The sequence below is a fragment of the Rissa tridactyla genome, chromosome 7 (assembly GCF_028500815.1).
Source record: "Rissa tridactyla isolate bRisTri1 chromosome 7, bRisTri1.patW.cur.20221130, whole genome shotgun sequence".
NCBI lineage: Eukaryota > Metazoa > Chordata > Aves > Charadriiformes > Laridae > Rissa > Rissa tridactyla.
This window is the reverse complement of record NC_071472.1, coordinates 27,057,641-27,129,729: the sequence shown is the minus strand read 5'-3', so window position 1 is coordinate 27,129,729 and position 72,089 is coordinate 27,057,641. Positions and strand designations below refer to the sequence as shown.

The following is a 72,089-nucleotide window of genomic DNA, read 5'->3' as shown; positions in this document are numbered from 1 at the left end:
GAAAGACCCTCCAGGTAATATACATGAGAGAGAAGGGATTAAAAAACAAAAAGGACATCCCAGGTGCATTTGGATGTAGCGTGCAGTGCCTGTCATTCAACTAATCTTATCTGCGTTGTCCCCCTTTTGTGGGGAAGTGCTGAGGATTTGCAATTCATTCTTGTTGCAATTCATTCCTGTTGCAATTCGTACCGCTCAAAGCTCATACAATCATTCTGTTTTCCAGGTGGCTGTCAGCACCTGCGATGTTGCTGAAATGTCCCCAAAGGAAACTGCCTTTGCCCAAGACAATAAGAATCTGCAGGTTTTTGGTGACAAGCTTGCATTGATTTTGTGTGTGCCGCTTCTCTGTTTCCTGAATGAGAAACCAGTGTGTAGTACCAGGCACAACGATCAAATACCTAGCACCAAGCAGACCTTCCTTAGGGTAGGCTTTCCAATTCTTAATTATTTAAATATGATAGATGAACATGTGTGTTCTTAAGCAGTTTTCAAAATACATACATATATATTTAACTTATATTAATATTTTATCTTAAAGGACAACCTCTTCAAAGCACAAGTCATTCTGATCTGCAGGAAGTCTGACCTCATAAGATGACTGCCCATGTGAACATGGGGAGACTAGTGGATATTGTTTACCTGGACTTAAGTAAGGCTTGTATCAAAGTCAACCGTAGTATCCTTGTAGGTAACGTGGTAGATTTGCCCTGAGTATGTGAATGTTAAGGCAAGAGGAAAATTGGCTGGTCTGCCAGGCTCAAAGGGTTGTGTTCACAGGTGCAAAATCCAACTAGCAGCTGATTCCTGGTGGCATCCCTCGGAGACTGACACTGGGGCCAGAACATTCAACATCTTTATTGACAGCCCAGACCGTGGGACAGAGGGCATGACCTACAGGTTTGTGCACAACACTAAGTTGTGGGGAGCAGTCAATACGCTGGAGGGCAGGGATGATATTCTGAGGGACCTTGACAGGCTGAAGCAATGGGCTGACAGGGGTGTCGTGGGTTTCAGTGAAGGCAAGTGCGGCGTCTTGCAACTGGGACAGAATAATCCTATGCAACCGCACAGACTGGACAATGGAACTGGACAGTGTTGCCCAAAAAGACCTGAAGGTCTCAGTAGACAAGAAGCTGAAAAGGAGACAGCGGTGTGGTTTTGTGACAGATAAGGCCAACAGCATACTGTACCATAATAGCAAGATTGTAGCCATATGGACAAGGGCAGCGATTATTCCCACCGCATCTGGGCTATTGTCTCTGGTTTGTGGCTTTCTGGCACAAAAGGGGTGTTGACGTACTGGAACGAGTCCAGCAGAGGCCACCAAGATGGCTTCTAGAGCACCTGCCATACGAGCAGAGGCTGAGGGAAGTGGGCTTATTCAGCCTTAAGAAAAGGAGGTGGAGAGGGGATCTTATTGCTGTCTGCAATGATCAGAGGCTGTAGAGAAGACAAACTCTTCTCGGAGGCACACAGTGATATGACAAGAGGCAACAAATGCAAGTTGTGACACGGGAAATTTTTATTAGATGTAAGAAAAAAGAATTCACCGAGAGGGTGGTTAAACACTGGAGCAGGGGCCCAGAGCGGTAAAGTCTCCCTCCTCCATCAAAACTTGACTGGACAAGGCCCTGCGCAGCCCCATCTAGTTGGACTTGTTTTGAGCAGGAGGCTGGATCAGATGACATCCCAGAGGTCCCCTCCAACCTAAACTGTTCTATGATTCTGTGATATTGCAACAAATTCCTTACTATGTATTGACAGAATCAGTCAATATTACTCTGTTAGAGCCATTTACAAGGTGTTTTGTCAAAGATCTGTCTGTCTCCATGCTACAGATTAATGATGTTTTCATTATCAGGCTATGTCTTGTAGAGGAAGTAGCTATCTGTAAAATACAGTGTATTTTTTAAAATGAGGATGGAAAAAAATATAGGCCAAGGACAGGCTCTAGCTGTTATGTTAATTTTGCTAGAGACAGGGAGGATGAATTGGGCCTAAAATGTTTTTCTGGTCAAAGCAGAACAGGACTTCACAGTGAGAGCAATCCCATCGACATTGCAAACATAATCAGAATTCAAGACTTCATCTTAAAACATCTATTTGATAAAGTCTGGGTATTGTAGGTTGACATGGTATTTTATATGAGCTTTAAATTGTGTCAGAGATCTTGTCATGCATTTGTACCGTATCCCTGTAGAGACATTACAGTGTTGATACATCACGACACTTGCACATTTGCATGTTGCAAAAGATGCTGTTTAATAGTGGCTACGTATTTCCAATTAGTGCCGTGCTGCATTTTTGTCTGCAGAAGGTGACTGACTTCCCCAGGACTGTAGGTTTTAACCAGGAAAGAGGAAGAAAACTATTACAAATATAAGTTAGTGGTTAGGTCCCCTTTACCTCTTGGGGTAACAACAGGCTGCTTTTGGGGCAAAGCAGGCAAACGGTTTCACCGCGATGATACCATATGTGTCAGACTGCTGAGTAGGAATTTCTCCCTTGTATTTATTATGTCCCAATAGCGGGACATAATAGGATTCGATAAACAGAAAAGCCTGTGGCAGAAAATACATTGATAGTTTCAGACTCCCCTGTATGCTCAAAGAAAGTTGTTTTTTTCCCTCTTAACATTAATGTAAACTTCATAATCTACATAGGCGATATAATCAAAGACCACTTGGATGCAAGAATAAATGTAACATTTTTGTAATATGGCTGTATCAAGATAACTGTCCTTAAACATTACTGGATTTTCTGTTAAAAATAGTCATTGTTTTTTTACAAAGGGAAAGTTTAGACCCTCTCATGTCATCTAGACTTTTATACTGTGTTAGAAACAGCCGTTCAGAGCATAGTATTTCTGCAAGTTTTCCCATGAAATTAAGGCTTTTTTTTCCCTCATCCAAACATAGGAATGTCATACAAGAGACCTTAGCTAGGAAAAGAAACCTGCTAATACTGACAGTAGCTAGAATGAAGTGAATGCAACACCTGTGTCAAGTCCCCCTGGTTGTCACAGCCTTTCCAGGTAGGAGAGACCATTTCCTATTTAGAAATGCATGGAAATATCTAAAGGCATCTATAGTTTTTCTGTTCCGTACTGGTCTAGAAGCACCATAACAGGTAGCCTTGCTCATCCCAGGGTTAGTTCTGAAGGATTACTCACGTAAAATAGGACTGATCTTGGCCATAATGGTTGTGTGCTGGTCTCCAGAAAGCCTGGCCAAGCAACCTTGAAGCTTAAAACTGGTTTAAGAGGAGTTTAGTTATTTGCTGGGATTGGCCTATGTGAATAATCAAGTCTGATATTTTTACTGGTTGGATTCCCTGCAGACTACGTGAGGACAGAGAATTCCACAGATAATAATATGTAAACAGAATAATATATATATCGTAACTCACTGAATGCAAATTTTCCCGGCACCTCCTATTCAGAATTATCATAGAGTATACTCTCTGACTCCTGCCACAGCAAGAGCTACAGATTAATTTGGTGTTGGCCAGAAGGCATTTCCCCTCCTCTTTATTCAGGCTGCCATGTTTCCGTTTTGCGTACATCTAGGGGAATGAAGATATAAATGAACGCATTTGGTTACCACCTCCAACTCATTTTCATTTTCTGGATCTTTTTCCTGATGTGTCTTTGCTATAGTGGCCCAGTAGACAGGTTACTTGAATGGAGTGATGGGAAGACTGTGTGTGATTGTGAATGACAGCTCAGCACCATACCGAATGGAGTTGAAACAACGTAGAAGTTGGGTGTAGGTGAGTCAGTGTAGAAACTGACAACAGACTGTGGGATGTATGGGGGGTATGGCCTTTGATATGGTAAGCTACAGTATAGCGTTTCCATAGCAGTGAAATATCCAGTCGGTATTCCCCACAGTGGAATACAAGACATTCATTCTCAGGAATGTGTATTTTTCTGCTGCATACCAAGGCTATTCAGCATAATGTGATCTCTTTACAAAAGGAAGGGGAAGTATCAGAAATACACCCATTGCAGCGATCCCCAGGGACAGAGCGAACAGACCTTACTAGAAGAGGCCCAGAACACAGGAGGGTAACAGGGAACGCCGTTGTCACAACTCATGGGAAATTAAAAGCACTTATTTCTTTGTTTTCTTTGGATTATTGGGTCGGTAGTGTAAAGGTCATGACGAACTTCTAGTAAGTAGTTGCCCACAGGAAAGTCATGGCTTTTTTAATGGTTTCTCTGGTGCCAAATGCTAATTACAAGACTGTAGATTGTAATTACAAGACTCTACGTCGTTCCTTTCATCTTCAGGATATCCCCACATTTGCAAAGTAGCAGGTTAGATACTGTGTTCATGGACAAAGGGATCAACCGCTGCGCTCCCCAGACCTGGAAGCGGTTTATGTTTTGTGGAGCTGAAATGTCAGTCATGCCTCAAAATAGCCCCACATTTCAGTTTCTTCCAGAAGCCCTCTCTAGGGAAAATCCTGAAGTCGTTCCCTGCTCTCAACAAGAATTCACGGAGACTCGCCTGCGCAGCCTTCGCAGGCATGTCGGCATTTCAGCCCCACGCATCCCCTCGCAGCACTCACTGCCTTTTGCTCGCAGCCTCTGCATGGGGGAGACGCAGCATGGTGATCCACGGATGGAGCCGCGCGTCTCCCTTCATGTCAGAGCCACCTTTCCCCTCGCTGCGCATCCTCGCTCCGCCGTACTCCTTGCTGTGCTCTTTGTGCTGCCTCCCGGCTCCCTCCCCTTCGGCAGACGCGTCCCACCTCTCCCCTGCCTCTGCTAGCAGCACCGCAAAATTGATCTGGCTCCAGAGCTCTGAAATACCAGCAAGGGACGGGGACGCTCGTCAGTTTGATTTCTGCTGCTGGGCTGATGGGGAAACAAAATGGAGGGGTGTGATGGGAGAGAGGAGAGCACAGAAGGTGTAGGAGGAAGGCTAACGTCAAGAGTGAGGGGATGGAGAAAAAGCAGACAGCAGAAGAAAGGGAAGGAGCTGTGAGAGGTGGGGAGAAATCAGAGCATGAATAGAAATTCCTTCACTAATTGCACAGGAGGTGGAGGGTGAAATCCAACAGGAAATGGTACAAGTGGCTTTGTGGCAAGAGTAAGGGGAATAATTAATGGAGATTTCTTGTGAAATAGGAAGAGGAAAACTGACCTGCTCGAAACAAAGCAGGCAAAATTGGGAGGTACCGCAATTTCACAGAGTTCAAGTTTTCCTTATAGATCTGTCAGCAAGGACTGTTTCATACTTGGCAACATCAGTAGTATCAAACCTGAGAGTTCAAAAATCACAACTCTAGCCCTCCCCAGACAATGAAATTTTCTTTAAAGTAATAGATTTTGGGTTCTCTTTATATGTTTTTGATGTCTTATATACTTGAACCCTGTTTTCGTGGGACTAAAAAATAGTGTAAAATACTATCTGTGTTCTTCAAGAAATCACTGGAGTTTGAGAACTGAAGCTTTATAAATTCACCACAACTGGTAACGAAATCGTAGGAGTTGGTATTTCACTAGGCTGTGACTAACACTGACGGTATTAGATTAGGTGAGAACTCCTGTGGTCCAGGCACATTTTATTATCTACATATTTGATGGCATGCTGAAGTGGGTCTGTTTCCTGTTTAATCTGATGCTGTGCCTTGCTACAAGGGTAACTGATGGTGCCAGAGGACTTAGCAGCTCCTCTCCCTGAGGAGGAATGTCAGTGAACCAGTGCTGAGGAGTGCCACAGAAGTAAGACCGTGAGTGAGGTGAAGGGATAGAATCACAGGATAATCATGTCCTGGATGGATAGTAATACTGCTTTCCTAATCCATCTTTGAAGCGTGGTAAGGTAGTGGTACCTATACAGTGTTTTGACGTTAACATGGTAATACTGCCAAGACATTAATCTGCAGTTATATTTTGATTTCATGGCATCTCTTAATACCAGAGTGACTGTCCGGCTCTCCAAGGTTAATTATCCTCGCACAAGAATACTTCATTAGCATCAGTATTAGGTTCCCCTTATCCCGGAGGTGTTCCTAAAATATCAAGCTGAACAAGCAAAACAACAAGTAAACCATAAATTCAATGATGGTCTTTAATAGCAATCATCAGCTTTTACTCGCTGGTGAAACTTCAACTGAATGCCTTTTTATTGGTAGCTATATACGTAAGGAGTAATGGTTCTAGCTACTAGTGTTACTGCATACTTGGGAGACCATACAAAAAATTCCTTAGTTTAGAAAGTTCTTTCTACTATAGATGCAAAGGGCTTCGTCAGTATAAAATGCTCTAATAAAGAGTCCCTTTTTTTAACACTTGGACTAGGTTATTCGCTATGATAAATCTAATTTCTGGACAAGATAGAGACTGATTGGAGCCACAAGCATAAATAATGGCAGGAGTGAAAGACCTTTAGAAACTTTTCTGCAGCCTCTTCTCCATGTGAGGGGAGAATTTTTCTGAGATAGACGCCTATCAGCATGGACATTTAAAAATAAAACACAGTGGAAACCCCACCCAAGCCATATGCTCCCCTACATACACACTTCCTCAAGAGAGGAGAATGAAGCAAAGATGATGGATGTTAGTCTTGTCAGTTAATGTGCTACTCAATGGAGTTTAGATGCTATGGGGATGAAGGCAGTTTAAGAGCTTCTATAGACTATGAAAGAATAATTCTATCACTGCCAAAGCATGTAACACCTGCTCACTCAGGGGTTCTGACATCAGAAAGAAATTTTCGGCAAGGTCATACAACAGCTTCACATTAGGGGAGCTCAGATATGATAATTAAAAAATCATGATAAAAGCACATTAAAGAGAAAATCACAATAAAAATTGACTATCATGATGAAAGTTAGGTAGAAAATAGGACCATTAATCTTCCTCAAATGAAGAAAGAAGCAACCTAGCTGACATCAAACACCTTATTAGAATAAGCCATCTTTAATTAGTTAATGCAAGCCAACTTACAATGTGTTTGTTGGTCCATCCCTTATTTACTAATATTTATGGACTTGAGCCCGTGAGCTGATTTTTTTATGAGATAGTGATGCCTGGTGCCAGTACATACAGAGGGAAAAAAAGACCAACCATTCCCATTCGCTGTACTAGCTAGTGAGGATCCTCAGAACGGTTAGGAAGATGTCCTTCTCTGATGCTGCTTGGAGAGACTCTGCTGGAAATGGCGCAGATAGATTTTGAATCAGTCAGATGAGGAAGGGGAAGAGGGAACTGAATCTAAACTTTCCACATGCCAGAAAAATCTTCTGACCTGTGAACTGTGATATATATGGGGAGTGTTAAAAACAAAAGGACACACAAAATGGAAACACCTATGAATTTTTTTAAAAAGACCACATAAGCCTGCTCTCCTCAGTGTTTCCAAGTGATTGGAGGTAGGTGGCCCCTGCTCAGCACGCTGATGCTGGAGATCCCATCTGGAGGTGGCTGATTCTCATTTGTTCTTCCAGTCATCAAAGTCCTGCATATGGGTTCAAGGTACCAGGTCAGAGTCCGTGGAAGCCCCCGACTCCTCAGTGTCATATCTTCTTTTGGTTCTAGCCCTAGTCCTCTGTAAGTTCAAACATCCTCATTGTCAGTGCAAAACTCTTAAATCCGTTTCAAATTACACAGGAAGATGACCAGTTCATTAAATGCTTCAGCGAGATTTATAGAGAGACCTAAATGCACTTTGTGACTGATCCAGGACGCTAATTTCTCTAGGTTTTGTTTTTAGAAAAGCTTACACTGTTATTACTTCTCTGGTCAAAGGTTACGCTTCCTGCTCTCCATCTATGCAACCGGCGTGTAAGTGTTTTCAGATATTAGTCAGATCACCTTTTTGCAAGAACCACGCTAGTGAGAAACTGCCTGTAACAGTGAGCAAAGTTACGGCTGTATCAAGAAGATGTGTCCCAGTCTTCCTAACAGTTGGGACTGACGATATCCTTTCATAGTTTGAGAAATTGTGGGAGTCTTTTTAATGTACCTCTGTCTACTCATACAATTATCATCATTAACCATCATACAGGTAGCCCATATCACAAATTTTAAAAAATCGTGTAGCTATAACCACCACTAATAAAACCTACAAAATAAGGAAAAATACATGTTTGTCCCAGGAGAGTTTGTACGGTGTGGCACTGAATCCCTTCTGCTAAGGGGATAAGACCGTAAGTCTGCAGGAGCACGCGAGCTCCAGCATAAGAGTTAACACTCCATATTTAACAAGAAATTTTTTTTAAGTAGCTGCACGATCATTTGTCTTTTCTACTTGTTCTAGTTCTTTTCTTATTAGATGATCAACTCTGAGCGTTCATTGTGACAGAAACCCGGTGTGTTTGAAATACCAGAGGGAAGATGCTCTGGAGCTGAGCTACAGTTCTTGGGCATCCACATCATCTCAGTTCATGTGTCTGGGGTGGTTTGGAATAATTTCCGCTCTGAACAGTGCTTGTGTTAGCTGAGTAATGCTCTTACTCTACTTCATCTCGAAAAAAACAGCGTCTCTCTGTGCTGCCCTTTCTTTGGTTCCCTGTCCAAGCTGGTGCAGCGTACTTTGTGCTGGGTTGTGTAGAATATTTCCTTCTCCTCTCTACAAACATTCTTACTGAGGTAAATAAGTCCCTTAAAGTAAATAATAAGGCATGACAAAATCTGCCTTTACGTGTAGGTGGCGGTAGTTCCCTCCTTCAATTAACTTTTTTTAAGGTAACTAAACAAACCTTTCCAGGCCCATCCACTCCGCTAGCCACCTCACATTCTTCATCCCAGTTTTCATCTTTGTTTCTTCAGACAAACCCTCCAATCTTACATCATTCCCCTGGGGCAAACTTTGAAGGTCAACTAATTTAGCAGAGTGAAGTTTAATTTGCTGAAGGAGGGGATTATTAATTTGTTCTGGTTCCTTTTGTTGATTTTCCTGGTTTACTATAGACAAGTCACAGACGCATATGCAAAGGGCCAGGGAAAATTAGTTTCAAATATCTGAAATGTATATGTTGAAATGTAACACTCATTTTGTCATTGGGGATTTTTCGCTTTTTGAAATTCTTCGTGTTTCTGCTGGTGTCCGTTTGCTGATCCCAGAAACCATTGCTTGCACAAGCACATCACGATCATCAGCTCTGAGGTTCATTCCTGATAAATCAGACAGCAGCTAAAAAAAAAGGAGTAATTTATACAAAATTAACTCCAAAAAGCATTATATTTTATGGAAAATATTTTTGGTGATTTAGCATGGCAAACTTAAGTGCTCTTAGGACTTCCGCTGAGAAACAGCCAGTAAAGACCTCCGGTACTTTATGAAGTTGTATCTGATCTAATTGTTATACTTCCAAATCTGTAATAGCTATCAAAGCTATAGACAAAAGAGGATCCCAAAAAGCAACCCCAGCTTTGCCTTGCGTATGCCTCCGGGCTCATTGCGGCAGGGCTCATTGCTAGAACGGGGCCTTTGGTGGGTTACAATGAGTTTGGGTTAGAAAGCAAAGCTGAAGCGTGGAGCTAAATCGCAGCCCAGTGTGTTCTGTAAGTTTTGTGTTTTGCTCAATCTCCAGCAAGACCCTTTTTCCCCAGACTGTTAGCTCTTCAAAGCAGGGACGCTGTCTTTGCAGGTGCTCACGTGGGGCCTTATAGGGCATGGCCCTTGTGCTGCTGGTCTTTATTTCAAAACAGGCAGTATGTGACGCATTAGCTGCTTGGTTATCCTTTACTTCATCCCCATAGGAAGCAGTGTGGATCTCTGTGCAGGGCGACAGCACAGGCTGTGACCTGAGCCCTGTGTGCTTTTAAGAGCAGCAGCAAAAAGTCACCGTTCAGCGCACAGCTGCTTCAGGTTCCTACTGAAGTTTTCCTAGGAGTGACGCTGGCAGTTTAACGCAGCTATTGATGCCTACCCAGTAGCATATACCTCCTCTGAACACAAGCTGGGCATCTCATGTACACCACTCAAATAATTTTTTTACCTGGTTTCCAGTTTATGTTCTTATACCAGCTTTTCCTGGCCTAGAGGCAGCCAGCACAGTCCTTGATCTCAGGGTAGCAGTGACAGAAAACAGACTGAAGATTTGTCCTTCAGCCACTGCCACTGCTTTTATTAGGATAATCCCCAAGAATCCTGGGATATTTAACCACAGGAGAGCTGGAGATAGAGTATCACTGATGCTTTCTCTGCCATGGCTGTAGAATTTGGCCAGTACCTATGGAAAAATATATTATGTTGACGATGCCAACTTCTAAAAACATAGTGACAGTCTTAAAAGTTCAGTGTTAATGATCTATAAGCACACCTTACAGAAAAATAGGAATTTAAGAAAAAAATCTCATTACAAATGCTTTTGTGACTGAAATTAATGAAAGTACTGTATTAGTTGAAGGGAAAATATGACAAGATTGTTTTGTTTCATCAACATGAGCATGGGTGAGAAACCTGCAAATAATAACAGCTGAAAGAAAAGCCAACGAGTGTTTTCAGGGAGAGGTAGGACTTCCAAACATTCAAGTTCAGATGTGAACTTCTGTGCATCCGATGCTGAAGAATTCAAAAAAGAAAACCTTGTGTAAGGGAAGAAATAGAATACGATATAGCCGATTCCAGCTCAGAAATTCCATAGGAAGAAGACAACAAATGTTCTGCTGCAGGAGGAATATTTGGGGCTTACCACAAATAACAAATGACATCAGTGTTTTCAGTGCTGTGTTGACAGAAGTGCCAGTTGCTCTGAGCTGTGTTTGCACGCCTCGTGCTCATCGTGGTATATCACTACACGGATGTTTTGCACCCAAAAACATGGAATTTGTTTCAAGTCATCTTTTTGAACTATGTTTTCAGCATCACAGGCTTGCAATAAAATGGGAATGGTTGTGAAGTGAAAAGCAAGTATGGCTAAGAATGTCTCCACTCAACAGTCTGCCTGACTGTTTGAGCCGTATTTAATTCTGCCTTAATTTTGACACAGCACAAGAGGTCAAGAAATTTTCTGAGCTGAGTTTTACAGTTTGTAATTTTAGAAGCAGCACTGAAACACAGCTAACTGTAGCAAGTTATTCACTATTTTAAAGGCCCTTTTCTGCCAAGCATGTTTCCGGAGGAATAGCTTGAGATCCGCATACTTTATGATGATTTAGGTGACTTTAATCTCTGATGGTTTCATAAAGTTGCCCACACCAACTTGTAAGCAAACATTAAGATGGAGTTCATTTGTTTGTTGGCATTTTTTTCGCTGATTTCTCCACTAGTCCATATAAACTCTTGTACTGTCCTTACCACACTATCTGAGAACCACCCAAAAGTGCGTCAAACAACATGACTAACATTTCACATGTGGTTTGTTCTTTCTTCAGTCCTCTCCTTGGGGAGAAAATTGCATGCATAATGGAACATTTTGCTTTGGCAGAGTTTTATTGTTTAATTGTTGCTTTTTTTTAAAGTCTATGGCATGTGTTTATTTGAAAAATTAAGAATTATGTCTTGTTCTTAGAGCAGAAGTTGGTGGTATTTGTGCTGATGTTTGCTACTACAAAAGCTTGTTCTTGGCTGACTCTTGAAGTTTTGGGTTGTTCAAAACCAAACATCGTCCACTTAAAACACGGCCTAGTGTCTGAAACTTCACTAGCTATCCTCTAGGAATCAGGATAGGCAACAGAGGATTGGTTTGATGTGCTTATAATAGCACAACCTTGGGTTATGGCCAATCTTTCTGGTAAATATGAAAGTATTGTGGGATCTTCCTTCGGTTCTTAACGTGGTGTCTGCTTGGTACATCAGGCTTCTGTTCCATATTCTGCAACCACATTGTGAGCTTCTTTTGAAGCAATGTATTGATTTTAAAATTGCTCTCTTGACTTCTTCATCATTGTCCATTTTTATTTAATTGATTTTCTTTCTATATAAGGTTCTGGAGGCTCTGTGAAGTAAAAGGGGGAAAAAAAGGCAAACAACAACCAACAGCTGGTTTCTTACTTCTGGTTAAAGATCCCATGGCTTTTCTCAAGTATAAGCTGATAGTGCTAATTTTCTAATAAAATTCTGTTTGGTTAATAATGTTTTTATACCCTGTCTCTAAACTACGACTGGATCTGTGGCATCCGTATTCGCTTCTCTTGTGCCTTTGTGGTGTATTGCATGGTGCTGCTATGTGTTGTTAAGACATTTTATTGCTGTCCTCTTAGGGATTGTTTATGCCAGGCAGAGCGGCTGACACGCACATGTTTGTGTATACAGCACCCACACACATTCTCACTCATACATAGTCAGTAGTCAGTAATAAAAGCACTTTGCTGCTAAATAAATTGAAAATAGTATTAATGCAATAAATGTCCAAGCAGGATTGATTCTGTGTATTTTATAGCATCTGCTATTGCTCTCTGTTTTGAAGCTACTAATATGTTCAAGTCTGCATAATGTTGTTATTTCCAGATGCAATACTGGAGCTTGTCTGAGAGTGCCAATATTGGCTTGTTTTATTTAGTATTACGTTTAGGCAGAGATTAACCACTCAGTGTATGAACAATGTCTTGCAGTCTACATTTCTAATGTATACGTTAGTTATTTTCAGTCACTTGTGTCCATTTTCTATCGACTGCAGAAAAGGTCTGTCTTCCATTCCTTGAATTTAGCAAAAACTACTGAAACTCAACATCAAAGCTCATATGTAGGTGTTATGAGCACAGTGATGAATTTAAAATTATGAAAACCTACTAAACTAACTCTGTAGTAGGAGAAACACCTTCTTGTCCCCCTCTTTGATTTCTGTTACATTACAGGAGCGTAACATGACATTATTCTGTATTTACTCTTTCTATCTATTTCATTTACAAACATAAGGCACAAGAAAGCAGTGATTAGCGTACATAGGTATGGAAAGACATGTTACTGGTTAATGTAATGAAGCAGCATAATTCATTCTTTGCTGTCTACATTATGTAGAGGGAAGCAAATGTGCATTAATCATGCAGAAAGCAGGAAATTGAGATGTATGGAAGGGAAGAGTGATATGATACAGGAACCCATCCCCCAGCCTCACAGAGCTGGCAACAGGTCCATTTTTGAATAATACATATTTTGACAGACAAGTCACTTGACAGGCAGGGCTGACCAGAAGGGATGTAAGGAAGCAGCTACTTATTAACAAGAAAAAGGAGGGAACAAAGCGTTATTACATCTAACGCAAAGTAATACTGACCCGGTTAGCATCTGCTAATGCAGAGGTGCTGACAAACTGGCAGGTTTTCAGAGAGCAGCCATCCACGGGGAGTTTCTGGTGGGTGGAACGTCCCGCAGGCGTTGCTCCCAAGGCTAACGCTGCTCAGCGTGGTTGGGTCCCAGCTCCCTGACAGCCCTGCTCCGCACGATTCCTGCATGGAGAGATGCGGACGGGGAAAGGTGAAGGGGATCACCTGTCCCTTGAGAGAAGTGCACGTCCCGGGCTTGCAGCCTGCTTGCCGTCTCAGGAGAAGCTGTCTGCAGTTTGTCCTGGGGCAGGAGCAAAGTTCAGCCTGCAAGATGCTACCTGTGCGAAGAGCGAGGGTGCGGGCTCCACAGCCTGCTGGGGCAGGAGCAGCCAAAGGGCAGAACTCGTGCTGAGACTAGAGAAGCGCAGAGAACTCTGGGCTCCCCCACTCGCCGTGCGGGATGTGCACCCACGCTGCGCGTATCCACATGGCTCACAGAGGGAGTACAGACTCATTCGATATCTGCTGTGCCAAGCAGAGCGGCACTTGCGCGTTTCTCCCTGAAACTCTGGCTCCTGGGGTGCAGGACCAGCTTGGCGCTCGCTGTGTCAAGGCAAGCAAGACAAAATCCTGGAGTCTGCTCAGCTGGTCCCTGTCAGAGCCGTATCTTGGCATCCTTCTTCTGTCACCTGTTCCCCAAGGCACAGCATCACAGCAAGGCCAGAGAGGCGGTATCTGGGGCACCCCCTTCCCTGCTGGACTCCGGGCTCCTCCAAGAAGGGGGTTGCACATCCCAGAGAGCATCAGTGCTGTTTTGACAGGCCTGAACTCTCAGTTCCTGAGAGCTTTCACAGGGCTGCTCTCACTTCATCACGTGGTGCTTTGCTTAGGAAAAACGGGAGCTGAGTGGGAGCTGGTCCCCACCCTGGTATAGCTCCATTTTAACCCCTCTTCTGTTGCCAGTGGTGCCAGTTGGTGGAGGTGGGACATGGGAGTGAAAATCACGACCTTTGCAATCACAGCACTGATTCATGGGCTCTGTTATTCCGCACTGGCCAAGGCAGATGTGGCTGAAGGGGCCCACCATATGCTTCTGCCTGATTAAATTCCAATTCACAAAAATGTGGCATATGACATTTATATATACTTTTATATACATTTATACATACTTTGAATTGAATAAGGTCATAAAAATGATGAAGATTAAACATAAAAGGAAGATCACAGAAAAGGCAACTCCAGCTAATGTTCACCAGCCTAGCATGCTCAGTGTTACTTTTTTAGCTGCTTCCTATTTTTCCACTAGTTGTCACTTAAGGAAAGTTAAAATAATTTTTCTTTATTATGAGTCTCATAAAAAATGATCACTGTTTATTCCGTTGCTGGTTTATTTCCTTCTCTGCTCTCAGCTCCGTTTTTTTATACCTGTCTTGATTTTAGATTTAGTTTGTGGGAATTTATTTTGCTTTTCTATTTCCCCAAATTCCAAGGTGCTTTATACTTAGAAGAAATCAGGTAGATCCTTCCAAGGTAAAAGATATTTATCTTGCCTAGGTAGTCTCATACTCAGGCAAATAACAGGTAATAAAAATAAATCCATATGGAGAAAAATGATGCTTATGAAATCGTAGGCATAAGCATTGGGTAACTCTAAGCCCTTGTGCTGGCTCTAGGTAACAGATTTTTACATTTACTTTGTTATTAATTATTTTGGGGCTGTTAACTGAGAGCTGTGGTTCAGTTTAGTGACTCACAGGACTAGGCTCTGTTACCTTCCTTGATTTTGGTGGCTGTGCTCTCCTTTCTCTTTTCCCATTCTCCCCATAGGTTCCTTCACACCAGGACAAAATCTGCAGGTCTGTAGTGTTTTGCTATGGAAAAAATATTCCCCATGAGTCCCTGGATGATATTTCCAGTCACATTTTTTGCCACGTCATTTTGTCTCCAGCTGCCAGAAGAAATTTAAAATGCATCATAGTCACTACTCAAACTGATAACATGTGAGAGGTCCAGCAGAAATTGTTTATAAAATTTCTGACACAGTATGTCTTGTAATGCTGCTCTGTGTCATGTTCCATAGTTTTATGTCCTAATCTGACATTATGAGATTACATAATGCATTCGATCTTTAAACAAGTATTCCTTTGAAATGTTTGACAGAGTTATGGCACTTCAGGTATTATTTCTTATTATGGACAGATAGGTCAAATCTGCAAACAATTTAATGGCCATACATCGCTACCCTTGTCAAATCAATCCTCCTAGCAAATGTGCTATCGGTGGTAGGAACATTTAGAAGCCTAATCCTTCAAGGTGCTAAACATACTGGTCCTCTTAACTCCGAGTGGAGCTGAGGGCTCTCAGCACCTCGCTGGAGAAGGGCTCCAATTAGCCTGCTTCTATAGTAATCCTGAGTGCATGCACTTCCTGCACGTATATTAGGATTCAGACTGCCCTTCAGATTTACTTCATTGAAACCTGAGAAGCTGTGCAACCCCGGACTAAAATGGCTCCATATGCTTCTTGGCTCCAGTATGTGCTGAGGATTTCTTTTTTTTTTCTTCCTCTCAGCTGAGAATGCTGCCCTCGGTTCTGCTGAGCTTCAGCGAAATGTGGTGTTCTCATTAACACTTTAACCCTGATCCCAAATAAATTACCTCACGCCACCATTTAGCTTAGCAGCAGCAGGCAAATTGAAAGGATTTGAGATGTCAAAAGGCGACCAAATTTGACCCCTGAATCCTAGGAATGAAGTGTTTCCTTGTTTAAAGAGTTGGAGGAAAGAACAGTGCCTGAAGTACGCACAACCTTGTGGAGCAAACATTGATAGGATTAATTCCTCAAACAGGTTGTCCGAAGATGGCTTGGCAGATCCGCTAGCTTCCCTTGCTGGAGCACTGACCTCGTGCGTGTGGACATCAGCTGAAGTGCTGTCCGTACGGGGAGACCGTCGGCCTCTCGTCTTATCTGGCTTGCTGCGTAACTCAAGGGGACTTCCTCGCTGGCTCGTCCCAACGGACAGAAGTCCTAGGGAAGGGAAGAAAGATTGCACTAAGAGCCAGATGCTGGACCTGTAAGATTTCCAGGGCACCACTTCTACTTTTTTTTCAAGGTATCACGAAAAGAGCAGCTTTCATTTCAGAGAACCGTAACAACTGCCGTATTCCTGCTTCTCCCCCAAGCTGTCGTACCTCCTCCCTGAAGATGTATCACAATGTCCTAAGGCACTTTTACTCCCTCTCTGCACAGTGGCCAGGCCAAGAAAGGCCACCAAGGGGGACAGCCAGCACAAATGGCAGCCAGTTTCCCCAAACCCAGCACGCGTGTCCTGGCTCCGTCTCCTGGCTGCTTAACCAACACCCTTCGGACGTGTTTCTCTGCGAAACATCTCAGATATGCAATGCTGGGCTGAGGGAGAAGGAGACGGGGTCGTGACCAAGAAGTCTGGGAGGGAATGCGTGCGCCTGGGAGGCATTGGGCGGCGCAATATGTTCCCTCAAGCCTCACGCAGGTGCACTGAATAAATCAGCCCCAGATTGCTTTAAAGTATGCACGAAATTTTTTGTAGCTAGGGGAGCATGTAGTAAGGGTGTCTGGGAATGGAAGGAGGGTCAAGCACCAGCTCTGTATTGTTAAGAAAAATTAACATTTTGTCTAAATCAGGGAGTATATGGTGATTGTAGGGAGTCTCAGATGGTCTTGGAGCACCAGCTGAAAGTGGAAGATGATCAAAATGCAGCTCTGGAATTGGACCTTGTTCTTCAACCAGAGTTAATAGGAATAATACGCAGGCTGCAAATGATGATTTGTTTCTGACTCTGCAGAGCCCCGCTGTGAAGAGCCCTGGAGCCATGACATATAAAAAAGGGGAAAAAAGACATTTAAATTGGCACAGAGAAAATAAATTCCATGTCCTAATGCTGACAGTTTAAATATGTAATTTTTTTTCCAGAAGCCACTAAAATAAATGCTGTAAATAAATAGTTTTAAATACTTCTTTGCTGTAACATGGTGTCCCCATTTGCTAGGAAGGCATTTGTGTTCATGGAGGAGCCAAATCAATATGCACTTATTCCAATGTAAATATTCAAATATTCCAATATAAAAGTTAATTTTATAGTAACAGATCAGTGGTGAAGTATTATTTAACTCTAATACCGCGCTGGTGTTGAGTAGTAATGTCAAAGCTGATTTTACCATTTAATGAGAATGAATCAGCACTAAGTGAATAACGAGAAAATACCTTTTGTAGTGCGTTACATTTATGTAGTTCTTCCCTGTTTACCTCTTTCTTCTGAAGTGTTGTTCACTGTGTTTCCTTCTTGCTATTCCAGTTTATTACAGCAGTATGAACTCCTCCTGTATTGACTGAGTCTGTGTACAAACACACATGTACACACATACTGTCTTGAAGCTGATTTGAATAATTTTGGCTCATGAACAAGTATCTCAGGAGTGCACGGTAAGTCTCAGTAAAGGCACACTATGAAAACAGAGGAAGTTTCTTATTAAATATTTCCTAATTTGTTAAATAATTCGGGATTCTTTTAGGAAGTTTGTAAGAAGGGACATTTCAGAAATAAATGGAGTGAAATTAGAGCATTTTGCTACTGTTTCTAATACGCAGGAAGATATATCATCTTATTTCTGCTTTTCTCAGATAGGTGTTGGTTAGATAGGCATGGTTAAAATTACCTCACATTTGTAATTATGAGACCGTGGGTTGAATTGTTTATTGTTCTCTAAAATCTTAATCAGAACAGCTGAGATGTGCTGTGGCTTAAAATTCTTTTCTTAATCAAATAAAAATGTTTAACCATTTCTGATAACAAGCTGAGAGCAAAATAGGTTGGTTTGTTCCTGTTAAAAAAAAAAAAAAAATTAAACAGACGTTGAAAAACTTTTCCATGCGCTGTCACAGGAAAGTTGTCAGGGTACTTGTTCTGCTGTTCTGCTACTCTGTTTGTTCCTACTCTTGCGAAAAAATCTACCGCACTCAGCAAAGCCTCCAACAAAAGAAGGGTAAAAAAACAAAAACCTCTGCAGTAAACTAGTAAAGAAATTTAGTTTTTATGAGCTTAGAGATTCAGTAGTGTTTAGTAATGCGGTCTCTGCAGATACCATGGCACTCGTCACTTATGGTGCCTGTGCCTCGGTGAAAGCATCATCTCCAGGATGCAGGTGAGGGTCTCCTGCAGAGCGGCCACGGGGCCAAGACCCTGTGGTGCAGCTGCATTTTATACGAGTTACAAATGATTTAGAAAATTATATCTTCTAATAAAGAAATTTATTTGTTACAATAATTTGGCGATTTTTCATTTTTATTATCAAAACTGAGGAACACGATATCATACTGTTTATGGTTTAATCCTGTATAAATAGTACTCAGAATTGTGTATATGTATCATCTTCAACTGGCAGAGCGCTATGGTGTGTGCTTAATTTTAGGTGTGTGGGTAACTTCCATGGAAGTTAAAGGGAATTTTAAAAAGTGTGCTTTGAATGTTTTGCCAAGTATGAATAGATACCCAAGGAGTACCTCAGTCAAGTTTACTTGCATTCCCTTAAATATAAACAAAGGTATTACTTTAAAGTTTTAGACACAGGTACCATTTCTGCAATTGCAATGATCCATAACAGCAAAACGTATCCTATGGGCTTGAGAAAGCGTTTGGCAGTTGAGATTGTCTGCATGTTACACAGTCGGACAGATTATCTAATGGTTTTGGCCATACAAATCACTGAGTCCTAAACCTATGATAACTATAAGTAAGAAACAATTTGGTAAGTAAATGCTTTTCTACTCACAAATAACCAGAAATACCACTTCACAGTCATACTCAGTAGAACTCAGCCATGTTATTAAATTTTATCTTTCCTTTTTCTTTGTATGATCTACTGATTTAAATATTTAAATGACTGCTAACAGTTTAATATAGGTTATCTTGATCACACAGAAATACGATATGATTAAGTTCCTCGGTGTACTTGGCTGTATCAGCTCTCGTATATGCACTTACAAGGCTATTGTCTGAACTCCTGAAAACAAGAGCTCAATGAGGGGTTTCTTTTGTTGGCCAAATAGCCGTGTTTCTTCCCCGGGGAGATGTGGAAGTGCAGGTATACCCTAGGGAGAATTTCTTTAGAGATGCATGACCAAGAAGTTTGCCTTCTAAAGTTTCAGATAGCTGAAGCAAAGAAGGACCAACAGAGAGTCACAGCCTCAGAGCTGCTGGCAGGAGGTGACCACTGGCGTCTCCAGTCCAGCTCCTGCTCAGATCAGGACTATTGCCATCTCCAGATCAGGCCAGCCGTGGCTTTGTAGAGTCAAGTCTCAAGACCTCCGAGAATGAAGATTTGACAGCGTCACTGGATGACCTGTTCTGGTGCCGCACCACCTCCAGGGGCAACGTAACAGTGCTGGTATTCAGCAATGTGATCAGCTAGAGCCAAAGGCCCAAGGAGGTCACTGCCAGGTGGTTTAATGAAGGTTTGTAATTTACTTCTATTCAAATTATCTACTGGCTCCCAAAGAGAAGGAGCAAATCAGAAACCAGGCCCCAGGCTGGCTTGTCATTTTTGTAGCCTTAGTTTTGTCTTTTCTGAGACTTTCACTTACTAGTGGAAGTCTCCCAACCGCAGAAGAGTTTGCCACAGAAGCAAACCTGGACACTGCACTTGGAGTGGGGTGAGACTGACGAGGGTCTCGTGCATTAGAGGGTCACACTGAAGTACCTCTATGGCTTGATCCAGCATCACCTGGCGAGAGATGATGTGAGCCACATAGAGCAGATTCTAGTCTGGAGTTAATTCCATTTAGCTTGAAGTCTGTTGTGATCCTGAAGAGCTTAGAAATGTAAGCATTACATTCAAATATGATGTTGGAAGCAGGTTGTTGCTTGCAAGTTTGTTCCAGCCTGCAGGCCTGCTACGGCTTGTAAATTTAATTTTAGCTCTGGAACTTGCTCCAGCTTTGTAAGGTTAGTGAAACCCTGAAATAAGCCGGATTTCTTACATGCACCATGAATAGCACGACAGTGTTTTCTTAAGAATTAAGCCTCCCCCAAAAAAGTGCCCCCCAACACCAAGGGCTTGAACCAGGTTTTCCCACCTGTCAAACACGTGCAGGGCCGTTGCTATTTGATAGCAATTAACTCCCCACCCCTCTCCTCCCAGCAGCTCCAGCTTAGCTACAAGGATTTAATTAGTGAGTCTTTCCTAGCCTCAGAAAGCAGGAGACAGGAAGAAGACCAGGAGCCAAAGTTGCTCGGTGCCGTGGTTTATGTCGTGCCTTGCTTTGCTTTGTCTCTGCTGCCCACGTTGTCAATAAACCAAAAAAAAAAACCAAAAAACCCAAAAAAACCCCTGTTTTAACAGAGCAGCATTGGTTTGACTAACAGCCTGCTCCTTGCAAAGTATTTATATCTGAGCTTATTGAACATTCATTATGTATCAGACTCTCAGCCTTGTAGAATTGATCCAGCAGAGGCTCGCCGCACCAGCCGGGCTCCTGCCGTGCTAGTTGAGGAGCGCGTTGCTTTTTGCTTCCACGCTCAAGCCAGGAGCGCAGCAAAAGCTCTCTGAGGCAGCCTACCAGCGAGGGCACAATAATAGCTCTTTTCCTGACCATTAATTCAGACATCATGCAATCAGTCAAATGAATCTGTCCTCCTTTGTGGCTCTGGTGGAGATTGCTGTCCTCTCAGCTCCAATGAAAGGGACCCCGACTCGGTAGCCTGTGTCTTCCTTTAATTAGAGCCGGTGATAACCCACGGACGGGCTCATTTTGCAAACAGCCATATATCACACGGCCGCTGCTGCCTGGCACCAACAGATTGCTGTCTATAAACAGAGCACCTTTGGTACGAAGACGGCGAGCACGGGAACACCCCGTGAGACCACAAATGCAGCTCCCGCAGCCCTCCTCTCCGAGGCTGTCCCACGCAGCCTGGCTGGGGTTCCATGGGATTCCCGAGCTTTAGTTTTGATCCCGTGTCAGAGCTGAAAGTGGCACGTCGGCCTTGAAAGAGGAATTTGGAAACGCCTGTGTAGGCAGTCTCGTCTCAGCACCGAGCTTAGCTGCTCCAGAGCAATCCGCATTTTAAGGAGAAACGGCTTTGTCAGTCCATCAGCTTTCCTCCATTCGTTGCTGCTGCATGTTTTATGTCACCACCATATGACAAAATGAATGCTCCGTATTACAAAATTAATACTGGGAGTATTTCCTCTGCATTTTTATGGACTTTATTTGTGCTTTGTTTTCACACGATTGTCTCACTTTCAACTCTAGAGAACGAATAGTATTACTGTCGAGGGCAGACAAGCCCAGAATTAATCTGATTTAATGTTTAATTATGACTTGTGATGGTTTTTTTAGATTACATACCAGCATTGTAGAATGCCATTTTACAAGCCAGAACAGAGAGATGTGCAGTGAGCTGGGACACCGGGAGCACTCCGAGACCTCTTTCAGCTGTAGCATCAGCCGTGGCGTGAGGTTCAGTTTAAATTGCCGTTGCTCTAATCAAGGGCGCAGGCACAACACTTGGACAGGAAGCTGAAAAAATAATATAAACTTTAAACCTGATCTGAGAGCACCCACCTGGATAGTTTTGTGTCAAGCGCAGCTTGGGCCTCCCAGCCTTCCTCTTTGGCAGCAGCCGTTGCCTGGAAGGGCACCCGAGCGACTGCTGCGAAAAGGAATGAAAAAGGAGCTGAGAAAAGATCACAGCACGTGTGTTTAGTATCATCTGTGTAAAGGCGATGGAGTATTTCTGTGGCTTCTTTTGAAAGCTGGCAGGGCTGGGTTTCCCCTTGAGCGTACCCAGCTGCCTCGTCTGCAGAAATCCTCGACAAAACCCATGAAATTTTTGCCTCTCTGAAGTTTATGGTTAAACTGCATGTGGCGTCAGCGAGCAGGAGGGGGTGAGACTCCAATGTTCTCTTAGTCTTTACCCTCTGCCTGCCCTGTGAGCGAGGGCAGGGATCTGGTGATGCCAAAAATCCCCTTGTCCAGGGGCAGCTGTGGGAGGGGGGCGGCTCTGCAGCCCCGGCTTCGGGAAAGGGCTGTCCTGAGGAGCCCTGTGCCCAAGGGATGGAGCCGGCGTGGCACACGGCAGTGCCAAGGTCTGCCTTCAATGCCAGGGGAGACCTGAAGATGTTCAGTGCGGGCCTGTGAGCCATCCCTGCCGAGGAGGACGGTGATCGCGCACAAGCGAAATGGGGCTGTCGTCATTGGGTGCGGGTCTCCGGCAAGGGCATTTCCAGGCTTCCTCATCTGTGCGTGCGGTGAACTCCTAATGCTCAGCACTGTCTAGGCATCAAAATCAAGAGCAGGGCAGCACCATCCTGTCAAAGACGGGCCTGTGGGCCCCGGGGTAGGGCTGGCCTCAGCGGGGATAAGTCTTCTGCGTTATTCCAGAGTGGGGAGGGAGCTGGAGCTTCATCCTCAGGTCTAGCAGGGTTGGAAATACTCAATTTCTACTCCCTTTGCTCAGAAGAAAAAAAATACTTTTATATTTCTCTCTTTTTCTCTTCTTTTTTTAACTTGGAGAGTGACGGTGATAGCGGAGCTAAAGGGTGACTAAACATTGAATGCAAATTGTTTCATTTAAAATAGGGCTTACAACCTCCCGGCAAGTTCCAGACAAATTGTTTCTAAAAACTCCTTATTAAACATTGCTTATTGTTGTCCACATTTGAAATTTAGTTTACGTAAAGATTTAAGGGCAGTGCTAAATAATTACATGGCAGGATAATCTGTTCTTCTTATATATGGTTATAATCATTTAAAAAAATCTATCTCTCGAGTAGCTCAGGAACAACTATTCTTCAGCAGCTATTTTGGGTCAACTCAATGCATAGTCTATTAGAGGTATTACTTCTGCTGCAGAGTAATGAATCATATTTGCAGTCAGGAAGTCACTGGTGTAATTGTCACTAAATATAACGAATGCAGGGCTATTTAAAGGGTTTCAGGATTGTCTGATGTTCTGGAAGACGCTGTTTCTCTGCAGAGGAATGGTAAAAGCCCCATATTCCAGGTGCTGTCAGTGGTTTAATACAGAAGAAAGGGAGCTATCAGGATTTGTGCAACGGGATATTGTCGCGCTTTTGCCATTCCTACAAAAAGTGAAAAGGGGGCTTCTTAATTTGGAAATTTGACTCGTAAACTGGGTATAAAAGTATAGCAGAATTCCTCTGCATATTAAAGCCTAGCTTATCCATTTTAAAACCATTCCCTTTGATTATTTATTCTGAGTCCTGTGTGAACACAGGACTAAACCCCATATTGCAAATCAAAGCAGAGACTGAAAATACCCTGAAAATTCCCTGGTGCTTCGTTTGACAAAAAGATGGATTACAACAAAGTCCAGAGTGTTATTATTACCACCTACATGAAAGATTGTTTCTTTTATTTGTATTAATTACTGATTAGCGCTTTTTGTATCTTCAGCTCTTTCAGATATTTTGAATGAGATGTATTGCTCTCTATAGTTTCTTATCTAAAGGGAACCCTGACAGAAAACTGGTATCTCAGCCACCGTGCACAAGGAAGTCATTGATGCGCTCAGTACTGCAGGGAAAACCCTGGCTGAGATTCTTGGGAGAGGTAAAAATACGTTCAGATAATACCACAGACAGCTAGTTTTCCACCCAACAACAACGCCCTGAGTAAATACGGCGATTTATTTTAAATTGGGGTGCAGAAGGGAAAAAGGAGCTGAGCGCGTGGGGCTCCTTGGCCCCGTGGTTGCTGGGGAGCAGCCGGAGGCTGGAGGAGGGAAGCGGGGCAGCCCCAGCTGGAGATGCCCCGACACCTCCTCCCAGCAAGCGGCCGATGCTGGCATCCGCTGCTGGGGTGATGCTGGGGGGCTTTTCTGTATTTGGAAAGAAGTTCAACAGAGTGGCTCCTGCCCCAGGGAGTTTGCACGCTAAGTGGGACAGAGAGGGTGCAGGAGATCTCCCTGACAAAGGCTTCGTAGACAGTTTGGCCTCTTACTGCCGGGTCAAACATTGAGGGTCAGACAACAGCCCTGGGACTTGCAGCTGCTAATAAGGCTCTTGGTCGTTACAGCCTCTCAGCTGGGAGGGTGTTCCCATCCCCATCCTCTTGGTCTTGCCATTCAGGATGGGCCAAGGTGTTTTCTCTGCCTGGGAAAAGGCACTTGAAAAAGCAGCGGTTACGTGGTCAGGTGGAGGAGGTTGTGCTTAAGAACCTTAAAATGTTACCGAGCCCTTGCTTGGCCTGTGGAGATCTCACGATGGAAAAATCCAAGGCAGGAGGTTGCCAAGAGTTAGGACTGCACTTCAGCATCCTATCTGAGGAGAAGAAAAGAGGCTTCCTGAGATTCAGGGTTCTGGCTTTCATACAGTTCGTGCATAAAAATGATCACAACGCCTTGGATGCGAGGAAGCGAGGCCGTTACTTAAGGTATCAATTAACACAAGACCAATATTTTGTCAGGTGACTGCATGAAATGCAGTGAGCCTTTCATGGCCTGGGTTTTGTTAAAAAGGGTAGTTTTAAAATAGCCCGTTGTACGTCATCAGCTGATCTGTCATTTTCCATAATTCATGAGCACTGGGGCAAGATTAGACAATGGAGTCTTAGGTGAGAATTCATTCATTTCCTCCGTGTTTTTAGAAATGTCAGAGGTGTAAAGCTGAGAATAATAAAAGTCAAACTCCTTAGATATATCTACTGCGCTAGGAAGAATATTACTCTGAGCATCTCTGATAGTATACAGTGTCTTAGCGTGCATGTGTCTTTAATTGGTATGCAAGGAGTTTATCTGCTTTACTGCCTGCACTTATCAGAAAAGATATAAAATGGGATGGTGATAATGGCTGCCTTCAAAGAAAAAGATATGTTCTTTCAAGGGTGTAAGTGCAATAAATCTTTCTAGTTTAAGGGCTCACTGGAAGGAGAAAGATTCTGTTCTGCTGACAACTGAATGTGGGGAACTTTCCCAGGGGAAAAGAAATCATGTTTCTCTATTCAAAATATAGTAAAAAGTCACTGAAATACAGTACTCCAGAATGTATATTACAGTATTTCCTACTAACTCCTTTACCAATTAAAACACACTTCCATACGAATACGTTTCTCAAACAGTTAATAAAAGGTATCTGGCCCTGAATGCACTTGGAATATACTTGTAAATAACTACCACAGTAATCTGCAGTTCAAAGTTATAAAAAAAAAAAAAAGCCTAAAAATAAGGAGTCGACTTTAGGTCTTTTTTAAACTGTACCACAGGAATTAATTTGCCTGGAATAAAAGAGAGACTGCTGAGTTCATTGCTATTCCAGAACCATTCTGCACGCCTATGAAAAGCAGAGTTAATCCTACAGGCACCTACTGGGTCTTGAAGGGCTCTTTGGTGAGTTGAGAAGAAATCAGTATATTTATTTTAGAAAAACCCACATTATTCATAAGAATCCAACGTTGCGCCTGACTGTTAGGGAGAAACAAACCAGACAAGGGTGTTTTAAATTGATCTGTCACTATGGTGCTTTCCAGCGCTCACTTTGTTCGTGCAGCCAGAAACTGATGTTAGCATGAATTTAAATAATTCCTCTGGCCTTGAATAATGACCGCGAAAGTTGAGTAATGGTATCTAGGAAATATCCTAACTTTTGAGGAGCTGCCGCTTAGCTAGGACTCTTGGTTTGCTCCTCATCTCCCCCTGCCCCTAATTGCAGGGAGGTGCTCTGCACAGCCTATGACTAAACATAATGCAATTTGATTTGTGTTGCGGTGTTCCGCAAAGAACAAATCTGTAAAATTACAACATGTGAAAGCTTAACACAATGATATAAAATGGCAGTGGCACGGTTCATATCTTAAACTGACAGACTGATGGTGATTATTGCAAGGACAATGCCCTGCATATGTCAAACGATTTGCAAATAATTTATGTCACCTTATCCTCCGTTATTGTTTTTGCAGAGGACATAAACTGTGTCACTAATATTAAACTGTCGGCAAAAAAAAGCCTACCTCAGCTTTTTTTCCTAGCTGAGAACGCAAAGACATCTGCGCAGAGACAAACATGCATATGGCCATCATTTGTCCAACATCTTACGCGTTGTGAAGGTTTTTTACTTGAAATGCCAACCTAGGTGGCAGATGATGTATGTGTTTCTTCAGTCCTGTGATTACCAGCACAGAGCTGCTCTGCGGTGCTCTTCACCTCATCAGTTCCACAAGCTGCACTCCAAGGTGTGTGAAACATTTGCAGGGAGATGGCATCTGACATGCAGCAAGGCAGAAGCATTCTGCTGTGAATATTTGACGCCGGGTTTTGTTCAAATCAGGGTCAGATTCTGACCTGGAGAAATTAGTGGGGGTAGAGATTTAGCACTACAAAATAGCAATTTGAAAACTGGAATGAATGTATTTTAAAGAGGGGGAAGCAGAGGAAAGTGGTGCTGTCTCCGGGGTGACTCCCAAGGGGCTGTAAAGGAGAGAAGGGAGAAGGCTTTATAAATGACCTGGGCTTTATTCTTTTGGAAATAAGCAGAGGACAAGGCAATCTTAGTCATTTCTGTTTGTTAAGTTGCATTATCTCAGCTGCTGGGTTCTTTGTTTAGGTTTTGATGGTTCATTTATTACTACCAAGAAATGCCTTTGAAGGGTGATTTTCAGAGGCCGTTGTGGTTAAAAAAGCGGCAAAGAATGCGGTGGGGAGGTTGGAGCGTGGAGCTGGGAAACCAGTCTCCTGCTCGAGATTTTGCCCCGCTCACATTTGGGACAAATTACTTGCAACTGCTGTGGCTTGACTTACTCTTCTGTCAGGCAGGTTTTTCTGTCTGACTCATCCACTCGGCTGAGTTTGCCAAGTATTTCGTAATCGTTGGCTAGAAATCACTCGTTTGATTGCGGGATCAGTGACGTTTCAAATGGGATGCATCAAACAGCTTCTGTTGGCTTCAGTGCAAGAGATGGCTCCAGTTCGCTGTGGTGAGGAGGACAATATACGGAGAAACTCACTGAGCTGATTTAAGGATTGAAAGGGAACTTCATTCTCCTCTTGCTACTAGTTTTTCCTCTTTCAGAAGCCCTTTTTAAGCGTTTTGCACTTTTAACGCCCTCAGGAGTGAGGAATCATCTCCTTGCCTTTCCGAGCTTTTCTCAGCCTACTTCTCAGTAAATCACAGTTTATGACTACATTGATAATTGTGTATTATTGTAATATAAAAATGCCAAAGAAATTTGAGAGAACTGCATTATCCAAATGAGTTTTAATCTTACTTTCCATTTTTCCAGTCTTGAATTTTGTCAAACTTCCAAAAAAAAAAATTAACACCGGAATTGTTTGTGATTAGCGAGTTAGGAAAGCAGATTTTAGGCATCATAGTTTATGGAAACACAATATGTTTCCTGTGGAAGCAGCATTTGGACCCACCATAGGTACACAGAGCAGAAGGTGGTAGGCTTGCAGGACGCTTCTCTCTGCCTAAACAAATCCTGATGAGGTGGTTTTACGGGCAGAAGGAATCTCTTTCAAAGGGAGGAATGCAATCCACAGGCGTGGAAACCTTTCCTAAGGGTGAGCCCTCTCCTTTTCCCGGTGCAGGAAGACCATGAAGCGTCAGCAAAGGCAGGGGGGTCACCAAAGGACATCTGGGAAGAAGGGGCAGCAGGACAGGCCCCAGGAAGATGCACTGAACCAAAGGAAAGCACCTCCATAGAAATGGGTCTGCAGGAGCTCTCCTCTGTGCGTCAAAAGCATTTCCATTGGATGACGGGCAGCGTTTTCCACAGCAGTGTTTTTAGGCTTTGCTACAAGCGTGCTTTGGCATCACAGCAAGACCTTTGCACTCACACTTGCATGTAATACACAAGCCACAGGCACGTCTGGGATCATTACACACGCATGCGGAAACCTACCTGCCTTTTACAAAACATTATAACCTACAACAAAATATGCTGGAGAGAAGTTTATTTAAGTAGATAAAAACGTACCCTTCCCATAATGCCCCCAAACTAGTGATCTTCATCAACTGGTTCCTTAAACATGCCACAACACACACTTCGAGCTGCAAATGAAAGAGATCATGGAGATAGTCAGTAATCTCAGCCATATACTTCTTGGCTAGGAGGCATCGTAGATCAAAATGCGACGCACTTCTGAGGGAAGGAGTCGACAGAAACTGCAAAGGAATTTTGGAGAGGAATTTACAGGAATCATGACAGAAACAGCAGTGGACCTAAAGGGAAGTTGTTATTGTCTTGACAAGAAAAGAAAGTGGGCAGCTCTTAATCTAACAGCCCGAGTGATAACATCTGAGAGATGAAGGATAATTGTCACCAGATAATCTCAGGCAACAATCCTGTGCATCAGCAACAATACTGTTCATCTCAGCAGTGAGAGAACGGTGTGACCAGTGATAGGTAGCTTCGAAGTCAAGAATACCTGGCCAAAATTGTACTTTATAGCCAAAAGTACAGGGAGATGTCACCAGCCATGAGAGGATGACAGACAACCTGAGAGGTATGAGAAGGGAGGTGGACTTGCTGCTGACAAATCTTTGTCAGGAAGAAGTGGTAGAAGGTGTAAATTCATGCTGAGAGAAGAGAAACTTGGAAGAAGAAGATGCTGTGGGGACTGGGTCATGCCATAGTTTGACCAGACCAGCTGGGTGACGGCTGGTCTTTCCAGCTCTGCAGAATTTGTCATGGCTAAGCTGCACCGCTTCCTCCCCACAGCGCCTGCAACAAGGTTCATTCAGATACCTCTGATGGCTGCCCGCTTAGCACAGGAAGGTGGTCTTCTGTTTGCAACAAGCCTTTTGCTGCTGCTTTTATTTTCTATGAATGATCATCCTTTTCATTCTTGGTTCAAATCTTTGTCTCTGAACGGAGGTCACAAACCCTGGAAGACTGATGGTTTGAACAGTGCTTGCAGGGAAGGTGACCATCATGCCCTATATCCTCAAGGTCTCTAATTGTCTTCTTAAATGCAGAGTAAACTGTTAGGTTAAAAAAAAAAATCTAGATGAGAGAGAATTTATGTGACATAAAGCCTGCTTACAAAAACGTCTATTATTGACAAACTGGGGTACTGTCAACATTAAGCCAAATAGGAGAGGCATGAGTTCACGTTGACCTCTCGTGTCAGGGCACTATTTCAAGTCAGCCTCTGGGCACGCTGGCTTGGTGGACAGGAGTTACTTTGGCTGCCACAGATGTCAGCAGGGCCAGTCCATCCGTGTCAGCAGCGGGAAGTCCTTCACCTCGACTTGTACCAAATTTGAAGTCCGCAGCAACAGACAGGAATGGTTGATGCTCTCTATGGAAAAAGCCCATGCCTCCTTTCCAGCAAATCAATTAGTTGCAGGCAAAAAGAGTCTCTAAAACGCCCACAAAATTGTACCCAAAGTTTCTACTCGCTTTCAGAGGTGGCGCTTCTCTCCCGGGCTGAATTTTTCAGCCGTATTCAAGGCTAACAGTCAGTTTACATGTCATTTATGAACCCAGAAAACAGCGTTTCTGTGGGCACTGCTTCGCCATCAGCTCCTCGGCTCCCCGCAATGCAGGGAGAGGACGTGGTATGTCGGGGTGACTTGGTGGGTCAGGGCTGTAAGAGCACACACAGCCCACATTTCAATGTAACCGCTTCTGTGGCAGCCGACCCCTTCCCTATTTACATGTGCAATACTTCTGATCAGGTGGCTACAATTTGCGGGCTCTTTTAATCCCGTAGGTGACTAATGGCCCCGGTATGGGTAGTTCCCTGGGTGTAAACTTAATTCTCTTTATGTCGCTGATTTTGTTTCCTGCACCTCTATTATTGCCTTCACACAATGGTGTTTTGCCAGGCTGGTAACTGTTCCTATGGCAAAAGCGTCCAGCCTAGACAAGCCCTAGAAGGTTAAAGTCATTTCAACGTTTTCTTCCGAGGCGATTACACAATGGGCCCTGAGCTCCCTGCCAAACGCTGCTTTTTTCACAAAGTCGGCGATGTGGGCGTGAGCCAAGCCTTGCAAACCCATGACGCAGAGGAGCGCGTGTCAGCAGTTAGCGACTGACAGAAGAGACATCAGCCAGGAAAGTTTCAAACTACATCAGGGTACGTAGCCTGACTTTGCTTATGCTTTCTACTTCCAACTTCCAACTCCTACTTTTATCCTAAGATCAGATAACGAGTAGCACTTTTTCTTTGTAACAATTCATTAATCAGAGAAATGATCCTTGCTAGTGTTTAGATGTTTTACTTAATTTGGTACTTCTGGCCTGCTGCCCCAGTAGTGCCAAAATTATTATTTCTCACCCAGCAGGTGATAAATAACAACTTCAGTCATGATTAATACCATGAATTTCTCAACCTGACTAATGCAAAAAACTTCAAACCTGCAGAACAAGTGGGTGCTAATTGTTGTGAGAGCCATTGGAGCTGCACTCTGCTTGTAAAGAAAGAAAGCCACAGGAAATGAAGCGTTTTTTAGCAGCACAGCTGATCCTAAGAGGCATCATTAAGTGCAGCTCAGCAGCATTCTCCATGTGAAGGGCCATGCTACGCTCTTTTCTTTCGCAACGCTGAGCTTTAACTACATTTGAGAAGCAGGAGATTGCCAGGTTATTTTTTCCTTCCTTGGGGAGGAAGAGGGGAAATAAAATAAAAGGCAGAGACGATAGCAGATGACTATCTCATTAGCTCCACTCAATGCTATAATTTTTACTGGTATGTGAAGAGTGATAGATCCCAGCAAAAGCTGCTACCACCAAAGCTCCTTCACACAATGTCTGTCTTGAAATCTCATCTCATCATCATAAAACATAGGCAGCACCAGAGACTGCCCACTCCAGGAGAGGGACAGGAAAACCAGGGGCTCAGGAAGGGCTGTCAGTTGGAAACAATGATCCAATACTTTGAGCAACCTGGTCTCATGGGAGGTGCCTCTGGCCATGGCAGGGGGGTTGGATGATCAGAGAATGGTTCGGGTTAGAAGGGACCTTAAAGATCATCTAGTTCCACCCCCCTGCCCTGGGCAGGGACATCTCCCACTAGACCAGGCTGCTCAAAGCCCCGTCCAGCCCGGCCTTGAACACCTCCAGGGATGGGGCATCCACAGCCTCCCTGAGCAACCTGTTCCAGTGCCTCACCACCCTCACAGTAAAGAATTTCTTCCTAATATCTAATCTAAGTGCTCCCCTTTTTCAGTTTAAAACTGTTACCCCTCATCCTATGTTAAGGTCCCTTCCAACTTAAGCCATTCTATGATTCTATGACACTACAAATTACTCTGTGACTGAAATCCTGGCCAATTTTGAATCACAAGCTGGTTTTCCACAGCCTGTGGTAGAGCAGGGCGGTTGCTCCATTTTCTGTGCTGTACCTGCAGCGGTGCAGGGTACACGGGATCCACAGGTCAGCTGTGCATACAGTGCTGCGCTGTCAGGCAAACGAGACCTCTGCAACATCTGGAACTGGCACCACGCATTTCTGATAGGAGCAGACACCATAACCCACCACCAACACGACCAGGTAACTGTGCTGAGCAATATTAGTCCCTTCCAGAACTCCAAAGATGCGTCTCGGGCATGGAGGAGCAGTCCTGTTTTCACCAGGACTTTCCCCATTGTTTTAGCTCCATCAGGCAAGGAAAGCATCTGCTACTTTCCAACTAGCATTTGTCTCAACTTGAGCATCTCCATACGAAGCTATTACTTCGTGGAACAAAAAGACTGCAAGAAGCAAACCACCATGGGCAAGCGGTTTATCCATTGGTCAGACTCGGTAATGTCTATTCGCTTGTAATTACGCGTGCTTTTATGATGTTGTGTACTGTTTTGGTTGAGTGACACCTGCAGTTCCTGGTGGGGCAGGTTCAGAGGATGTACGTTAAGCCACGGTGCAGCTGCTCCTGACAGTCTTTCTGTTAGAAATCTAATTTTTGTCTTAATTTTCGGACACTTAAGAAGTTCCAGCTGTCTGCTTTCTTCACCCAAAATAGCCTCTGGAAGCCTGGCGTTTTTGAGCTTGAAAAGCTAGGAGAAAAAAATCATCATCCACACTGTCCTGCTTACATGACACAGACCATAAGCCTTCGTGGCCTGGTTCCTGCCTCTGGTGCAGCAGTTGCGGTTCAGTCATGGGAGATCTAGAAAAACACACAATCCAAGGGTGAAATTCTCCCAGACTGCACTTGCACAGCCTTGTCTACTAGAGGGCCACTCAGCCTAATAGAAAGCCCTCTTTACTTGGCCTTGGTTAAGGCAGGTTGTTGACTCACTCAGCTCCCTTGCTATAAAGGTTATTGGCTTTGAGTTGGGGGTGGTTTAGGTTTTTTCCACCCTTAACTGGTTTTATTGCCGGTCTTGTTTCAGTTTTTCATTCTCTTGCTGGTACCATGCACAGCCCTTCAGGAGCTATCAGCATCAGTGTCCTTTACAGGACTGCGGCTTCCCAAGAGCTACGGCAGGGCTGATCAGCTCTGCTCCTCGGCGCTCAGCTCAGTCGCTCTGCTAGCAACACCATTTAAAAAAAAGCATAATGTTTTTTTTGTATTTATGAAACACAAAGCATGTCCTTTGTCCAGGATTTTAACGGCTATTTTCAACGCTGGCAGGAAAGCCAAGATTTTCCCTGTGGTTTTAAGTTTAGGTATTGCCTAGAACGCGGTGCAGCCTGAACTACAAACCAGCCCTGTGGCAAACATGCCGTACAGAAAGTAGGCTCTTCAGTCAAGGAAGTAAGGAATGCTTTTTTTCCCATTTAAATTTTGTTTTACTAATTAAGTTATCAAAGTCACACACAAGGAACAAGAGGTGGTTAAACCTTCAGAAACTATTCAGTTTAGCTTCCAGAGCTCAGTCTCTGCTTGTTCTCTCACTTCAATATTGAAAACTCCGTGTAATTTGCCTGTCTCTGTATCCTTAAGTGCAGTCTGAGTAGCTCAGATAGATTTCCACAAGCTTTGTTTGTAACAGATCAGTATCTTTTGCCGAAGCCCTTCCACAGCATTTATTTTCTAGAAGAGACATTCAAAGTGGGTTAATGCATATGGCTACCTCGGTGGGGTTTTTTAATCCTCTGAAGTTACAAAGCTTGTTATATGTTACCACACAAAATTTGCAGTAACTAGCACTTCAGCATTCAAAGTGTGGTATTACCAGTGCTTGCTCTGCCTCACGGAAGCCTTGCCAAAATAGGAAAACATGGTTTAATGCAATGCTGTTTCAAAGCAGTTGCTGAAATTTGGTTACAGGTTGGCTAATGGGCACTGCAGCCTTGAAAGAGGAGGAAAACGTGCCCACTTACGCTTTTTCAGACTGCATATAAGTTAATGTCTGTGCATAGGTGGGCTCGGAAATCCATTAAGTAAATTAGTTCAGTCTAGTGGTAGGAGAAGAACTGCCAAAGCCACAGAAGCTAGGTTAAAATCTTTACTCATGAACGGTGCACTGTAAATAGCAGGAGGTAAAAGGCAAATTTAATTGCTCTGGATTAAGACGCTTCAGTTTTCACACAGGATTTTCCCCATCCTGCTAGCTTTAGAGACTAGCCTGCTAGAGAGCGTTTTTCTCTCAAAGTAGTGTACATCATAATATTCTCGTCAAACCAAGAAAATCCCCACAACAGATTATTTTCCAGTTTTTCCAGAAGTTGCATTAATGCAGAAAAGCAGGTTTGAAAGAAACATCTGGATTCTCAGCTACTGACTGCTTTGATAGCAGAAATTGTCACTACGCTGTCAAGAGCTGATGGGTTCTAGTTTGAAAAGGTATTCAACGTATACGTCTGAAATTTTAAGACTGAAATGCAGGACAAGGGCAATTTTCCTCTCCTGGCATGAGTGATTTGATAAAAGGCCAAGACCCCCTTACACATGAGTCCCTCCGCGGATTTGACTCCAGTAGGATTCCTGTACCAAAAAGCAGGCACTAGGAGTTCAGCTCCATTTTCCAGTGGAGCTGACGAGAGTGGTCCCCGCAGCAGGAATGAGTGAGCAGTGGTGGTTCCCGAGCCACAGAGCCAAGAGAGACCCAGCCAGTCCGAGGTACGCAGCTGCTTTCTGTTCAGTTCCTAAGAGAGAAGGAAATGACTGCCAAAAATCTCACGAGCACTGCATAACCAGTTCAAGCCATTAAGTATTTTGACACTGAAGAGTATAGTCAAAAAAATGTATTTCATAGTAAAAAAACCACGACAGTTCCAACTAGCCAAGCATCCTGAGGTCGTTCCTACCTGGGCCCTGGACTTCCCGAGTGTACAAGGACTGCACATTCCCGGGGTTGTTGGAGCTTTTGGAAAAGCATCAAGTACAACTGACGAAGCAGAACAGAGTGGTGTCATTTAATGCGTTTGAAGAAATACTAGTCAGATCGAGTCCTTGCCTACAAATAGGACGTCTCCCTTGAAAAGCTCCATGTTGCCGGGGTTTTTGGAGCACCGCAATGATATTTCTTTGTTTACTGCTGTATTACTGTGCCTGCATGGACCGCAGGGTAACACGGAGGCAGGAGCAAGGGATGTCAGCCACAGGCTCATACCAAGTCCTTGTGCTACGAGAACCACCCCAGCAAGTACGCCAAAGTTCAGAACCAACATTAACATACTGGAAGTGGAAACACTGAGACAGACGCTTATTCAGACGCAAATTCATTTCTTAAAGAGCAAGACAAGCTGAAGATTAAAACTGGGGAATCCTAGGAAGAAAAAAAATGTAAATCCCAAAACCAAAGATGAACAAGAAATAAAAACAGAGGCAGAACACACATATGAAGAAGTAATGACAGCCAGGAGCTACTATGACACAAAGTAAGAACTGACTGAATAAAATCACATCACTTGTGTGCTGCAGAGCTCCAAGACATTTTTGTCACCTAATTCCTGAATGAATTTTGTCTGAGGCAGGCAAACTTAAGATCTCTAATAAGTCCTTTCATTCCCAGTTTAATAATTCTAACCAGTTTACCATACAACTGTCTTCCAGGTGTCCTGACAACAGGATCCCACTCATTAACTACACATACATAAAACTTAGCAAGAAAAGCATTTAGAAAGATCAGAGAGAAACTTTTTAGAATATTTTATTTTTTTTTAATACAGATATAATATTTTTTCCAAGGTCACTTTAGAGTAAGTGGCATACAGGCTATTAAAATGGAAGTGCCCGTGCAATCATTTCAGGCTAAATGTGCACAGTATATTCTACAACACAAAAACTGCACGTAGAGTTTTTTCTTGCTCCAGAATGATTTGGCAGCTTCAAAAAGCTAACACACATTTCCATTCTCAAAATCAATCCATTGAACAACAAAACCCAAAACTGAAATGCAATCCACCCCAACCAATGTGCTTATCTCAGTAAGGATCTCTTAGCGGAGCGGGCTGCGACAGTTGCAGAGCTGTCTTTATCATGACCCTCAAAGTACTGCTGCTCTATTCGCCGACAAAAGGCTGTGAGATTACTGTAGTTTTTCACCTTTTCAGAGAGTTCATCAGTGGTGAGCTGAGTAGTGAGGATTGTGAACAGATGCCCAAATACCAGCGCATCTAATTCAGTTGGTCTGTAAAAGCAAACAGAAGGAAGAATAGGTATTTTGGAAGGCAAGTCCTGATCAAGGAAAAACCTGCTGTTCTGAATAACTTCTCACTAGCCACGCCATCTAAGAATTGGGAAGAAATCAGGCAACACTGAACTTACCAAATGCATGAAGACTGTGTGTACAGTATATAAGCGTACTGCTAGTTCTTAGTATGGCATCTTTCTCTGCTTTTGGCAGCTTGGAAATGTGGAAATAACGCTTCCTAGAAAGGCCAGAGTTACTGATCCAATAACAAACCATGCTCCACCTTTTAGTTCTGTAACAAGGGCAAACGCTTATCAAGTCTTTATGGGGTTTTTCTTTTTCCTCTGTAGATGTGTATAAAAAAACCCAGCTATCATCTCAGAAAGGGAAAAAGAAAAAAAAAAAAAAAGGAGGAGGGGGAAGTATAAAATCCCTATTCCCTTTTTGTGCTTTTCAATAGTCAGGAACTATTCAACCAATAAGAAAAGGAGCTCCAGCATGACAGCAACTGAAAACATTGCTTTTTTGAAAGGGGACACAGACGAAAACAGGTATTTTGGGAAACAGTGGTCTACCCTCACGCTAATTCAGTTCATTCAGAGCTGCCCCTGATGTGAAGAAGAGAAGCTGTCCTGGTCAGCATGGTGGGATGGACATTCACTCCCCTGTACCTAGCAGAGAATGTTACTCAAGAAATACAAGTGAAGCTTTAAATGTATCATTTTTAATAAGAAACTACCTGTATAAAGGTGTACATTTGTAGCCTACATAAGCTGTAGTAGACTCTGTAGAGAAGACAAGCAGAAGGAAAACTAAATCATAAATAGAAAAAAAAGAACCAAACAGAAACTTACAGAAACTTTCCTTTTAAAACCTTTAATAACTTATTTCTGAAATTTCACGTTTATATTTCAGTCACACATTTGTTTTTCCTCAACTAATCATGTAGCATTAAAATAAAACAGTTTTCCACACATACATATAGATAGGTGGATAGATATCTGTATCTCGCATTCGTGGACGTAATATTTCACTAAAGAGTAACTTACTGCTTATTGAAGAAATATGGTTGCGTTCCTAATCTCTGGGAGAGAGCCTGACAACACTGATCTACATCTTCAAGCACCTATCAAAACACACAAGAGATAAAAGATCCATATTGTCAGGAAATACCAACATTGCAAAAAATAACCTCCTTACTATATTTGCGCTAACGGTGGGAACAAGGAACATACGATGTTGGAACATCAAAAGCTGTTAAAGTCAGTCAAACCTACGCAGAGGGCAGGCAGCTAAGTGTTACTTAATCTAACATGTGATGTAAAGCAATTTTGATTAAGTGCTTCCCATAACATTTATAACTTAGCTTAATTAAAGCTACTAACTTATACCTCAAAACTCTGCTTTGCCTTTTTTTTTTTTCTTTTTTTTTCTTTTTAAGGCCTCTGACAAGGGAAGCGGCAATCCTGCAAAGCACGTATTAACGCCATACAGGAAGTGGGGGCTGTAACTTACAACCTATTTTCAGGACTACGGCCTAAACTAACATCAGCAGAGAGGTACGCTCATGGTAAAACATCCTTCCTCCCACCCCATCGGGTTGCACATAATTTAAGATTTATTGCTGCTGAAGCCAAATACCCGACTCCAGATAATGTTTTAAGTACAAAATATATTTTTTGCTATGTCCGTTTCAAGAAAGTGTTACTCTCCAAAGCCTTTTTAAAAAACGGGTAAAGAAAGAAGCTTCACTTTTCATACTGACCTGTTCAAGTGTCTTGCCGGCCCATCCAATGGCTTTCATCTTTCGCCTCACCTCCCATTGCTTCTGGTAGGACAAAATGCGGTTTAGAGGCCACGGGTAAGGGGAGCCGTACCTCGGGTGAGTAATCTTTGTTTAGAAACAGAAAAGTACTGTGTTACCGTGTAAGAAAATACAGATACCTCTATGCCCAAAATAGCTAATATTCACATATTTCTATCGGAAAGGGAGCTGTAAAAGAGAAGGCGGGTTGTGTGATATGCTGTAATTGTTTGCATGGAATTTATAGTTTGCAGCATAACCATTTAAAACTATCACTTCAGAAACATACACAAAACCCGTATCTATTTTGCAGTCAGCTACCTCCAGTAATGACACAACTTCCCTAAAATGCATATGCAAGCGAAATTAAAGTGAAAAGACTGTATCATTAATGGTATAAACCTCAATGTTTCATTTATGAGTAGGGACTTGCAATTGTGAGCGAAAGTGTTTTCTCATTAAATTTTAATTAAGATAAATGCTGCAGAACCACTCACCTCCTCTACTGTAACATCATCACACCACTGCAGATAGAGCTAGGAACAGAAAGAACACTTACTAAAACTTCCTAATAAAGGAGAATACAGAGACTAATAAAGGAGAATACAGAGACAATCATTTCTCACTAGTAGAATTTTCTTTTTTATATTAGATTAAATTTCCATTTCATTCCTTCTGTTAGGCCTCTGAATGTAGAAAAGAAATTCAAATGGGAAGGCAAAAGCCCAGTTGCTAGTCCTGACTTAGCCAGCACCAGGAGCAAGCCGAGACCCGTTGCCCAGACTGCACACAACCCAGTGCACAGGTTGCCAGCCCTCAGCCACCAGCAGCTTGCCAGCGTTTCCAACACTGTTCCTACACTGGGATCCTGTCACGTTAACTGGCCACGGATACGAACTGCAAGGGAACCCAGCCACCCGCTAGATGTGCTGTGGAAGCTGAGAGCAGGGTGCCTGCCCGGCTGTGGGACAGGGTAGGATCCCAGGAACCCACCGGCATTTTCCATCTGTGGAAATCAGTTACTTCTACAGCTACATGACACACTTCAGGTAGATCAGGGGAATCATTCCCATGGCTTGCGTCTACAGGAACATTTCAGCAAGCGATCCATAGGGCCCAGAGAATTTATTCTAACCTCAGAAGTTATTATTCCATTCATTTATTTCATTCAAATAAATTTCAAGTCAAAAGTTGACGACATAATCTAAGAACGAGCAGTATTTCCAATATAAGGAAAAATCCTAAAGCTTTCTTGCTTATAATCACTTAGGTAAGTGTGCAGAGTTTCGATGGTTTACTGTACCTCTGCTGTCAAGAGCATATTATTGACTAATTCCATGTAGGCTTTCATCTCAGCTTTTTGGACTTCATCCAACCCATCACTGAGAGAATGGCCCTAATGGGGAAAAGAAAAAAAAAGAGACACACATGTAAGAAAAGATATTGGAATATTCAGCAATGCCTGACCCAAGGGCCTCTGAAGTCAACGAGCTCTGGCTCAGATCCTGATCTCTTACATAGCTCAATAACAAATTACATATGCAATTTTTACATATAGTGTCCTTTAGAACTAAAAAGAAGTCATCATAATGTAGCATAGCTAATCTACCAGAAATTTACACTATGATCAGTTATAGATGAACGCAGTTTGAGCACACAGCCTCCTGGTTAGTGTATCTCTGTGGCAAGAAGTAAACATAAATTTACATCTGTGGTACAGCTTCATCAGCTGCTCAGCGAAAAGACAGTATTTTTAAAAACTGGGGGGGCGGGGGAGGAGCCAAGGCTAATTTGAACTCTATCTGACACTTCAGGATTTAAACCAGTCAGTTCTGGGTTCAAGAGTGCTGAGACCCAGAGACAGGGCAGGTAGAAAAAGTCTCAGGAACTGGCACTGGTATGCAGCTATCCCACACAGAATTTACTTCCCGAATTTGAGTAAATGACAAAGAAAAACATTTCCACATCAACAAACTCCTATTACAGGGTATCCTTCCTTTAAAACGGCACTAGATTTCGACACTGTTTTAAGAAATTAAGTAACATTCCAGAAGAGCACCCCAAATCAGCACAAGTACTAAGGAGGATTAACATGCTATTCAATAACTGATGAAAACAACGTACTATTACCTTGGCTTTTACAAACTGGACTATGGGCCCAAGCTCAGATACTACTTGATTTCCCACGTGAATAAAGGGTACTTTGCCTGTAAAAGGAGAGAGGTATTTTAGTAAGAGCTTTTTATACCTGTAGAGCATCATTTACAATTTTCAAAGCAATTAAATATTGCAGGTACACCTGAACATCAGGTTTTTTTCAAATGAGCAGAGATAAAGCTCTAACATACATCGCTCACCCAGCAAATGTTTGTAGTAACAAACGCCTTCCTCCTGATCTTCCTCCTCCTGACCCTCTTTTACATGAAACACTTGCAATTGTGTATTTCAAAGTTATTGAGATCTATCGACTCGTACTTTAATAATGGATTTTGCTTTGCTGGAAAGACTTAATTCAACGTTTCTCTGAAGTACAGCTGAGAAACCCCAGGAAAGCAGACAGGGCCCGTGGCTAGTTTTACAACACAACGCGTTCCCACCCTCCCTGCTAACCCACGAGCAGGGAAAGGGCTGCCGAAAGGATGACGGGAGAGGTGGCGCCGTGCCCAGAAAAGCAAGCAGGGGGAAGTGCAAACACACAGGCAGCCAGGCAGGATCTGAACTCTCCCTCCTCCAGTCCTTCAGATTTCCAGCAACTGGACCAGCCAGCTCCTGTTGGCTGCCCCAGACTTCACCCTCTACTTGCCAGCTGGTTATTTTTGAGCCTCTGTGGTCCTGGGGTCAGAAACAGGTTCTCAGTATGAAACCCACAGCTTTACGATCTTGGGGGCTGTCAGGGGGAAGGAGCTGCTTCCTCATCATGGAAGCGAAATGGGGTTAAAGCTTAATATTAGTAAGGCTCAATGTCCAGTCTCTGAAGCTGAGCCCTGAGGGTCCAGCACGGAGCAGGGCTAAAAATGACCAGTCCTCAGAAGGAAACTGGGAAACAACTGTGTCACTGGTAGAATTTTTGGGGGTGCGAAGGGCTCTCGAGTCTGCAAGCACCACCATCTCTGCTTGGTAACTTTTCTTACACGCAGAACTGAGCCAAAGCTTTAAGCAAGCCCTGTGACAGCCAGCAAGCCACAGTTGCCTTCTGCCCCTTCTTCCCAGCTCTCAACGTGTGAAGCTGAGGGCTCCTGCTCCAATCCACCCTCACCAGGTTGCCTGTCCTGCAAATCTTCATCCAAGTGCAAAGGATGCACATCAACCTAATATTTAAAACTAAATCTTTTAGGATTATTTACATGATTGAAGTAATCCATAAAACGGAGATAAATGCTGGATGCTCTGTATGACTGCAAACGTCCTCAAGCCCAAAGGCAGTAACAAGCCTGCCCAGCGCAGTCGGGCACAGCACCCTTTTACCTTCCCGCCCCGCGCTGTGGGCAAACTCTGCTCCCGACAGACAGCCCAAAGAACAAGATCAGTATCTGCCTGACCCCAAATATATAATTAGCAATACATTCACTCCTTTTACCGAAACACAAAAAAACCTTCTGTTCAGCAAAGCTGAAACACAGTTCATGCTAACAGCAGATTCAGTCATGGTTTTTATCATGAGGTTCACTTCTCACTGGCTGCATCAGCCTAAGGGTAATAAATGAAGTGCATCGCACCAACCAAAGCTTCATCTGCATCCACACGCTGCATGTTGCAGAAGGAAACACAGACACCTCTGTGCTGCAGAATTCAGCGGTTTCAGTCAGACTGTACTTTGGTATCATACTTTCAACTCCCTCAGAATGGGTTTCGTCATTACAACAACTATGAGATAAATAACCTTCCCCCCAAAATGATGAGATGCAGATCTTTGTCTGCTGCTAATGTGAGACAGAAGGTGGCGGGGAGGGAGAAAGGAACAAATGAAAACCTTGTCTGAATTATCATTAAAGAACCAATATAAAGAAAGGAAATGGGGCAAGTGAATAAAAATAATAAGGACTCCAGGAGTAATGGCACAAAGATGACATGTATTTCTACTCACATTTAAAATTCAAGCAGTATCATTTTTCCCTCTTGTGCTCCTCATTTTCAGCAGAAGGAACCGTTCAGACCCACATCATCAGATGCCACCAAGCGTGGCATCTCCTGCGCATGCAAGATGCCCCTCTGTGCATGCAAGATGCTCCTCTGCGCATGGATTCAGCATTTCAAAGCTAGCTTTATTTACTAACGAATAATTTATATACCTCTGTATTTGGCTGTTTTTTTCACTGCTGCCCAGCAACTGTTTTTTGTTTAAAAAACAGCATGATTCCACTGCTTTGAGGAGAATACCAGTAGCAGCAGCAGAGCCCATACAGCTGGCAGACGCATACTGACAGGCACTTCCATGTGGCAGTCATCAGCCAGAGCCAGGTAATCAGTAAATAAGTACCTCCTCACACAACAAAAATCTGTGAAAGAGTGCGAGGATTCCCAGACTTGCATTCACCAATTCTCTCTGGTTTTTAGTCAACCTTCTGGAGCCGGCCTCTGGATGTTTTTAGGCAACCAGCAAAGGCAGGGTCTGTACCCTTCTAATACTTAATTTGCTGGTGGTGGGCTTGGGTTTTTTTTCCCCAATCTCATGGATCAGAGGAAGATTTAAAACCTCCTGTCACCCTTAACAGTGTCAATGGACCCTTCAGCCTTCTCCTGTATCAACACCCTGGCAATCATCTCCCAGACAGGGTAACAAAAGATACTCCTCCAGTGTTGTCTCACCCCAGCAACGGGAAAATATAACAGCACTCACTGGAATATTCCCTGGATGCAGAATAAAACCACTTTTGGAAACGCAAGTCTTTCTGCTTCAGGACACAACTCCTCTCAGGCATTTTAGAGGTTTCTGACAGGTATTTGAAATGTACGAATGCCATATATAGGTACTGCAGTCGCAGTTACACATTGTGCCAACGTTACTTTGCATTTGACTGTTTTAATTGTTTACAGAGGAGAAACTGCACTGGAGAGGAGGGGGGAAGGCAACCCACACATGGTAACACTGACCGACTGTTATCAGCAAGACAAGGCGCAGTTGCCATGGTATCAAAATGGAGGTATAACGTAGTAATCTAAATGAAGGCCACACTTACCAGATGGGGACATGTACTCGGCATTTGCCCTGCAAACCACCTGGATTGGCAGATTGCACATTTGCAAAAAGGCCTGGAAACAAAGAGTTGCATTTAAAAAAGCATTAATACACCAGTGACAAATAAGAATGTTCTTCTCAACACACTTGACTATATTTTAGCTAGTTCTTAGCATACGCTTATGAAGTATAGCTCCTTGCAGACTGCTTTTAGGAAGAAAGAAGGGTGGGTTAAAGAAAAACAAGGTTTTCTAACTTCCTTAGACAACTGTTTATCATCCAGTCATTAACTGGAATTCTTCTAATGAAATTTCAACTACTTTTACTGTTTTTCTTCAAGATGAGCAAAGAAGCAGTACCTAACAGAAACAATTAGTGCTGTGGCTGTACAAAATGAAGTGACATTTTGCCCTTCCTGAAAATCATAGTACTTACTTCTCCTGGCTAAAGCTGGCTAACCAAGTTCACGTTGTATAACACAGCAAACATATATAGCACCTTCCCACGTTATATTTACAATAGCTGTAATAGCAAGTTTTGCTCTCTGATACTGTAAGAGCATAAGTCTCCTTTGGGAGGAAGTATTTACTATCTGTAATTTATGTGAATCATGGAGAGCATAAGTGATCGATTTACTTTTTCTTTCTACCTGTAACCTCAGATTCGAAGCATTCTTAGTAGGATACCAATTTTTGTCAGCACCTGCCATCACCACACCTTAGTGTGTTTCTGTTGGAATAGCAAAATATCAAGAAAAATACTTGCAATTTGAACAGAACATGGCAAATAAGGAATTTCTTAAACCTCTACAGTCTCTAAACTCAGCTGAAGTCCTGTCATTCATTTTGTCTTTGCAATTAGACAGGTCAGAATTCCAGATTCCAAAATGATACCTATGTATTATTTTACCACGCAGTGGCTTGGAGTTAAAAAAACCTACATCAAGAAGGCCATCACCATGAAGAACAATGCTGCTGTAACTTGGCACTTTCTACAGAAGCTTCCTCTCAGCTCTTCAGATTGCCGGACCTAGCACTATGCTGCACGCTCACAGCTTTAAATGTAGGCATCTAATCATAGGCATCAAAGTAACCCAAACCTTAACCTTGATATCGCTCACCTCTGCACTAAATGAGACTGTAAGGCATGACCTAACACTGGCATCAGCCCTGTTCCTAACCTTCTGGCTTCTGTAGTACCCATCGAGCAAACAAAAATAATCCAAACAGCCCCTCTCCTTTCCCCTGCACTCTTCAAGTCCTTTATTCCCAAACCCTAATCCAAGCACTGATATTAACTCTACCCAGGGGAAAAGAAGCCAAAAGCTTTGGTCCTTTTCCAACCACATCCAAGAAATGCACAGTCCACTACAACACTTGGCTCTTGCAGGTTTAGATGACCTAACTCAAACCCAAATCTCAATTCAAAGCAAGGAACTATGGTGAAGAGCTGCTAGGCAAGATGCTGATTACAGCTGATGAGAGCTCGCCTCAGAACTCCAGAAGCTCTGCAGAACCCACCACAAACCTGGGTTTCTACACCTTTTGATTCCCTCAGCCTAACTCTAATTGGGAGCCAATTGTTATACATACACATCCAGAGATATATAGAGAGAGAGGGAGACAGAGACAAAGAAAGGGTACTAGTCATAGTCAACATCAGCTAAATACTCCAAGTCCTGCACAACTTAGCAATAAACTGGTCACTAGAGTGCCAAAACCTCATCCCAACCAGAATCTCTATCACTGCAATTATGACACAAAGAAAATATACAAAGCACTGCACACATTTGACACCACCCCATTTTCTAAGTCTGTGCATCCACCAGAGTCCACCAAAAATCAATGCTCTTGCTGTCTTGGCATCCCAATCTCCATGCAAACAGACCAATTCTTAAACAGGAATTTAGGACATTGGTCTGTCTCAGTCCTAAATCTTTGCCTGCTACCTCTGTACAATCTAGCAATGCCCAGGCTGTTCCTGTTCCAGCTACTGCCATCATGTCTTCTGCCCAAACCAGGGCTTCATATGCAACTTTTTTGGAAATAGCTAAGAGACAGGAATTCAGAGTCTTTGGTTTAGATTATATACAGTCTCCTATGCCATTGCTGGACATGGTGTAACCCACCAAAAACATACACTCTAACTCAACTGGTACACAGACTTGGTTCTTCTGAAAGCTCTACCAGTAGCTAACATCATCTCCTCAACGCTACCGTGCTGCAGTGGGACTGATGGCATCAAACAACAGTTTCAAAGAATTTCATCTTTGCGTGGGAGAGGACTGAACTTGTACCATGCTACTTAATCCTTAGCTGTGGAGTTCCACCTCAAAAATTTGTGACGTTTCCTTTGGTCTAGGCGTACCAAATGAATTTCCTTTACAGTAAGGCACCAAATTAACTCTGCAATTCTGCATTAAGCTAGAGATGAATTTTGTAACTGCCATGTACTATTCTCACTGCAAGCTCAGAAGACGAAAAGTCTGAACTGCACTGGAGTTAAGGCAACACATGAACAACTGAAAAGCCTGTAAGCACAGATACGCATTTAAGCAAAAGGAGGTGAATCAGAGAACTATTTTTACTTTCTCGTATCAGCATGTCAAAAATGAGACATGCTCACACAGAACACAGGTTACATGAGTTGCTTCAGCAAATTACTGCCTACAGTACATCTTATCGTACATTTGCTCCTACATAGTACAAGGTTTCTACCAAAATCCCAGTGTTGTGACTGTGAAAACCACTCCTCAGCATAGAGGCTAAACTATAAATAAAATCTTTTCAGTGTAAAGAGTTCAGCCAAGTTTCCATCAAAAATCTGAATCTGACCTTTCTCTCTCTCCTTCTTCTCAATAAACAACCACAGAACGAGAAATACCGACCTTTATTACATTTGGCAGGGAAATTCTACCTCGGTCTCTGGCCTAGTGCAAAGGGGATTGAGCATACGTTGCCATTTCGGCATCTTGGAAATGCAAACCCGCTGGGTCAGTGTGCCTTTTTTGCACTTCATAAAGAAAAAAGGAGAGAGGAGGTTGAACTAGAATTGAGCTCTAATGCGGGAACAAATATTAACTAAATAAAAACATTCATTACTCTGCATGATAAAGATTCTAGAAAGCTTAGAAATAAGTCAGTCTGCCCCCAGTGAAGTTTAAAAAAAAAAAAAAAAAAAAAAAAAAGGAGAGAGACCCTAAAGTAAAGACTAGACCAAAAACTTGAGAAAATTTCCTTGGGATAGTCATCTCCAGTCTCCAGTTCCAATTAACATTCTGTAGCTGGGAGACAAGAACTGAGTTTGAGAAACTGAAGAGTGATTCAAGATTAAAACTGGGCAAATACATCTGGTTCTGGGCTCGCCCCAGCAGTCCTCCTGAAAGGTTCAGAAACGCTGACCGCTGGAGCTGCCTCTCTAGCAGCCTTACAAGGCCCATTCCAGCAACCCCCTGCAGCATCCAAGTGCCAACACCTATTCCACTGCAGCCTTTGTCCATAATTAGGATCAGCTTTAATATGAGTGGTGAAATAGTAATTAAATACAAAAACAAGAGAAAACAACAGTGAAAGAGCTGAAGACAAAACCATGTAACGCCATGGCCGGGGGGTTGGAACTAGATGATTTTTAAGGTCCCTTCCAGCCCAAACCATTCTGTGATTCTGTGAAATAAACCTAAAAATAAAAAAAAATAAAAAATAAAAACCTGCTATTAAGCCTTTAAAAAGATAGAAGCCCTGGGAATTGAGACCAGTATGCTGACCTCCAATTTGTATCCAAAGCATGACCTATTCAATTTTAAGTACTCCTTAAATATTGTTCTGCAGGAAAATGAAGTTCCGCAATCTGAGAGAAGTTTAATCCTTACTGGATCTACACTGCTGAACTAATCATTACCTAAAGAAGGAGGACAGTATCCGTTTCTTGATCCAGCTTAAACTAATGGTCCATTGGATAGCCTTCAAGTTGACAACAAATACACGTCAAAGAGGAGACAGTACTATCACAAACTATGAGAGTTCAGCCTAAGAAATAAGCTTTGCAATTTACAATGCTATGAGAGTACTGACATTCTTTCATTGACGTGACTGACAGGCTTTGGAAATTATTAGTACTAACAACAAAGGTGGTTTTTACTTTTCCAACACAGTGAATGTATTTCATATTTACAGAAATTATGGTTTCTTTTAGAAAGAGATGGACAAGGATCGTGACCAACGCATTCTTATAAATATCCACTGCCAGAAAACCTCAAATTTTTTTCTAATGCATTCAATTAGATAGATTTGATTTTAGACAATAACTGATATTAGACAGTAAGTGGCATAAACTATCACCAAAATAGTTGAAATTGTCACAGATCAAAGAAATCCTACAGAGAGAATACAGGACAAAGCAGTAATTTTTGTGAGTCTCCATCTCATTTAATGCTTTAGCCCAGTGATCAAGGGAGGGTTTGTTCCCTTTTTGACCACTCATGGAGAATGTCAAGAACGAGCACATTTGGTATGCAGATGGTATCAGACCACCATAGCTTCCAACCCTGATAAATGATGCAGTGGAACACTGATTATTCCAGCTCAGATCATCTCGTTTCCCTTTGGGTACCTCACATATATAATTTAAGCAGGCAAGTAAACCCTTCCTTTTCTTTTGAGAGAAACCATCAGTAAATGGGAGTGAGCTCAGCTCCTCTGAGTGCTTATGGAGTGAGGAGCAAGAGACTGAAGGCTGAAACCACCCCAGTGCAGTTCTGCTGAGATTTACGAAGATATCAACATCCCTTCAAAGACACAGCATCAAAAGCTGAGCAATCAGAAAGATCAAGGGCCCCAGCTTATTCTAGTACATCAGAGATTATTGTTAACATCATAAATTTGGCGTATCAGTTTAAAATGGGACTGAAAGGGGCCAACTGAATTCCAAGTGACACGTAAGCTAGTTAATCAAGCCTGTGTGAAAATTCACCTAAAAATGGTACGCAAGACAGTAAACAGCAAAACTAGAAGCAAGACACTTCACTCAGTACAGCCTAACTGTCATACCTTGCAAAGACACTTGTAATTACGAAGTACAGCATTAAATTTCCTGCTCTCTCCCCTCTGGAAAAAAAATGTACTAGCACAGAATGAACAGATCCTCCAGCACCTAGGATTCTCACGCAATAATACCACTGTAGTTGCAGTTCTTCAGAAGGGGGGCGGGGAAAGCTCTCGTTTCTGTAGTAAAACTGGTACACATTACTTCATCTGAAGTTTTCCAGTTCAAAGCAATTGTAAAGATGTCACTGAAAATGTTTATTTGTACCTTGAAAACAACTCTTCGAAACAAACTCTAAGCAGGGAAAAAAGAACTGAATTCCTGCTGGAAAGGATTTTTTTTTTTTTTTATGCTTAACACCTATCCGAACTATTTGGATCAATTCATAGAGGACGGATTAACAATCTTATTTCCCCTTCCCACGTTACAGAAGATCAAGAGATGACTGCCCAATAGACTTTACACAAATAAAGGAAACTTCATTCAAGCATAAATATACAGAATTCACTACAACTGAAGGACATCAAACCAAAACGCTCAGGCTTTTAAAAGGAATGAGTAATTTCATGGTTCATCCCAGTTAATGCAGCATAAAAAGCAGGGTAATGAAATCTCAGATTGGGAAGAACAGAGTTTATTCCCCTGGCATCAGCAGGAGTGTCTCCTTTATCCATATGTTCCACTGATTATTTGCATTTCTGTAATTTTAAAAATAGAGACACGATTTCTTGTGCGGTATCGGCATTGGTCAATGATACAATGTCTGCCACAATAACTTTTCTCTAAGTTATTTCTGGAACAAAGTGTGTCCTTTCTTTTGCTGAGGTTAATGTGAGAAAGAGATAAAGGCATTAAAAAATAAAGATTCGGCTTAATAGGGTCTGTAAGCTTCCCTCCCACGCATGCTCTCTGCCTCTCTTCCCTGCAGGCTAACGCTCTTCCCCTCTCACCCTCTTCCAGCCTCTCTACCTGTAGCATCACCTACTCTTCCAGGACCTGGGAAGGAAGAAATGTGAACAATATGTTTTTAGCAATGCTACCTCTCTTCTTCCAGACTGAAAGCACCAAGTCTACAAAGTCGCTACTGCCTCTGTGCACCTTGGTTTTAACGGGAGATTTTGCTGTCGGCAGAGGTGGAGAGGAGAGAGAGGAGAGCATCTGCAAGCCCATGAGAAGAAACACAGTACAGGGAGGAGAAAAGGTGCCACCAAATTAATTGCATCTGTCCTTCCCTGCCCTCCCAACATCTACTGTTATAGACTAGGGAAGTAAGAGTGTGGGAGTGAGGACAATGAATTGAAGAAAAAGCATGCAGAAGCCTCTTGGTGCCTTTCCTGCCCTACCGCACGCTGATCCACACAGGACTACGGCTCGCCTTGCACTGCCTGCTCCTCCCAGAGAGTAGTAGCACAAGACACTGTCTTCAAAGTCAGCACAGAACAAGCCAGTTCATTTTTTTTGCCGTGAGAGAACAAAGTATCAGCAGCTATGTGAAAAGGGCTGATAGGAAGCTTTCAGGTGACACTTATTAGAAAATTAATCAACAATCTTATGCCTATCATTCATTTCAATCACGGCAGGTGACACCTCCTGCCAGAATTACGGAGTACATTTATAACAGCAGCATTGCTTAAAGGACACAATCAACTTAAAGATTGTTTTGTTTTCTTATAGCCTGCCCAATTTCAAATTCAAAATGCAGGTAGTATGTTGGATTTCAATTATCTAAAAAAAAAAAAAAAAAAAAAAAAAAAAATCAGAGCAATCGCCTTGTGCTGCTTTAGCACAGTTCAAAAGCCCAGAAACCACAGCCAGCCACTGGGCAACTCACGCCACCCTCCCCTTCCTCTTCTTCTCACACCACTGACATTCTGATCTCCGCTGCTGCTGCCACCCTCCAAACAATGCAAGAAAGTGATGCCATTGTGTCTTCCTGTGATGACAAGGGTGGAAAATGACTGTGCACGAAATACAATGGGAAGGAATAAGAGAAGGGAGGGGGGACTTTTGTATTTATTCCTACAGTTAATTGTTTCAGGTGCCATTTTTACTCTTGCTCTCCCTTCCTCTTTGCCCTCCCCAGCAAGGGAAGGGCTGTTTGGACACCATCAGTTGGAAACATAACACACATCAGGCAGCGAATCACCCCAATAAGAGTTCCATCACAATGCTCTCCCTCTCCAGTCCCCTCTCAGAATAATACATATGAGCAAACACATATACTCATTAAAAATGAGTTACAACTTGATGTAAATCATATCCAGATTGCAGTTTCTGAGATCAGAGGCAAGAATGAAATTACTTATTCCAAGACTCAAATAGTTCACAACTTATGTCCCCACATGAGGAACACTATTTTCAGATGGCACACTCCAGGCTTCATTTGAAGAAGATATATTCGCGATTAGTTTTTAATAAAGAACGAGCCATTCCAAGCCATCTCTTATTCAGCAGCACTTCTAAAAGCACCCGCACAATACTGTTGTGAAGAAAGAGTGAAAGGCGTTTTCTGTTTTCATTTTTACATTATTTCTTGAGCATACAAAGGACAATATGTGATGACAACTAAAGAGTTATTCTTTACTTTATTGCAGGAACACATTGTAAAATTAAAAACCATGCAAATCTCCAGAATAATTCAGTTTTCATATCAAACAGCTGCAGACCCTGTAACTGAAATAGTGTGTCTAAGGTTATAAATGAAAACTGTTCAGTATCATTCTTTGAGTGACAGATTAAATTCCTAATCCAGTTATGGTAATGGCCACATTTGTAGTTTAACATAAATTAAGAGCTTAATTATATTTGTGACTATTTTAAACAAAATAACACATTCCTTTGTACCTGTGAACGTAATTTATAGCAAAGCCACGTTCATTCTCCAAAACAATCTATTTTACACTGCAGCACAATACTACTCTAATGGTATAATGTAATTCTTGTTGTAGAATGTGGAAAGAGTAGATTCACTGGTAGCACAGAGGTTTTGAAGATAAATGAAGATGCTATTCATTCAGGGGTAATTTCATCTTATAACTATATGAAAGATGTTTCACTCACAAACAGTACCTGCATGGCTTGGGATTTAAGCATGTTTTCAGCTACAATGGATGCTGCTAGATTGATTATGTTGATACTGCATTTCTCATCATGAAGAATTCCAGCTTTTATTCTCTTTTAAAAAAAGAGATTGTCAGATTTTCATTTCAGTACTAAGCCTTTGTTCAAGCCTCAGCAACAAGTTCAAATTTCTGCTAATGTTTTGTCTAGAGAAAAAACAAACCACAATTCATACACACACCCAAAAAAAAAAAAGAAAAAAATCACAAATCTGTCAAGGGCAATTAATCATGCAAGATTTACACATTTATTTGATTACTTGTTGAAGTAAATAAGCAGTTGGTCTGTGTAACACAATTTTAAATTGCCCAAACATCCTTCTGTCATTCAGGACTAAGAACAGACAATTCTAAATGCACTTTCCTGGAATATATTAAGACCATTTACAAGGACATCAATTTCACAAGCAATTAATACATATCTTAACATAATGAGCTGCAGGCTCTATAACCTCAGGATAGCTATGAGAATTGCCACAATCCTGAACGTTTTAGGCAGCCTTTTAAGCAAGACTCTGAGACTACCTGCATAAAGGTTTCAGAAGAACCTGTAATAACAGAGGCAGTCTCAACATCCACATTCCTCCTCCTGACAAGTTGGAACAGTGCACAGAGATGCTCTGCGATGCCATTTGAGGCGGGAGGCCTGGCTCAGCACAGCTGTATTAACCCCCTCCCTCCTACTCAGCCACACGAATTCCACCCAGGTACTAAAAAAAAAAAAAAAAAAAGGTTGAAGTTGTGAAGTTGTTTTGTTATGGAAATGTAGTTGTATAGTCGCTTCTGGGTTTTGGTGGCTTTTTTTTTTTTTACTATGATAAGACTGATAAGCAGGAATGCTGTAAAATGGAAGCTGTACAATAAATAAGCGAAGAATGGTTTTAACCATGAGTGATGTTACCCAGCAAGTGTATGTATTTTCATTAACTTAATGGGAACAGGGCCGAACACCTCACAAGAAGAACAGAGCCTTCATTCTACATACAATGCTCTCTTTCCTGTAGCTGGATAATCATTCCTGATTAGTATTTTCCCTTGATTTTAATTCCTTTACAGTGAAAATAAGATTTCATTCAGTATCAAGATTTTACAGCTTAAGACCAAATCGGCTTCACTTTCAACAGGACTGTATAATAAACTTGAAGTTAACAAACAAGGAGTGCAAACACCAAGATGCACCAGTGATAGCACACTACATCATCTGAAGTTAGAGTTGCATTTTCAGCAAATATAAAGAATCTGAACCCAGCAAAAGACACAGGAATTGTTAATTTAGTCTGTTTCCAAGAACAACAATGGGCAGAAGATGAATTAAAAGACAAACAACAAACCAACCCTACCAGAATCAGTAGAGAGGTTCCACAAGATCAGAGGGATTTTTGTTTGATTGGGTTTTAACTACTGAAGGCACCACCACAGTTACTCAGCAACTCCCAGAAGACTCTGTCCTCCCTTCTCTTATCCCACACGTAGCTATAGTCAGGAGTCCAGATTTCGTTGTACAACGAGAAGTCATAAGTCTGATCATTATTAAAACAGCAAGAGTCAACCAACTTCCTATGTTTAATCTGCAGCCCTCACCACTCAATTCAAACTAAATGCCTGCAAGAGCCTGTTACACCTACACTGAGAGGAACTTGCTCTGCTGTCTGCTTGATCTCCTCTGTTGACAAGAGGTACATGAAACGCCATCTCTTGCAGGGTCATCAATTTTAAAACAGTCAACTTTTACTCTCGCCAATCAGTTACTATGGCATTGGATTTTATTCTTTATTTTATATGTAGCTATCTGCATATAGGTCCTCTAAGAGCCATCCCAGAGCAGCACTATGAAGAGGTGCTGTAAGGAGATTTTGAGAAAGATGTGAAAGACCAGTTGCAGCACTTCAGAGTCATCTTGTGAACCATGTTCCTTAAAGATTTGATGGTGGCTGATTCCACATGCTCTTTTGATCAGAGGGACTCAAAATTCTGATGCATTTTCACCACACGGAAGTTCAACAAGTCACGAACAAGCTCTGGTGATATTCACATGCCCCAGATCGGTAACAGAGGGAAAAGGAACAGCAATAGTGGGGAAAAAAGTCCCAGGTACCAGCTCCTATTTCCCCTCCTATCCCCCATTCTCATTTCTTCCTTGGGAAAAGAAAAACCCCCAACCCCCCAAAAAAATAAAAATAAAAAACACCAGCAAAAAGATATCCAGTAAAAAGATAAACGGGCTCTCAACAGAATAAAAAGTAAATTCTAAAATAGAAGAAACCCGGCAATTTCCTTATGCAAAACACACCAGTATATTTAAAGCTTTCTCATCACTAAGCTAGTGATACACAAGTTGTGTTTCAAAATGCATCGAAGACACCAAGGATAGCTATTCTTTCGCAGTCACAACCATGTTACACAGATTCTTCAAAATAGATATGATTCCCCAATACAAAATTGTTCTATAAAGTTTAAGATCAGATATCTACCAGAGCCATATTTATAGTCATGGCTACTATCAGCTGTCCAGCTAGAGAATATTGAAGAAAAACAAGCATTTTTAATATATTATAGTTAATTTATCATCTAAGTGACATGTGTAGGATAACAGACTGGAAACGGTAAAGCAAAATGATGCATTAGAAAAGGAAATTTTAGGGTTATGTTGTTGCTTCTTTTCTTTGCGTTTTAAATACAAGCCACACCTACACATATTGTTAGATGGTAAGAAAATTCACGAGAACCACGAAAAATACAGTTGCTGAAGTAAAAAAGAACACCGAGATCAAGAGAGCAACAAAAACACTTATTTACATTACTGTGAGGCATGATGTAAAACACAATGCCCAAATAAACACTGCCCCATTTATTTGGTATATCAAAGATGAGTCATCTTTCCAGCAAAGGATAAAGGTACCTTTGTGCTGTGACAGAATTTACTCTTAGAAGTATTTCCTAGATTGCCAGACTAGAAGGAAAAAAGTTAGAGATCCTGGAAGTAGTACCACAATCAAATGATCCCAGCCTTTTTACTGGTAATTGTCAGTTACCGTCTCCAAGTGTCCCACTTTGGCTAAATGAGTTGTCACCTTTTTGGACAGCCCTCGAAGATGACTTGCTCTAGCTGCTCTGAGCCAAAAAGCAAAAAAAAGTACAATTCCCTACTACGCAAAGCTGCAGAAAAGTTATCTGAAGAATAGGAACCTTATAGACATCCTGCTCACCACCACTTCTGACAGCCAGGCCCTCTCTACTAATGGGGAAAACATCCCCTTGAGATTTGGGGTTACTGAACCTAACAGGTTAATGGAGTTTACACAGACATCACACCACAGAGGTGCTTTTAAGTCAATTAGAGATGCAAGTTTGTCAATTATATGGACTATTTCTAAAAACCACATTGGATCTCAACTCTGTATACACGATGAAATTGAGAAAACCTATGAGAGACATATAAGGACTTGATGCCCACAGCATGAAGCAAATATACCTCGAGTTTGGGGCAGTATTAGCTTTGAGAATTAAATAACCAGCAAGCACCATGCAAGATGTTACAAGAGGAACTAGCATACCAAGTGACAAAAGATGGGAACCATGCACAGTTCCCAGAGTAGGTAGACAAGCAGATATTGTACAAACACAGACCAATATAAATACGTGTACAAGCAGCAGCCCTCTATAGAGGACTCTCAAAATCCTCATGCCCTTTAGGCTCTGGCACTTCAATGTACAGCACATCAGATGTGGGAAATAAGTCAGTGATTTTGACAGAAATAATTCTTAAATTATTAATTTAGCTAAATACAGTTACTTCAGCCAGATACCAATAAGTAAAAAAAAATAAAATGAAATTAACATCTTTAGTTTAGAAAAGATGACATTTTACCTGAACAGCAAGGGAAGATGCATTATCAGAAAGCAAAATTTGTTCCTCTGTTGAAAGAAAAAAAAAACCACCACAATTAAAAAAAAAAACAGTGCCCATTTAGCTACTGACCTGTAAGTCATTCTGGGTTGCATTTCTCACGCATAAAACAAGGAGCACATATATAATTATTATGCAGCTGGACTAGAAAACCTGTGATATGAACATTAAAAAAAGAAAGAGGAGGAAAAAAAAAAAAAAGAATACCAGGAATATTTCTCCTGCAAATGCAATTGCCTTTATCATACATTACCAACAATGTACAATAAAAAATGCTCACAACTAAAAACCAAATGCTTGAGTTTTATGCCAATTACTCTTCTTCTAATCAAAGTTAAATAAAGCTGCATCTTCATAACTCCTCTGGCTAAAAAGTAAAAGCATTCAGACACCTATAAAAGCGGCTTGCACTTAATATTGCACACTATGTCTAGGTCTGTCACACAAAAGAAAGATGACAAGTTCACTGCAATAAAAATTCCATGCTTAGAAGACTAGGGCTGCTACCTATTAGTCTTCATTACTTTGCAGTCTTCTGACAACTGTAGCAGGCTGCTGAGCCCCAAATGGGGGCCATAATGTGATCTGATGATATATGAAGAGCTGCTAAAGGGAGCCTGAACCATCCTAGCCTATACATTTTAACAGTTCCTTTTTACTGAGAGCCCACTTTACCACAAGACTTCAAAAATCTGCTGCCTCAGCTATTGGTGCAGTAAATCTGCCAACTGTGCCTGCAACCACATCATTTTACACTGCCTACAGCAGCCAATATAATGAGTCAATAATAAACCAAGGACCTTATAGGCCATGAATAGCTGGTTTATACCGGCAGATGCAAGAGTAGATAAAACCTCTGACCAGACAAACAACACAAAGGACTCTTAACAGCTTCTGTGCTTCCTTGCAGTTAATTATCTTAGTGCATATTTAATGTGTTTTCTAAAAATAATTATTAATTGCAAAAAACAGTGTACCCACCCTTCAGTTGCTGATACAACGCAGCATTTTCAGGCCAAGGCTCTGCGGCTGTGGAAAGAAGATGAATTAATTAAGCAAGGCAAACAACAATGCGCTTGCAGATGCTAACTGAACGTGTTACCTAGAGCAGGAACTCAAACTGCAAAGACGCTGACGCAAGATTTAACCTGCCCTAAAAAAGTCCCCCTGTCACTCTCTTCTCCCGGACTTCTCTCCTGCTCACAGAGGGACAATACAGAGAAGAAAACTTAAGTCCCAAAATTTAATGTTGCAGGAAAAGCTAAAATTCAAGCTACGTTACAGAATGGCCTTGCAATTCTCCAGCAGCAAAAGCTGCTACTTTCCCTCCACCATAAAGGCATCCTTGTGCACATTCTCATCACAATTCTGGCCACTCTCAAGAGCAACTATTTATTAAGGTACTAAACAAAGAATTCTGGAAAGAACAGAACAAGACCCAGAGGAGAGAGGCACAAACCTCCAAAATGAAGCATGAAGAATGCTTTGGGGAAATGGAAAAGCTTTCCGCCTTTTAAAGTTGTGGTCAGCGGTACTCACTGGTCCTCTATAATACCCACAAAGCCAGGTGCTGGGACATGTCAGAAACCTACCCACCAGGATGACAGGGACTACCTATTGCTTTGAATGATGTACTGGTCAACCCTAAAATGGGAATGTCAATACGCATTAAAAAAACTGCATCATCACTTGTTCAAAACAGTTGAACAGTTGTTAAAAAAAAAAAAAAAAGGCAAGGAAATAAAAGACAATCACATCTTCCAGTTGAGAACCGTTGCGCTTAATCAATCATACACCACTCGGATTTACGGGAAGGCAAAAATAATAATCAGTACTGATTTACTGTAAACAGTAGCATTAAGATAACAGGTCATCGCATTGTTTTGCCTCCATTACACTCCCTGTTAATGTCTGATTAAAAATCTATTTTTAAATACCAATTAAAACCTTGTGTTCTATCCAAACTAGCTATTTGTAAACAAAAATTAATGCTCTAATCACATAATATTTTTTGAAGCAATGATGTATATAAATAACTACGTGTCATTCAAACAGAAATATGCCTCTGGCTTCAGTAAGGTCGTTCTTTGTGTCTTTGCCCTCAGAACTCAAAGAAAAAAAATGCACAATTTTCTAACTATCATTCTTTTTGGATACTCATAAAGTATTAATTTTTATGGAAGTAAAATAGAACTGTAAAGCTTACAACACTGTACACAGTTTTGCAAAGGTCACTACCTCCAACATTAAGGCACAGAGCCTATCAAAGCTATACTAGTATGGGCATGAGAAAGCAACTAATCACATTTAAGTGTCATGAAAAAATGTATTATGTTTTATTGTAGCAGTTATTGGTTTTACACCCCTCCATTAAAGTTTTGCCCTGGAGTAAAAATTCTTGAGGTGGAAGTACATTTACTTCTTTAAATAAAAAGGGACTAAGATAGTGTCTGCGGTACTTAAACAGCCTTAACTGTTTAAAATAATTTATCTAATGTACATTTCTTCAGGTCCGCTAAAGTCCTGCAAGAGCAAATGGAATGAGAAAATTAAGGATGTTATTACTATACTTTAACAAACTTATCACTGCTGGACTCTGAGATACTTACAGAAATAACTAAGTCACAAAGGTACACTGATCGCATAAATACTCCAGCCAAACAGTAAAAACATCCTTTTTACATGCCCAAAATGGTACAGAGGGCTTCAGACTGCAAGGGCCCATTTCTGCTGAAAATTTTTGCCAGATCGTCTTCAGACTGAAACGTCAGATTTATATGTAATTCTTGGATTCCGGACCAAACTGAAAGTGGCCTGCTTTTACACAAGCACGTGGCTGAAATATTTCAGGCCCACAAAAATCAAGTGAACTTCTCATTTTCCAACAAGAGCTAGGTATATTCAAGAAATTCAAACTACTAATTTCGGTCTGATCTTGGCACTAAGCTGTATGCAGCCGTGGAGATATAGATAGACAGACAGACAGATAAAAACAGCTTCTTGACACACAGAATCCAAAAATACACCACTGCTATAAACCAAAACACACGCAGAATATTTTTTGTAACTTGTTTCCCTTAAATTTTCCTTCCACATTCTACTGATCACATACAGATTTTCATGAATCGTATCTGCTGACCCTAATTTTCTTAGTCATGATATAAAGTCTTTATCCCACCGTCTTAGTATAAGCAGGAGCGTACACCCAACTTGAGGGAAGAAAAGGACAAGAGCAGTTTAAAATCTTTGCATTCATTCCTTCACAGTTTAGTTGTGTACTAATATATGTCTTCTGACAAGTAAATGAAGCGAGGACAAACGGCCACATGAAAATCTCAGCCTTTGTTATTAGTACACCTTAAACGCCAAATTTCAGCAATTCTAAGAGAATTAATGAATAAGACACCCTGCACTTGGCACCTGATGGTCTCCAGAGAGAGGTGGCAATTTTGACCGTGTTTGAATGAGGTGGACAATTGCTAATGAGCCTTGAACCGAGGCCTTCAGCTCTTTGCACGCAGACCAGATAAAAGATAATTGGTTTTGCTGGCACTGTACAGGCTGGCTTTTAAAACAATAAACTTCACACTAAGATTCACGTACTATTACTTATGTCCTAGAAAAAAAACTCTGCAGCATGCATTCAGAATTGCAAGCGGCAGATTGTGTTCCGACGATACTGGAGGTATATACACAAAGCCTGCACAATTCTCTAGAATCAAAGAATTAAATACCTACTATCTGTCCCCTATCTTTCAATTTCTACTCGGTCATTTTCTCCCAACATTTTTTTCTGAGGGAGCATGAAGTTTGAATACACACTGCTATGTGAGAGGTCCAGGTTCGTAAGGTGAAAGCTGAATTCAAATGCCAGCTCCGAAACCACGTTCGATTGGTTGTAAGGTGAAAACGTGCAATGGAGAGACACCAGAACCCCACTGGGGGAAGAGAGGAGGAGGAATTGCTGAAGGGATGTCACATGCCTCCACAAGAGGAGAAAGCGTGTAACATCTTTAATGTACGGCAATGACTCTTGCCTTATGAATGTAGGTGAAGACATAATTTGTAGAATAATAGGCACTAATATTACACGCTGCTTCAGTTCTGTCATATTTCCAATCCATCAAGTTGATTAATGCTATAATAACTCCTCACAAACTTATCATTTGTGCACTAATGAAGTCAAATCCAGTTTATCCTTCGGCAACTATAATCTTCTGGTCTGTAGATGTTCGTTTCCCTGCTAACCACAGCTACTGGGGCACTAGGTATATAAAGAGAAAATTAACAAATGTGATGTCAATTCAGTTTCAGAAGCTTTTCAACGCAGAATCACATTTACGTGTTAGATCCTACGCAACAGGCGTTTTTACCATTAGCTGCTCATAGGATGAAATAACTGCCTGGAAGTATGCCCTACAGGAACAGCTTCTCTACATATCATAGGAATAAGGAACTATTTGGTTCTTCCTTCTGCCTCCATAATCAGAGGAATTACTATTGTGTGGTTTTCAATGGGCCTGTCTCTCAGGCTTGCAGTCTTTAGTAAAAGTTGTTTTCCCACCCTACTGAAACTTTTCCCATGCTTAAAGAATTCAAATATTTAGTCTTTCATGTGGATTGTCTGCTATTTGTTTAGGACAATCAAACCTCACGCTGTTGTCTTTCCCTAGTTCTCCCCTACCACACTGCTCATTTTAATGCCAGTTATAGGAAACAACCATCTGCGGGATCAGTCCTCCCAATCAGGTTTGTCTGAAATCAGCTTTGAGTTAAAAAGTTACTGGGAAGTGAGAATTTAAAGGGAGATGGACACAGAAAACGTCACTGCATAAGCCTTGTTATCTTAGGAACTGAGAATTCGGCAGATGCAGCATTACAACAACTGGGTAAGTCAAATGGCAAGTAGACCACCTACATAAAATCTTCTTTGGTTTTGTGGATGACTAAAAATGCATGAAAATTTCAATAAGCTCAACGTGTTTGTTAGTCAAAATGTTTTACTTATTAACAGTTTAGCATAGAAGATGCAGATTTCAAAGTGTTCTTAGGTGTCAAATTAAACTTTTAGAAGAAAATTCTGTGAACTAGAGTGTTGCATGTTCCCAGTGGAGTTTTAATTACTTGGGTTTGTAACTATCTATTAAAACAGATTCCTAGACTCCTCACCTGTCATGTCAGAGAATGACTTAGAAAATACATCATTTTTGCTCTCGCAAAAAAACAGAATGAGGCATGACAGTCATGTCAAATTCTTTGCCGCTAAAAACATACTGCATTATCAGACTTTGTAGTGAAATGTTCTACTTGAGCAGCATTAAGGCCAGAGAGAGATATTCGATTAGCATTTTGATTTCAGTGTTTCCAGATGTTTCAGACTGTCATTTCAACAGCAAGACTTTATCCACCCAAATACTTTTGGGACAGCAAGAGAGAAGAATGCACGTATGCTGTAAGAAGAGACATTTGAGAGATGTCTATCTCTCAGGGGGGGATCAGCAGCTCACCTGAGGCCTACGCACATCTCAGTTCCAGCTAATGCTCTCAAAACAGGACATACTATACTCGCACAGAGGTGAATTTTAGTTCAAAGAATGAGAGGCTGCAATAACATTCCCCCAGTGAAGTCTGTGCAAGAGGAAGCACCACATTCCCAAGATACTCTGCAGTGCCTCAGCCCCACCAATTCCTTGTCCAGGATGTTCAGAGTCTTTTTATGAGCGTACAAAACTCAGTTTCAACTCCTACACTTGGAATTACTGGGAAACTATTCATCCTCTGTCAGTGCTGCCTGGATGGATGGGGGGAAACAGACATTTTCATCCACCTTCCCCAAGCAGCTTCACGATGATGAAAGAGCTGTAATGAAATAAATGGTTTACAGTTATGCCTTTAATCCTGTTACTTAAAAAAATAAGACTCTGACTGTGAAAATGAGAAGACACAAAATACTTTGCATGTTAAATTGTGGGATATGCTAAATGACAGTTTAGCAGTTTCAGCGGGCTAGTATGAATAGCCAGTTTCAAGCAGTAGGGTGCGCGGTGTGGTTTGCTGTGCTGGTCTGCCACCCATTTAGCACACTCGTTGTTAAGCTGCAGCATTCTTGAATATCAGGCACAGACAAACGCCAAATACCTCTGGATCCAGGCATTAAGGTGTTCCCTCCTGCATGGGAAATTAAGTCATCAACAGATTAAAAGTTTTTGCAGGAAAACACTCAACTTGAAATTAGGCTGTTCCCAGCTCTTAGCAATACCATAGAATTTCGGTGGGGCAAGAACATTTTTGGAAGGCAATGCAGATAGAATTAATTTTCTGTTACAAAACTAGCCTATGCCTAATAAGAATCAAGGCTAGAAAATTAACACTGAATGTTACTACCCTGTTGATTACTTCTCAAGTACTGAAACTATACAGTGAGAAGTAAATCAAGACAAAATCTGCCCCAAATCTCCTAAAAACTAAAATTTACTGAATTCTCAGTATGCCAGCATTTTATCCTTTGACATCCTCTTTCCGTTTCTGCAAATGAAGTACTCAGTCAACTCCCAATCTCTTCCATGCACTTCACTGTGCTCTGTAGGTGAGGCTTGGACCTGTCCGGGGAACATTTGATCTTCTCAGACAGAGCAATTTCCTGAAACATTAAGAAGTTTATGGATCATACAGAAATAAAAACGACTACTTCTCTGTAATCATCACATTTGCAAGGATCGGTTTCCATTTTCTTATATTCTGCTTAAACACTGTGATATTAAACTTGCATAAAAAGGAGGAACACTAAAACATCTGTATTTACCAGTTTGGTTCACATGGCATTAAAGGTCTGTTGAAACAGCCAACAGGCAAGATATCCTCTATTAAAACCAAAAAAAAGTTGGCATTAATTTGAATCACTGTATTGCAATATTACAGCTGGAGAGATTAACTTACACATTATTTCCACATAGTTTCCTTCAGCCTCTCCCTAGGTACAAATCTGATTAAATTATAATGAGATACCTCGAAACTGTTTTCTCACAAGAGTAAACACTAAAAAAGAAATTCAGTCTTACATCTGCGCAACATCCACATCCAACAATGTTACTTAGAAGTCTCCGAACATTTTGCAGCAAAGATCGTAACAATCACCAGGAAAACAGTTACCCTTTTTGGTTTCCCAAGATGAGTGCTATGGAGGGAACTGCTGCTCACTATGCTCTAGATGTAGTAACCCAAAGAATGCTATCCCAAAGAACACAGGATGCTATCCCACAGACTCCAGAAGGAAAGAGGATTATTCACCCCTTGATGTCAAGATGCAACAAAAAGCATATAATCACTTCATTCTCTTTTCATAATACAAATCAGTCATACCTGCAAGTAGCAATACGTCGTTTAAAAAGAACATGCCAGGAACCGATGTGTTTCTAAATCCTTATTACAGGAAATAAGCGGAGGGGTGTACTTTGATAATGCAGTGAAGCTGCAGCCACTTTGGAACCAAAGCAGTTAAAAAATACACATCTTGTAAATTAACGGTGATCAATAAAGGAAGCAGGAGAAAGTTGTGAATTAGCTGCCTTAAGACCCACCAGTTCAACCCACCCACACTGAGTACAGATCAATTTCATGTAATTGGCCTGATCCTGTAAACTAACAAGGGCCAAGAAAAAAATGAAAGCATCAGCAACTCCCTGGCTCTGCTGACAAAGGACCAAGAAGTGTTTCGTAGTGCCTTGCCAAATGAAAACTGACTTTCACACAAGTTAAACAGTATGCATTAAATCATGTAACAAATAATTACATCATTTGGTTAAATCCATCCCAGGAATCCTTCGTAGAGATATTACAATTCAGATAAATCATGGCCGTTCAGTAATTATTGATCAAGCAGACTGTCAATGTAAAGACTCAATCTCAGCAGCAATTCTCAAACTTGAGTTTCCTGTGGCTCCACCACTAAGAGAGTCTGCGTGTGACATTACTGCAGCAGTCATTTAGTGTGACACAATCTGCTTCTTCACCCTCCAAGCAAGCTATTAATTGATGTATTTAAGCATTAGTCCAATTCTGTTACTGTCTTTGAGTCGACTTTCCAGAGCGTACACATCTGCGGTTCAATCCTCCAGGGTGCTCAGTGCTCTCACTGCTAGGGCAGGCCACAGGAGGGAGATTGCTCAGCATCTCTGCAGAACCACGCCTCCGTCAGAAGACAAGGCCAAAAAAATCTCAATAAAATCAAATCCATAAATAAAAGTTGTTCCTAAGTCAACATCTGGATTTCCTCAGAAAAAAAATCAGACAGTGCGCCAGCTAAATGATCTCAAAAGATTTATTTATAAAGTCCTGACAAGCTGGAGCTATTTTACTTATTCCTGATATTCAGCATAAATGTTTCATCTCAAAGAAGCCCTGTAATTCTTAATTATAGCTTTTTATAGATCTCTAAATCAATCTCTTCCCTTTGTGCTACTTAAGTCCCTTGCCAAGTGAAACTTCAAGCATAGGAGCAGTGAAGAGTAGGGCAGTGGAGATATGATACTCATGAATGCCTTAAGTGCATTACTGGACTAGGATATTTCTTAGCTATGTTATCTACATTTGTATACTTTAAATCAGTCCTCTGAAAGCTCTCCTAAATTGAAATCCCCTCTTCTCTGTGGTAGTCTGAACTCCTCCTCCCCTAAGGATGTTTGGCAGTCTGAACACCACTTCTGCAAAGTGCCCCAAAGGAGCTCCCTGCTTTCTCATCCACAGCACCCCTACTCTGATCCATGATAGAGATCCTACACATCTGTCCCACCAGACAGGACCTCAGTATCCCATACAGACTCCAAAAGCTACTCCACACACAAACAAATCCTGCTTACCCAGCCCTGGCCCCTCTGGCCTTTTGTTAAGGCTCTCTTTTCATTCCCTCTTTCCCTACCTCACCCACAGCCCTGAGTGCAACAGTACCAGGAGGCACAAAGTGATGACAACAGAGATTGTCTGTGCCAAAGTCTTGCAAAGGCACAAAAAGAGATGAGATTTCCAGGCAGGAAAGCTCTGCAGGGCAGAAATGCAAACAGTTAGCCCTGGTGTCATCAGCCAGCCAAGCACTACCAATAGCAATGGGCAAGATGCTGCTTTAGGGCTCACAGTCCTAAGCTGAAGTCAGCTAAAAACAGATAATGACATTTGCAACAGCACCTCTCAGGCTTTTCCTCACCTCCAGGAAATGCTGCAGACTCCCTGCTTCAAAATCTGAAAACGTTTATCCTGTTCTTTTAATCATATACTCAAGTCTTCCTCATTTCTTTTCCAAGGCTTTCAGGGAGCACACTCCAATGCATCCAGAGTTTCTCCAAATGGCGTTCAGATGCCAAAAAAAAAAAATACACATGCAGTTGGACTTTGAAGCCAATTTAATGCTTGCATCCTTAGCAAGAACTTCCAATTTCATTATGCAACAGCTAGAAGGTAGAATTGTTAAAAATTCCCACCTCTCAGCATTTTTACTTTCCAACTCAGTATGCGCATTCCAGTTTTTTTGGTTGGACTTTTTCCCTCCTAAATGAGACTGGTATCAATTCTTCCTACAGTCTTTGTAGCACCATTGTAATTTTTTCCTTTGATGCTTCCTATCCTTCCTACATATTTCGTAGGTTTTAGTACTGCACGTAACTTCTTCCAGTTTGTATTAAAGCATTGCGTTCACGTTACGTCTATGTCATCTTCTTAATAACTAAAGACCAGAATTTAAAAATAATGATAAAAATTTCAGAACGTGGTGTGGACTTTGTCTCTGTCCTCCCCATGGCTTGTATGCGCACCTGCAGTTTCTCACTCACGTTCAAGACAGAACAGCTGAAAATGCCCAGCAATGCAGCAACATGCAATGCCTGCTCAACTACAGCAAGGAAGGACGGCAACCAAGCTCTTTCACTCATTCTTGTTTTGAAAAGGAAGGGGCTTATAGGGTCCAAACCTACAGGAAGAGACCAGGTTAGTGCCTGGGGACAGTCAGAGAACAGAGCATCCAATGACCAGTGAGAAGGAGAAGAAAAATCTGGTTCCTCCCCAAAGTCATTCTTCTACGACCTCCTGTGAGCTGAACAGTTTGGCTCCTGAACAGCACTCACATCTGAATCGTTCTACAACTGATGAAAGCTCACTTGCAAATCAAACTGGACAATATCGAAACACGTGTTACTTCTTGTTTACTAATTTTGTTACCATTATTTCTAGAGCAATCTAATTTCTGGCATGAGAAAAGAAGACATTACTTCAGCAGAAAACATATAACAATAAAATGCTGATTAGAGAAAGATTGCTTAGTCTTAATGGAGCCAGAAACAACTGCAGACGCATACTCTATTATAAACTGTAATTATATTGCTTCTTAAAAACAAGAAATAGCAATATCTCAAAATGAAATATGTACTGTACTATAATAATTGTGAAAAAAGTCATTCTTCCCCTGACCTAAAAAAAGATTAGATAGGCAATCCACTCAAAGGATTGGTTCACATCAAGCCATAAAACATTTGTGTCTGAGCACAAATTGGCAAAAGCAGTGTTAAGAGACTTGTTTATTGAAAATGAACATGAGTTAAAGGGATTCCTTTTAGTTTGATTAACAAAAAAAAAACCACATGTAAAAGAACGCTGTAAGATAAAATCATACAGCCTGACAAATTTGGTATTTTCAAATCACTTTTGGACTATAAGCACCTCTGCAGCAGGCTTAAACAACCTGCACTACAGACAAGCTATTATTAAGCAAGAATAACTATTTTTTTTCACCTTACACGTGCAGGAAATGTGTACATGTGCACATTTTGATGCACAAAATGCATACTCGGTTTAAATTTTATGTGCAGGAACAATTTAGGTGGTCAAGTTTCATTCCCCCTGTATTTGTTCTCAGCCAAATTGCAGCTTGTCTCAATACATAAAACAGTCACGTCAGAGATTTATTTTTGCTCTGGCATGTCTCACTGGAGGTAGACTCACTAAGAATGTAAAATATCTAAAGGCAGAAGGGCATCTGTTTTTCGAACTGCATTCATTTCCCTTAGTATTATAACTAGCCTAAGACCCTTGGACGTAACTCAACGGCAATAAACAGAAGTAATTTTCCAGAGATCAAAGGACAAACAAGGATATTATTTTTCCCTCTTTTTGATCACTGATCTAAAACTAATGTTTTGGGGGAAAAAAAGTAAAGCATATTGAGTAATTTAGTGATCAGTTAAATATCTTTTCAACAATCTTTTATGGATGATTTGAACAGTCAGCTTCTCACAACTACTTGAGTTAGAAAGATTAATGTTCTGGACCACTTGAAAGCTGGCACTCTAATTCTTCTTACAGTATAAACACTCATTTCCTATCCTGTTAATATGTGATTGATGCTGAGCCACTCTAAACAAATTCTCTACCATATTACCCAATTAATATTTTCTACAGTTCAGAAATAGATGATTTAAAATGTGACATAACATGCTTGCAATTCATGAAGCTATGGAAATATTTGTTTATTATTCCTTGAGACACAGCATGAACCTCTCTATATTTCTAAATAAGTGAACAGTTGAATGGCAGTAAAGCTTGCGTCTTACTCCACGTAAGTGATTTAGTCATCGTTTTGTATTTAATCATTAACGCAGTACAGCAGCAGACTATGCTTAGCATGTTCAAGTGAATGCACGTTGCACAGAGAGGGTGCTGAATTACTGCAGCAGTGCAAGCGGGCTGAGCAACTGACGGTCACCAAACAGCTGAGGTTGGAAGGCACTTCTGGAGGTCCAGGGTCAGCTGCAGCAGGTTGCTCAGGGCCATCTCCAGTTCTGTGCTAAGCATCTCCAAGGATGGAGACTCCACAACTGCTCTGAGCAACCTGCTCCAATGTTAAACCATCCTCACAGTGAAAAAAGTTTTTCCTCACGTTCAGATGGTATTTTCTGTGTTTCAATTTGTGCCCAGACAGTGAATAGGCATGTCAGAAGTGAATGCATACGGTGAAGGAAAGGCGAAGATAGGCACTACTTTTAAAAAAAAAAAAATTCTAATACATACACAAGCAGGTCAGTACGTAAAAGAAAGCTACGATCCTCTTCTCTACTAAAACCCTCCCCTCAGCTTTTAAAACATTTCTAGAAAACAAACTACACTGGGATGATTGTCTTTGAACACCTGCATGCAAAGACCCAGGCTTTATAGCTGTTACGTCTTAGAGCAGCAGCAGTTCATCGCAACTGCCACAACAAAGTGACAGTCTTCACAAACAGGACCCTCGATGACAAGCCAATCAAAGCTCATTTTTATGGACATGGAAGAAATTCTCAATCATTCTTACATTTCCATCCATACATAAGAGAAAGGCAGTATTCACAACCACAGATGTGGGGATAAGGCGCTATTAAAACACATGTCATTGTTAGAAGGTATTTTTTCCTTGCAGATACATCATTTTTCTTCCTCACAAATATTCTTATGTTTGTGGCACATTTATATCTTATTGGTACCAGAATGAAATATCCTCTGTGTCTGTGCAATGTCTCAGGAAATCTAGAAGTGTGGCGGGTGTTGGCCAAGATCCCAGATAACCCTTCTTTTTTTTTTTACCTAGAAAAATCTTCCTATGAACAAATTGAGTGATTTTGACGCTATTTAGTTTCAGCCTGGGACTGGTACAAAATACAGATGAGCTAGGAAGGCCATGACCCACTAGCAATGGTATTTTTTATTTTCAAGGCAGATAACTGCTTTTGACACTGATTCGCTTTTGGGAAAGCAAAGGCAATGTCATAATTTTGTTTTAAAGAATGATTCAGTGGACAGGTCTGCAACAAGGATTTGTACTGTACCTTGAGTCACAGTACGCAGCTGCGCATCCAACAGAAGTACAAGATTAATAAAATAAGCACCAACCCTTTCTGCTCTGCAAAAACAGAGGAGCATTGCCAGTATTTTTCTATTAGATGCCTACACATTACTTTAACGATAAAAAGAAAGTGAGCATCACTTAACATGTGACTGACATGTAAAAGATAAGGTGTTACTATTTTAAGCATATTAAATTGTAGGAGAGTCCAGAAGTACTTGAGCAGCTCTGATGCCCTCAAAGCACCACCTTAATAGTACAGTTGTTAACATAAGAGTCTGAGACTAGTATAAGCAGCATGCAACTACCCCAAAGGGGAGGCAAGAGTCTCTCCAGGAACAGAGGAAGAACGTTCAGCAAGGAGGGAAACAGCCAGTTGTTGCAGAACTTTATCTTCTTGTTTCCAGTTTCTCAAACATGCATTTTCCTTACATTATGCTTAATTTGGATCTGTCATTGCTGTATTCCACAATAAGTTGCTTGTTTAGAGGGAAGATGTGAAAAAAAAAACAGCACTTTAAACAAGAAAGCAATGAGATGCCTACAGACAGTATAGTTTTGAATTTGTATTTATAATTCCAGAAAGAAGTAAATACCAGCAAACTCTCACTCTAGAATATTCATATATTCAATATATTCATATTCATTCCTCTATATCCATCATATAGAGGAATGCAGCAGAATCAACATCTACTCACATAAGTCATTATCCTTGTGTTTCCCAATGTAAATAAAATATTCTAAAGAGATCATAAAGGCTAGTAAATGTAATGAAGCAATGCTGACCGTGACCATATTCTCCACAACCTGAGGATCCAGGGCTCTGGCCCTTCGAACGTAAGCATGGCTTGTGCTAATGTCTATGAATTAACAAATGACAACCCAAGAGCCCAGCGTAACTTTCAAGCTTGTCTATGGGTACCTCTGCACACTCAGATTCAAGATCCACCACCTCCACTTTACCTAGCCGTTAGGGGCAAGCCTGCTCTGGCAACTGTACATTCATAGTAGAGAATCCACCTTGGACTCTTATCCTGGGGCCTCTATGAGTGGCAGAAGACCCAGCCTCTGGGGAAAAAAACACCAGCTTTCCCCTCAACAGGTCAGTAGCAATTAAAACGCTGTTTCCTTGCAGTATCTACTGCTTGTGAGCTTGTGAAGCAGCAACAAATCAGGAACAGAGAACAACAAGTAAGGAGAAACTGGCCAATCCACTGATTTTCAGCGTGCAACATACTAAATGCATCTGGAACTTCCTAGCCAGGAATTATCCGAGGTGCATGGTTTTATGGTTTTTTTCCTTCAGACCAGATTAATATGATTTTTTGCTAAATAACTCCACAGTGATACGCTGGTGATTTCTGGTGTGGGACGAGGCTCACGTCCAGTTTATGTGGCGAAGCCGCAGCAGATGACAAGAGCACTAAGAGGTAGGAAAGTCACCCTTACGCTCCTCAGCTTCCTAGGAGCAACACTGGAACCATGGCACGAGCCCGTGGGGAGCCGGGAGAGGACGGCACCGCACCGAGCTCTCCCACAGTGCGGGACTCAACTCCAGCTGCTGGAATTATAAATAGAGCCGGGGTTTTTGGGCCGCTGAAGAGAAGGAAACAGTTTTAAAAGACAGAGAACTTATTCAAGCAAAGATGCACCCTAGCATAGCGAGGAGTTAGGGGCTCCCTAAAGGAGGGGACTCAGTGAACCTGCTCTGCGGGGCGCTGGGCAGGGAGGCCCGGCGGGCGAGGGAGGGGAAGGGGGCCCAGGGCCGAGCTCCCCACAGCTCCCCTGCCTCCCGCCTTCCACAGCCGCCCCTCCCCGGGGGCGCCCGGCCGTCTCCCTCCCAGCCCCGTCCCGAGGGGTCACCCAAGGAGGGGACGGAGGCCGCCGGGGCTCTGTCTCCGCACCCCAGCGGGCCCGCTCCTGCTCTCAGACCGCCACCCGGAGCGCGGCCCGGTCCCGCCCGCTCGCCCCCGCCCCTCACCGGCCAGCTGAGTCACGAAGGCCTCCGCCACCAGCGACATGTCGCCGGAGGGAGGGAGGGAGGCAGGCGACAGGCCGAGGGCACGCACAGGAACTCGGGGACGCGCCGCCGGGGCAGCAACTGCATCCGGGGCCCGCTCCGCCCCCGCCGGCCGGGGCGGGGCCTCCGCCCGACGCCGGTCACCGTGAGGGCGAGCGGGGAGGTGCCGGTGCTTGGCGGCGGCAATCGGACCTGTCCTCCGCTACGGAGGCGGACATCCGCGAATAAAGCGGGGTTTTGGGATATACGCGCCTCGATTTCCCGGCTTCGGGAGGAAGGGAAGGGCTCGGGGGTCCGGCACCGGGGCAAGGAGTTCTCAGGATTGCATCCATCGCGAGAGAGAGAGAGAACTCCTCAGCAAACTTCCTAATTTATATTAAATGTGATGTTCATGGTATGAAATAATCCCATTAACCAGCCTGGGTCAAGTGCCCGGGTCTCGCTTCTCCTCATCCCTGCAAGGCTCGGAAACACTGAGAGCTTGAATCCCATATAGCTGGCTATAAATTAAATATTTTCCCAAATTCAGGCACTAGAGTCTTCTAAAAGTGCAGTTTTCCCCAAGCATTAGAAGATAAATTAGTCTGTGTCACTCAGACCAGGACACACAGAAACATTATCCAGGGCGCAAAGTTATCCATGGTGTAATAATTATCGTAACTTGGAAACACAGTCACAGGGGGAGTGAAAAAAAAAAACTTCAGTCTGTCAAACGAGAGCGAGAAACAGCTGCCAGTACGGCGATAGATGGGAGTATTGATAACTCTGTTTGCTGTGGGCTCGTGGGGCGACAGGCACAGCTCCAGGCAGCGAGCAGGGATGAAGGCTGTGCCCGGGAAGCGATGGTGTTTCCCACGGGACTCAAGGTGGGTGTCAAATACTGCAGGCACTTCAGCTTTACAGTGGTAGGAAAATTAAATATGTAGGCTATGGTCCTACAGAGAGGAGTCAGGGGCACGGCTGCGCTGGACCAGTAGAGAAACATCCAAAAAAAAGCCATTTAAAAATACTGTGGCTCAGGCAAAGGCCCCAGTCACATGGAATTTCTACTGCTGATGGAAACATGCTCCACATGACATGTAGAGGGTATATGTTAAGGAGCTGCAAGGCGCAAGCTCAGACTATTTTACATTTCTTTTTGATGAAAGAATCCCAACAGGTGGTTTTGGGAGTTGGGGGGTGTGGTGTTTGTTTCTATTTTTAAATTCAGTATAGAAAGAGCTATTGGGAATATGGTAACCAGCAACTCCCAAGAAAGCCATCTTCGGTTCCTCTGCCATTCATCTATGTGGAGCTCCGACACATGTGAGGGTTTAACCCCATTAGTTCCCTGAAGATCACAGAAATGACTAAATATGGTTTAGAGCCTGAAAGCAGAAAAAAGGCCACCCTCTAACTGCCTGAAAGCACCACACTAATTGCAAGTTAGAATTCTTCCCTGACATAAACGTGAACAAAAACGTTAGTTCTAGCTATACAGCTTTGGAATATATTGCTCCCCTGGATTGGTTCAGAACAATGTACCAGCTAGACCATTAATTTTTTGACCTTTAAAACACAAATGATGGAGGAGAGGCAAGGTGGGCATAAAATGATCTGAGTCTGACAGGAGGCTGTTCTGAGAATCTTTCTTTACTCATCATACTGAGTATCTTTTCAACAACCTGGTACCAAAATGCTTCCTGAAGTGTTTTGGGGACAATAAAGGACTCAATAAAGGGTACAGCTGCCTTTTCTTCATCCCAAGTTAAGATTCCAGATGACAAACTCTGCGTTTTGGGATGCACACCTTGCCTTTAAACAACGATTAACTTCTTAGTCTTAATTCTATAATATAAAGGCTATCCTAAGTTTGGAAAAATGCCATAAAATTAAATTACGCATCCAACCTGTAGATTGCAGAGAGGATAGTGGATATGTGAAAGACTTGTTCCATTATTCTGCAATGCCTCTTGATCCTCGCTTCTTCAGCCACACTTTAGTCAAAATTAAGAATATCTCATTTTATCAAATAGACTTATTTTACTGTGAAGGACAGATAACACAATGATATTTCAGTCTTGTAAGGTAAGATCTTAAATATTGTAAGTACTAGAAGATATGGAACAAAAATAGAAATATATTAATGTCTGCAAAGTATGTGAAAGTCCTCTGGTGACATTTACTATTGAATCACTAAGCACCATCACTAAATATATTGTTACGGGGTAGTGGAAGCACGCTAATAAAGCAGCAGTAAAAGCAGAAGAGCCAATAAATACATTGGAACAATGGACTGAAAACAGTGATGTGGAAGAAGACTGATTATTTTAAAATTATGGTGAAAGCTACATTTCTAGTTACAGTTTTAAGTTGAATAGCACCAAAATTACAGAAACTCTGAGCAGTCTTGAAGTTGAGTGGCTTTGTATTAGGAGATTACAGCAGCCTAAATTAAGCTGGTGTGTCCTATTTGCATCCTTTCACCACCA

At 42.0% G+C, this 72,089-nt stretch overlaps 1 protein-coding gene across 2 annotated transcripts; it reads right to left on the bottom strand.

Moving 5' to 3' along the window:
* Positions 1-35,197: 35,197 nt before the first annotated feature.
* Positions 35,198-69,727, bottom strand: MTX2 (metaxin 2). 2 transcript variants are annotated; one of them, XM_054208788.1, is made up of 10 exons: positions 69,580-69,727; positions 55,724-55,771; positions 54,704-54,750; positions 42,678-42,750; positions 39,631-39,707; positions 38,804-38,896; positions 37,998-38,036; positions 37,462-37,587; positions 36,746-36,822; positions 35,198-35,693 (listed from the first exon to the last, which is right to left on the bottom strand). In XM_054208788.1, exons 1-10 carry the CDS (start codon positions 69,617-69,619, stop codon positions 35,483-35,485), a joined length of 831 nt encoding a protein of 276 aa, XP_054064763.1. In that variant the 5' UTR covers positions 69,620-69,727; the 3' UTR covers positions 35,198-35,482. The 2 variants fall into 2 exon arrangements, with proteins under 2 accessions (XP_054064763.1, XP_054064764.1); XM_054208789.1 differs by lacking the exon at positions 37,998-38,036.
* Between the last annotated feature and the right edge of the window lie 2,362 nt (positions 69,728-72,089).

Excerpts from the sequence above, each read along its gene's own strand:
- MTX2 (XM_054208788.1), bottom strand. The coding sequence starts at position 69,619 with ATGTCGCTGGTGGCGGAGGCCTTCGTGACTCAGCTGGCCG. Across the intron at positions 39,708-42,677 it reads CGAGTACATGTCCCCATCTG|GCAAAGTACCCTTTATTCAC; the intron begins GTAAGTGTGGCC and ends CTCCTTTTACAG. Across the intron at positions 37,588-37,997 it reads ATGATGTTACAGTAGAGGAG|ATTACTCACCCGAGGTACGG; the intron begins GTGAGTGGTTCT and ends TTCTAAACAAAG.